Source organism: Thermobia domestica, chromosome 13 (genome assembly GCF_964235325.1).
Source record: "Thermobia domestica chromosome 13, izTheDome1.hap1.1, whole genome shotgun sequence".
NCBI lineage: Eukaryota > Metazoa > Arthropoda > Insecta > Zygentoma > Lepismatidae > Thermobia > Thermobia domestica.
Window position 1 is genome coordinate 204,037,557 of NC_137466.1, and position 72,089 is coordinate 204,109,645.

The following is a 72,089-nucleotide window of genomic DNA, read 5'->3' on the forward strand; positions in this document are numbered from 1 at the left end:
AAGTGTTAACGTTTCTGTGTCTCATCTGATTACCTACGGCAGTATTTTTTAACTTGTTCGCGCTGTTTTGGATGCAGTTACGACCCTTTTTAAATCTTATTCTATCTCACTGAACAAAGGAAGGGTTTCTCTTCCGAATTCCTCTTTTAATGTAATATTCTACTTAAGACAAGTTTAATACAGGATGAGAGGGGGTATTCCTCTGTATTTGAGTAGTACCTAAATAAAATTTCATGAATGGTCTCCTGGAATTTCCTTTTATGATGATGTAGTTCAGACCTCCCTCATAAGGAAATTATATTATAACAGACATGCCCAAAATTATCTTATGTGAATTATTTGGTCTTTTAATTAAGGCTATGCTGAGCCATAATCTATGGGAATGTCTGTTTGCCAACATAAAAACAGAGCCTAATAACCGGCAAGCTATCTGTGAGTGCTCCCCCTAATGTTTGTATTCTAACCTTTGAACATAATCTCTTTGCAACAGAAAATGTCATGGGGATTAGAACATCATGAATAATGCTAATTTGGGCTCCAGTGTCCAATAACCCAAAGGTTTGCGATTAAAATGTGAATGGGTACTTCAGGGAGCACATTCCCTTTTTTATATGGTACTTTCTTTATTAGGGTGGTTGTTTATCATAAAATATAACTTGGCAATCATTACAACGCGGGTGATGTGTTCGTGACTCTAGTCTGTAGTTCGATTCCCTTATTCTTAATCCAGTTTCCTCCTTATTGCAAGGATGAGTTGTTTTGTAATTCTCTGCTTGGCGTAATAAGCGTAATTTATGAATTGCCTCCTCTACGGTTTGAACCTCGTTCATTATCAGTGTCTCTACATATTTGGATGGCAGGGATTGATATAGTTTCATAATTAACTCCCTCTCTGATATTTCAGAATGCACTAATTTCCAATTCCTAACTAGCGAATAGGTAAAAGAGTCAACTGGAATGATCGCTTTTAATTTCATATTGTTTAGTTAGCTTTTCAATTTAGTCTTATACAACTTGTCTGCAAAGATTCTGTACAATATTTGTTTAAATTAAGAAAAAAGTCTTATTCCTAACAAAGTATTCCATTTACACCAATACCAATCAGCTGCAACCTCGCTGAAACAGGCTACGATGCGATCCAATTTCTCTTGTTCTGTCCAACAATAGCTAAGAGCCAAAACTTCATATTCGTTAATGAACTTAGTTACTGATTCTCACTCAGAGCCTGAAAAGGGTGGAAATTTTAATTTTGGCACGAAACTTGTTGGAATCTGAGTGTCACTAGAGGTTTGATGTACAGCTGAATTACTATGTTGACTCTGATTTCGAATTTGATCTTCCACTACGCTATCCACCGTTTGAGCACCTGTATTCAAAATTTCATTCTCTGCCCCATCCTGAACTACACTTCCGCATTCAGTAACCAACTTTTGGCTGATAAGGTGAGGAGGTTCTTGAATTATAGCTTCCTTATCTCCTTGCTCATTATATCTTCTTAAATTACACCTCGTAATTCTCTATGAACTTGAATTGAAGGTTCGCAACGTTCTAAGGAAAAAGGTGTGGGACGAATCCACGTATAAGCATCTGAAGGTGACCAACTTTTCTATTTTACTCTTGAAACATTAACTGGCTCTGCTTGCGATAAAGTGGTGAGCAATTCTGATTTTAATAGAGTAGATGTTGCAGTCGATTTATCCCACTCAGAAGTACTAGATGACTCTAGTTAATCTTTTCCCAAATACTGCGTTCTTGGGACTAAGTATAGCCTCTCGCGAGAAGGAGTGGATAACGCCTTGTATTCTGTAGTATTTAGGCTACCAGAGTTAGGAGACTTAAATCTTGTCGTTACTGAGGACAAAACTTTCTTAACGAAAGACATTTTTATTTTCTTTTAACACATCGCTACATAATCTAATTACCATAAAAACAAGAAAAACAATCTTACATAACACAGAAAACAAAAACATAAAACTATAACATAAAAGCAAAATGTGAAACAATCTTAATCTAAACATGCATATTAACTAAGAAATAAATGAATGAATACAATTCAAATCGCTGCTTGCAATTGTGCCACACATAATATGCAGGGTAATGAAATTCTAACAGTCTAATTAGAAATCCTTGACTAAGAGCCCCTACTTGAAACGAATTCTTCCGCTGAGCGGTGAAATTACGGAGTCACCCAAACACAAGTGTCACAAACGCAGGACCTCTCTCATAAGGATCTGAATCGGACTAGTTTCTTCTGAGCTTCAGTTACCTCGGTGTAAAATAAGCTTTGACTGTTAGAATCATACTATAATACAGTTTTAGATATGATAAGTTTTATTACATTACTTTAGTGAGCAAAAACAATAATAACAATATGAGTAATAGCAATAATATGATAAATAAATGAAACAAAAAATATCCAAATACATGGAAGTAGAATACTTGTTCTTAAAATGGTATGTCATTGTGTCTCAAATTCAATTTAGTAACAAAAATATTTGAAAATAATTTTGGAATAAAGGCAATCGTATTTACCACATGGAATTTAAATGTACAACGCATTGTCTCAGCGAGTCTGTTCTAGTTTGTATCGAAAAAAATATAAAACATTTTTCGAACACAATAGAAAGGATTTCTTTTCTCAAGATTTAAAATTTGGTTTCTAGGGGAATTGAATTTTAGGTTTCATAGCAACGATGATGATTTAAATGAAAATCATTGCTACCTTCTGCAGTAGAGAACTTCGGAGTCCGAAAGTATGCCTGGCCACTCTTCTGAAATACTTTTATGTCCAGAAAACAAGTCATTGGACCGGAACATATAGTCACACAACGTTAATTGACGTAAATGGAAGCAAAATGGGAGTCAAGTAGTATAATTATGCGGAGTTTATAGTAATTCTGTTGACTCGTGATTGTTTATGAACTTGAATATCCGAGCATGGGATGGCATAGAGACGTAGAGGTTGGAACAATATCCGTTTTACGGATTTCATGATTTTCTTACCATCTGTGATGACAAATCTCTTGTGGTTGATACAAACCACATTTTCCTTACACTACGAGTATTTCCCGTAGGAAACCACAATCATCACAGTGTAGGATGACAAAACTCTTGTGGTTTGTCTTAGTGAAAATACGTTTCCCGTAGGAGACCACAACCATCCTCTTTTTCTTGGAGGAGGAACAAAATCAAGTCCAAAACCAGTCAAGAGTAATAATACAGGTCTCGATGACTAAAAATACTTATAAGTTCTTATATTTATAATTTAATAGTTATAATTTTGTTTTTTATTGAGCTTATTAAATCGCATTAATTAGGTCCAATTTGGAAATTGAGCGGCATAGAGAAGCAACCCTTTCACAACGGAGCTGACCAGTTCACCTAATCATTAGGACAGACTGAAACTGTCCCTTTCAGATTAGTACGATGTTATAACGATAAACGATGTCCACAGTCCGAATTGCAATATAAATCAACACGGCTAAACACCTTAATTTTATTTACCTGTACTTGTAAAAACTACTGATTGCATGCATTGAGAATTAGACATATCAGATGCAGAACACCATTAACTTTTTATGCTCAAAACCTCCATGAAAATTATTATCATGTTGTCATAGCAACCAAGGAAAGTAGCTATCTTCTTTTTGACAACTCACACTACTTGATTATCAGTATAAAATCAACATATATTCTATATTTTTCTTCTTCTTCTTCTTCTTGTCAAAACAATTGTGCACTTTTAAGCACCGTTGTCCAAAATAACTACAAGAAAATGGAAGTAATTTATCGCACAGATATACAATATCGTTGTAATATAATGGAATTAGAAGTGGAGGTTGAAACCAAACATATATCTCTGGATGACTTACTTTGAAGAAAAAGTATATTCGTTCATGTCAGAACTGTTGTGTTTGTTGCTACAAACTTTTGTGTATGTATAATTTTTTTGACAGGAACTTATTGTAACATAAGATTTGCCTTCAAATACATGCTCACACTTTCTTTTATACAGGTAGCACGTGAGAGCAACTTTTCTGTTTTAAAGTTCATAAAAAAACAGACTGAGAACAACTCTATCACAGGATAAGTTGGAATCCTTTATGCTTATGTCAGTGGAGAACGAAATGTTTCAATATATTGAGGTAGACATCATAGATAGTGTAGCAGAGATAAGTGATGTCCTAAAAAAATTACTCATAACTTGAAAATGTAATCTGAAAGATATGTACGTATGTATCAATGTATGGGTGTAGCTATGTGCTCATATTTCTAATTCACTTCACAACTTCATAAAACTTGCTAAAATATATAACAGCCAGCCAACTCCCAAAACTTCGTTTTGTATGAAGTTGAAAATAAAAAGCTGAATACACAAAAATCTTTCTCTTAAAACAGTAGAATACCTATACTATTGTAACGACTGTGTGCTAAAGGAACACTGAGAATACTAAGCACAAAGAAAACCTATCTCGAATTGAATATAGTTTCATTTACAAGAGCACGTATTCCTTAATTTATAAAGGACTAATTTAAAAATATAAAATTATTAAAATTTTTATTGGATAACAATATATAGCGGTTACTTTTGTTTTGAAAGGTGCCCGTTGCTGGAATTGTTCTACAGTGAAATTTTCATCCCAGTCCTACCCTGATGGCGTGCTTATATCCATGAGGCATATATTTTAATCATATACTAGCTATAGGATACTAGCTCGATACTATGCTCGATACTAGCCATAGGAGCTAAATGCACGATTCTGGTTGGTTGGAGTTATCGGTTTCTCGTCACGTAGCATTGATCTTCATACCCGAGCATGTTAGCGAGCGGTATAGCACTGAAAATCGGTTTTGGCGTGGGTTCAAACCCGGCCCAAGGAAAGTTTCTTTTTTATTTTTTGAAAAAAAATTTCATAACACTTTTATCATTGAAATGCAATGAAAATAATACTTTTTGCCCTTGTGCGTGATATATATAATGCTTAAATTTCACTTTTTCCATTATCCACTTAGAGATATCTGATACCCCTTATAAACAATGACTTACAAATCAATAGGGGAGTAAGGAGTGATCCTCGTGGAGCAAGGGAATGTAGGGGGTAGTGGGGAGTTAGAGAGGGGCACACACAACTTTATTGAGAGGGACACACACAATTTCATTGATAAAAAAGTGATTTACTTACGTCACGAAACATAGGTGAGCAAGCGTCAGCGAGCGAAGGGTGTTGGAAGTCCTGCAGGGCTCGTTTCATTCCACCTTTGCCCCCATGATAATACCACGTGATATTACGTCACACTCGACTGGTGCAACTTCGATGTAAATATAACCTCACCCGCTTCCTCGTGACAAACTTAGAAACAGCTGGCTAGGGTAGCGCGTGAAAATATATACGCATCCATGAGTTCGTATTCTTAATGACTCGATTTTTATAGGAGATGCCAAAGATGAGATTTAGCAACGTACACAGGAATATATTGCGGTAGGAATGCAAAGCTTTTGAGGAGGCTCAAGTTCAATATGAGAATAAGTTATATTAAAATTGTGAAAAATCACTTCTAAACAGAATAAATTTACAAATTACGAAGTGGCCTGGACCCCCAGTACTCATCCTTGCGTATGTCCCAGTATCTAGCCATAAGTTTAGGATTAGGAATTACATGTCTAGGCTTTCATAACCTATGCTCATATAACAAAATTAAATGTTAGAAGTATAGCATAATAATATTCCATTAAAATAATATGATCATAAGATGGTAATATATGTTAAATCTATGTGTGATCCGTACACGAGGTCATGTGTTCAATTCCCAGTGGTAGGGTTTTAAACATATTACAGATAGTTCCAATTCTACCCTTAACTGTAGGTCTACGTCTTACATAGACTCTGTAGTGAAAAGGGACGCTAAGTTCAACTAACAACTATGTGAGATGCAGATGGTTATTAAGGTAATGGAAAAGGCTGTAAATTGCCTCTAATACACTGAGTATGTGTGTGTGCAGCTCTTGGCAATTGTTGATCGTGTGTTAGGGAATACCTTGTTGTACACCAAGTGGAGTAGGACGGAGGCGTTTCTCAAAGTGGGCAGACAATGGCAATGCTAAATGGATGACCTCTTTACGTTTCAAAGCGGCAAATTGTAGGTGCGCGTCTAGTTTGTGCAAATGTAACTACGGCTACCAGTGTGGAATTTACGTCCAGTGAAAAGACATGTTACGTAACTCGTGGCGGAACAACATCGACGATGAATTATAGTGTTTTCAGAAAAAAAGTTTGAGGGAGATCACCGACCATTGAGCAGGATTGCCACCAAGAACCGGTATCGTCAAAAGTAAGTGCTGAACTCAATAAGAGTACAAAGGAACAACTTATTGCGACAATCACAATGCAACGGGAGATATACATTCTGAAACTCCGCGGCAAGGTTCCAAATTCCAAGCTGTTGATCACTGCCAACAAGGCTATAGTGTCCTGAGAATCGTGCCAAACGATTATGTAATGCTAGAATTTTTGAAAGATATACGCTCGGTGGTACATTCAACTCCATTTCAATCTGCGTAAACTTTTCATAAATTTAAAGTGAGTAAATCTTGGACTATAAAAAATTATTTGATGCGTATACACCGTATCCCTTCCTATACACATTATTACATCTCTGATGCCGAGAACATGTTTATAATTTAAAGAATTAATACTCTTTTTACCAGAGTATGTACTTATTTATTATAATACAAATATGTCGTAACAGTTTCAATAATGTAACGTTGTCTTCATCAGATGTTAATTGGCATATATATGTTTATATTACTATTCACTTTTGACTAAATCAAACTATCCAAACAGAAACCGTTCCATCTTTTCACCATTTTCGTTCTTCTTCGGTATTTAACCAAGTAGTTGGTGTGAAGCAGTTCATAATGAGGGTCATTAGCTAAGCCTCTTTAGTACTTTGTAGCTCTTGCAACGGGTATCATTATTATACCGTGTATGAGGGACGTACACAGGAATTTATGTCGGGAGGGGTCTAAAGAGTTTTGGGGGGTCCAAATAAAATTTGAGGCTAAATTATTTTGGTCTAGGAATTAATTCGTGCGGTTGGTACGCACACATTGAAGCTGTAGTACAAACACAAAATACATAAATACCTTAAGAAAAATATTGTCCATCGCTAGCCACCACTTTCGCCCATCTGTCAGGCAATGTACGGATTCCGTGGCGAAAGAAGTCCTCATCCTTGGAAGCGATCCAGTCAGAGACCCATGTTTCGATATCTTCTGAAGAAGTGAACCGCTGTCCAATCAAATCGTTGTTCATGCAATCGAACAAGTAGTAGTCCGAAGGAGCAACGTCTGGTGAATACGGCGGGTGGGGTAAAACTTCCCATCCGACATTTTCTAAATAGGTTTTGACCGGTTTTGCGACATGTGGGCGAGCGTTATCAGGTTGAACAATAAGTTTATCATGTCTGTTCTCCCATTCTGGTCGTGTTCTGGCCAGAGCTTGCTTCAAACGCATTAATTGTCGTCGATAACGTTCTCCATTCATAGTTTCACCCGGTTGCAGCAGCTCATAGTACACCACACCTTTCATATCCCACCATATGCACAGCATAACCTTTGCACAGTGAATATCTCGTTTTGGTTGTGATGGACCTGGTTCACCTGGTTTCACCCAGGCCTTTTTTCGTTTAGGGTTCTCGTAATGGATCCACTTCTCATCACCCGTAATAATTCGATGCAGAAACCCCTTTCTGCTCTGTCGTTGAAGCAGCAATTAGCAAATGGTTTTTCGTCTTTCAACGTCTCTGTCTTTCAATTCATGTGGAACCCAATGTGACATCTTTTGAATCATTCCCATGGCTTTCAAGCGTTTGGAGACTGTTGTTTGATCAACGCCTAATGCTGCTGCAAGTTGTTCCTGCGTTTGACACGAATCCTGCTCGAGCAATGCTGTCAATTCTTCGTCTTGAATTTTTTTTGGCTGTCCAGCTTGCTCTTGGTCTGCCAAGCCGAAATCACCACTTCTAAACCGTGCAAACCACTTCTGACACGTTCGCTCAGCTAGAGCATGGTCACCATACACTTCCACCAAAATACGATGACTTTCAGTCGCACTTTTCTGCATGTTAAAGTAATGCAGCAGGACACCCCGCAAAAACACTTTATCAGGCACAAATTGCGCCATGTTCACTTAACTACAAACTGGTGTTGTTGACGCTTTAATCCACTGCCCTATACTACGAACGATACGCGATGACAGGGGTTTGCAACACATGTGTGGATACACGGAACTGTGGGACGCTCCGTTCGTTGCACCATCTCTTGTCCACCCGCACGAATTAATTCCTAGACCAAAATATATGAAAATTTCTAAAATTGTCCCTAAAAGTAGACTACATTAACAAAAAAGTCGGGATTTCGGTGGGGAGGGGTCCGAGTCTCTTAGAGTGTTTGTGAGGTGGTGTAAATGGCTCTAAGGGGTTGCCGAAATTCATTTGATTCGTTTTGTTACATTTGTGGAGAATATGTAGTGAAGAAATATCATTGGAGCATACCAAACTTTGTCAAAAAAGTGTATTTCGCTTATTTTGGTGTGAAACTAGGTGACCAAGATAAATCCTGGGCTCCCACAAAATGTTATCCATGTGTAGAAGATCTTCGAAAGTGGTGGAAGGACACAAAACTATAGTGCTGTGTCTTTTTGTTTTGGTGTGCCTATAATCTGGAAAGAATCCCGAAATCATACCGATGACTTTCTTTTCGTGCAACATAATAGGGATTATTTATCCAAATGTGCTTTCAACAAGACGCCCCATTTTGCATTGCTCAGAAATACTTATTCCAACCCGTCCAGATACATTAGAGGATACCAACTTAAGTTCTAATTAAGATGATCATGATACAGACGAGTTTGAAGCTATTGCAGGAAACAATGAACCTATGCTATTTTCGCAGCAGAATAATGATTTAATTAGTGATTTGGGTCTTACAAAGGAACGTGTAGAGCTACTGGATTCTCGACTAAACGGAAAAAAATCTTTTGACACCAGTAGGGATGCGCACGAGTCGAGACACACTTTGTAAAATTCGAGACGAATCGAGACAAAAACGTATTTCTCGACTCGAAAATTCGAGTCGGGACACGAGTCCAGTCGAGACTGCTCGTAAAAATCTCGACTCGATTCGAAAGTCTCGAAACTCTTTCTATAATTTTTAATATTATTTTGAAGAAAATATTCACTCAGAAACAGCCTTGAAACCAATTCCAGCATTTATTACTTTAGAAAGGTACAGAACTGATAAACTTAATAGTTAATCTTTCGAAATCAAGATTTAATTTTCAGCTCAATTCAGTTAATTAAAACTAATAATTAATGTCGTGATATTTGATTTTAATAATAATAATAATAATAATAATAATAATAATAATAATAATTCATTATCTACTTTGTATAAAACTATTGCGATAAAGTGAACTTCATAGATTCTCTGAATGAGCAGTCTATAATAATTTAGAATAGTTATAATTATTGTGTTTTCGTTCCATGAACGCAATAGGGCTACATAACGTCTGGATCATTCGTTTCCCCAACTATTTTGAGGCTTTAATGTGTTGCAGCATATCGCGAGTTACGGATAATACTGTATATATCATGTAACATTTGTTATACAAAACATATGATACGAGACTATTTTAAATGATATATTACAATAAATGGGTTGCTTGGATGCCAAGAACTAGTACATATAGGTACCTTTCACTTCTATAGATAGGTATTTTTTAATAGGATTGTTGTAAACATTAAATTATAAAATAATAAACGACATACAGTGGTTACGGCTTTGGTTCCCAACATAAAACAAATATGGATTGTTCATGAGATATTGAACTTCAACTTTCACTCCTGTCAAATTTCACACTGATATAACATTTAATATGAATTTATTTAGCTTTCTTTTCTTATTGACTTAACACCGATTTCTCTCTGTTATCATGGAGGTGTTCATTCACTAGGCATCGATTCTGCGCACTGCTGAAAGAAGGATGTGTTTAGTAATTTTTTCCCCCGAAATTCACGTCTGAAATATATTTCACTTACTTACTAATCTGGTTCCAACGCTATTTTCTTTTTTTTCTCTTTCTTTCTTTTCATGACAATTCCAGATAGTTTTGTTTTGTGCTGGGAGTATATTTTATATTCACCTAATAAAATTACAGGTTCATTTTGTAATCAGTTTTAACGTTACACAAACTATTAAGTTCAAAATCAAATTGCGCTAATTGTTTAATGCATTTCGAAGGCTTTTCTTTTTATACAGCTCATCAAGGAAATCTCTATTTCATAATCGTAACGTTTATGTATTAAGAAACTGTGAATGTAAAGTGGACTCGACCTAGCCCCGGGGCCGCTGTGACTCAGTGTCACAACTTTCACCCTTACTGTGCGAAGACTCTGATTCGATACCAGCTGGTGCCAAGTGGGCTTTGTGGCACAGAAACACTGTGTATGCGAACTTTCTCGTGGTTCTCTAGTTTCCTCTCACTTACTTCATTCCACCATTACATTCATTCTCAACGTCAATCACTGTGTGGCCATGGGCACGGCCAAACACGATTGACCCTTTTTGCTACTCCGTCACATCCGCGCTCTTCCCCATCTTGCCGCGCAGACACCGCTTCCATCGGTTCTGTCTCACTCCACAGTAATGCCCTCTGATCGCCTCGAGGCAGAGTATGTACGTTTGGCCGGTTTGGGTACAAAACCTCGCGGCCAGAACCTCGCGGACCAACACCTCGCCTGGCCAAAACATCGCCTCCCAAAACCTCGCGGCCCAAAATCTCGCCAGACCAAAACCTCGCCTGGCCAAAACCTCGGCGCCCAAAACCTCGCGGGACAAAACCTCGCCAGGCCAAAACCCCGCCTGGCCAAAACCTTGCCGCCCAAAACCTCGCGGGCCAAAATCTCGCGGGGCCACAACCTGGCGCCCTAAAATATCGCCATACCCAAAATCTCGCCTGACCAACATGTAAATGTTCCAACAGATGATAAGGATGACGGTATAAAAGACGCTGTTTCAGAAGAAGTATCACGGGTATTTGACCAAGTCCCGCGATACCATATGAAAATTCTATTTCTGTATTAGAGGATTTCAATGTGAAGGTAGGGCGACAGGATGTTTTTAAACTGGTTATAGGGAAAGATAGTCTGCATAAGGAAAGTAATGACAACTAACGAGGTTAGTTTCGTGAACTTTGGAACATCCAAAAACTTAAAATTTTAACAAAAATCTAATAATATTTATGAAAGTATGAAATAATATATGAGTTTTTACGACGTCCCTTGATTATGTCCTATAGGTTAAAGGAGACGTAGATGACCAGGATGAAGGAAATGATCGAATAAAGAAAGTGGGAGGAAACGGGAATAACCCGAGAAAGCCCACGCATACGATGTTTTGTATCTTATTATTATTATTATTATTATTATTATTATTATTATTATTATTATTATTATTATTATTATTATTATTTGTAATGTGGAATTGCATATTAGGAAACACATTGAGTAAATTTTAAAGAAAAGTTTCAATCGCGGCGAGGTTTTGTCCCAGCGAGATTTTGGGCGGCGAGGTTTTGGCCCGGCGAGATTTTGTCCCGGAAGGTTTTGGGCGGCGAGGTTTTGGCCACGCGAGGTTTTGGCCCGGCGAGATTTTGTCCCGCGAGGTTTTGGGCGGCGAGGTTTTCGCCACGCGAGGTTTTGGCCTGGCGAGATTTTGGGCGGCGATGTTTCGGCCGCGAGATTTTGTCCGTATACCCGTTTGGCCATGTGATTCGACACATACGCCATTTGTACCTGTTTGCGGACGCAGGTGACTTGCGCGGAGGTGACTATTTTTTGTCAGGGAGCTTATAACTGTTATATATATATATGCCGAACATAACATCCCCTTCCATACCATAAAAGACAATATAATGTTTGTTAACAGAAAGTGCACATAATATTTTTAAATTTTGTTTGTGATCTTATTATGCATAATTATAAATAATGCCTTTCATACTGCGAGAATGAATTCAACTGTACGTCATAGTCCTTCTAAGACGATATTAATTATTGCTATAAATTTACGGTATCTATTTTAGTGGGCGGGAAATTTTCCGTGCAATCGAAAAATTTCATGGCTTCGGACAGAAATTCGCAGTTACGAAATTTGCATCACTGTCTTCTGAAAGGATGTCTAGAAAAAATGCTACTGGATAATAACTGAAAACACAAAATAGATTTGATAGTCAAATTCACGTCATCCTGGTGCGTCATCATTATTCTTTAAATACTTGTATTTAGTATTAGATTAGAGTTTAGTGTTCTTTTCAGCATCGAGGCTATATGAGACGTGAACTTACGTGGGATCAGAACCACAGGAGTTCCCACCGGAAATCAAACCTGGGTCTCCCGCACAAAAGGCGCGTACGCTAATCATATGGACACAAGGGAGTTGGATATTTGGTAATGTGTACATAAAGTTGTGGAATTGCGCTTGTATAATGGAATGCAATTCCTTCTACTAACATAAATCTTCACAATACTCAGCTGGATAAAGTATCTTTAAAAAGAAAATGTCACTCTTTATATTTCAGTTCCTGGTTCGACTGAAGGATGGTACAAATTCCAATGAGCTTTTCTGGGATCCTACTTTATGCAGTAGATCCATCATAAACTGGGTGTTTGATACGCATATAAACTAAAAACGTACAAATATAAATTTAAGTCACATTCAAATATCTTTAAACTAAAATTGAATATATATACATACCGGTAAAATGTGCCATTTACTAATTCATTTTTATCGTTCGTGTAACAGTCATGTTAGTTCTTTAATTAATACAAGTACATGAATACAGTTAGCTCCTCTGTGGAAAGATAAGTAAAGAATCTGGCATAATTTAGAAAAATTTATCGTAATTCAGGCTCGTGTTTGGCATCATTGATTGTCTCAAGTGTGGCAATTCTTACTTAAAGGTTTCGCTTCGAGAATGATGGATTCTCTGTCATATATCAGATATACAGTCTCGAGTTGGAGCAGCATTCTCTATATGACAAGCTTTGAAGCAGGCAGCATATCTGTTGAAATACGGTAAGTTATGACTGGTAATAAGAACTATTTTGAAAATGAAATGAAATGAAATCTTTAAGTTTAACGTCCCACGGTTATGCCGGTTAGGCTAAAGGAGACGGTGATGATGAGAGATGAGTGAAATGGTGGAATGAAGAAAGTGGGAGGAAACGGGAGAACCCCGGGAAAACCCACGAGCACGGTGTTTGTCCACCACAAAGTTCACTTGGCGGGGGCTGGGATCGAACCCGGGACCCCAAGCACCAGAGGTGAACGCTCTACCACTGAGCCACCGCGCCCCCAAGAACTATTTTGAGTCAGTTCGACTTGCTTCTACTTAAAGCTAGGTAAATCAATCCCCGAATAGAGAAATAGATTACTCTTATGTTATTTCTTAGTAGGGAATATTTAACATTTTCACGGGAGACAGTGTCTGTTTATGAATATTGACATTTCAACGTTTATTTAAGATTGCTAGCAATACCTGGTTTCCATAGTAATGGAGCAAGTCGTAGGAATTTTAGAGTGAGAGACTTATTTGAAATGTGAGCAACGAGGATCCTTGTTTACGAGGTTCAAAGATTTTTTTAACCTCAGTCTGACTATATTCAACTGAGTGCGAACTTAAAGAATACTGGACTCAGTTCTCGGTGCGAGAACTTGACGGTTGTTTTTGTTGGAACCTAACCTCAAAAGAAGATTCTGCTGAAGGCACTTCACTTCTCTGGTGAGAGGATTATATTCAACCAACTCAATCCTATAAGTAACAGAATTAGCCTTTTTGATGGAGAGTCTGTTTATAGACCATTCCATGTCTAGGATTTTAGGCCAGACAGCTTTCTGATTAATGAACTTTTCTTTAAGATGTTGAGGGAGTATGATATAAGAAAACACATGTTCTGCTCTCTCATGATTAAAGCACAACTTAGCTGCGTTAAAGAAAATCGGTTTGAAGTTATAGTTTTATGAAGGCTTAAGTAGGCGACTTTTTCTCCGGACTGAGAAGTTGGTCTGTTATTTCATGACAGTTAACTTAAAGGAAATTCTTCCCAAATCAGAGTACCATTCTTAAGCACCAAAATATCCTGTATGGACTGTTGAAATGCTTTATTTATCAAAGTTTCCCTAAACGTGTGGTGTGTACTACCCTGTGCTAATTACCCTAGAGAAACTTACAGGGCAGTTCAAATTTTTACAGGTAAAGAAGTACTATCAAATATCATTGTTCGGCCCTCACCTCGTTACAGATATCGGACGTCGTGGGCTGGGCAGACTGGTAAAACAGGACAGGCAGCGAACTATGGCGGAACTAACACCAGACTTTAATGCTGGGCAAAGTACAAGTGTGTCTGAACACAGTGCACCGAACACTCCTGACGATGGACCTCCGCAGCCGACGACTCATCCATGTGCGAATGTTAACACCACAACATCAGCAACTACGACTGAAATGAACACGTGACCAACTCCACTGGACCTTGGCGCAGTGGCAGTGCATTACATTGTCTGATGAATCCCGATACCTTCATCATGACGATGGGAGAGTGCGAATCCGTCGTATTCCAAGGGAACAACTCCTTGACACCTACACTGTGGGACGGAGACAAGCTGGCAGTGGATTAATTAAGCTTTGGGGAACATTCACATGAGCATCCATGTGTCTAGTGAAGCTTGAGCAAGGCACCATGACGCTGAGACGTATCGCATACTGCTTGCAGACCACGTACACCCTTCATGACGACCATGTTTCCCAACGGCAGTGACATTTTTCGACAAGATAATGCACCATGTCACAAGGCCAGGAGTGTGATAGAGTGGTTCGAGGTACACAGGGGCTAGTTCCAAGTGATGTGCTGGTAACCCAACTCGCCGGATCTGAACCCAATCGAACACATCAGGGATGTGATTGAACGTGACGTCAAAGCGCATCGCCCCCTTCCCCGGAATTTACTGGAATTAGGTGACCTGTGTATGCACATGTAGTCCAACTCTCTCCAGCGACCTAAAAACGATCATTGCACATTAGCAAGACGCGTCACCGTTGTTATCCGTGCCAAAAGTGGACATACTGACAATTAGGTAGGTAGTCATAATGATCTGGCTGATGTGTGCGTATATTTTAATTCGTATATTTTGTCTCGACTCGAATTTCGAGACGTCTCGAATTCGAGTCGAGTCGAGACAGAACATGTAGAGTCCAGACATGAGTCGAGACAGAAACATATTTTCGAGTCGAGACAACGTTTTTTCGAGACGAGTCGTGATGACTCGACTCGACTCGTGCGCATCCTTAGACACCAGGTACTTTCTATTGGTTTAGAGAAAGAAAGTCTAGTATATTGTAGCATTGTCGCTGTATTGGTGGAGAAGTTGAATATTTCATATGAGCTTGTAACGGTGTTCGAGTCCTAGTTCGGGGGCGGAATTTGTAATGCTGGGGGAATCAAATTTATGACAAGATATGTTTGATTTCTAGTCTTGGTTCTGAATATTATTTGAATAATTAGATTAAAATTGTGTTCGGGTTCGCCAAATACTATTTATGAATATGTAAATTGTTTTTGCATATTTACTCGCCGCCCTGGCAAGTTATAACATGCCTAATAAGCAGTAAGCTGAATTTACATGCGTTGATCCATGAAAGACTGATTTACACCGCATGAGGCTCGAACCTCGTATCTGTAAGCCTAGTAAGCATCGATTCATCCCAAATATATAAGGGCGTATGGAAATAATAATTATAGCATAGATTTTTATAATCCTATTTTCCCCATACGTACTCCAGAGTGCTAGGAAAATAGGTGCGTAGTTAATTAGAACATATTTACAAAGGATATTCACTCGCTGCATGGCTGAAATAAAATCACTGTTGTAGTTTTATTGGGAAACAGCTGTACTGGCCGTCACTTCGCTAAGCAAATAAAATTGTTGCATAAGTTAACTTAGTTATCAGACTAAAAGAATGTAGAACGGAAAATTTACTATAAATACTATTAACTGTATCTGTGACGATCAGCTCAGCTAGGTTCCCAATTGTTTCGAAATAATATAAGAAAAATTCTCTAATTGGCCTAGAATAGGTTGGGAAACTGAATCGTTTTAGTAATGACAATTTAACAAAATTTAGGTAACAGTAATAAATTTTTAATTATCCAAACTTGTAATAAAATTTAAATTGAACAACAATAAAAAAAATGAAATGACATAATCATTTTAAGTTGAAATGAATTGTGAGACAAATGTCACTAAAATAATAAAAAAGGAAATATGGAACACGTTGTCTGGAGAATTTGAAGGATTCTTTTTTTTATGTTGTTTAAAAATAAATCTTAAGCAATACTTTCAAATAACAAAGATTTGAATTTAGTGAGAAGTTTACCTTTTTTAGTAATTGCTTATTATATAAATTACAAACAATATTTTCTATTTTCCACTTTTTAAAGATGAATATTCTAGATATTCAAAAATAAATAAATATACATGGTATCATTGTTTCATCTTTTTGATATAACCCTTTGTATGTAATTTATTTAGTCAAGAAGACCATATTTTATTCATTAACCACAGAAGGAGAAAGTAGAAAAAACTATGCTTGAGAAATAGATAATTGGCGAAGGTGGAAAATTCGATGATTTTGAATGCTAGCAAGACATAACTATTATTTAGATTAATTAAAGATGAAAAGATAGTGAACATTTTGATTTGAGCAGTGCACTGATTTGACTTTAACTGTCTACTTTAAATTGAAAATTCTCAACACATTTGTATAGATCTAAGATTATAATAATATCCAATAATAAGAAAAATACCTTGTAATATAAAAACAAACAATCGTATATACTTGGACACATATACTAGACAGTCATATGATATATACACAATGATTACTAGAACACATATATTTAGATATCAAAGTTTATACTTAACTTGGCCAATATTTCTTTCTAAACGTCTGTACCTTATATTTGTTTATTTTACTTTGCGCAATATTTTACTTCATAATTATGAAGATCTGTCTGTGCGGCGTTTGCGCAGACAGATGTATTTTTTTTATGTTTAGTTGCTTATTTACGAGTTAATTTTATCCTAATGATACTTTTCTCTATTTACATGCTTAGGGCAAGAATTATACTCTCTTTTAATTTAGGTACACTCTGTCAATAGAAATAAAAGTACCTATATCTAGCAAACAGATTACATTCGTCTTCTAATTGACAATTACGAGCTTTCTGGGTATATACTTGGTGAATAAAAAAAAACTTTTGTTAGGAAAACATAACAACAACAACAACGTAAAGATCATTCACCCAGTTAATACTTGCATAGTAATGCTTTTCTGACACATTAATCTCGTCGTGCGATAACCTAACTTTTTATACTGTCACAAAATTTTCTACATATAACATCTTTAAATGAGCAAACAGCACTAACATCTAGAATATAAGGAGATAATTCTCGGAATCTAACACTAATTAGCTGTGTGAATATAAATGGTTAAAATGACAAAAGTTAATCACAAATAAATTTTAAAATATCGTTTTCAGTTACAGTTTCTTAAAAAAAAATAATAAAAGATAACTGTTCAGTCCGTCAAGGCCGGATTACTACCATTCAATTCTCGTCTCGATATATTGATGAATTTGGCCAAGTCCAGAGCATGGGATCGTCCACGGTAATGTGGCAAGGGTTACAAATTGAAAAATTAATATAAAGGTTTTGTCCTACCTTCCAGTAGATTCCCATGTTGAAGCCTACTTTTCGATAGTATTTACCACTTTTATTCACCACTGGTCGACCACTTGCAACACTCAAGTTCCTGTGTTCAGGTGACTGCAGCATCCTGTTCGAATCCCGAGATGTGTATGGTCACCCGCCGATATATCTCTCTCTCCTCCTTAGGCCTTTGGCTCTCACTGGATGTTTAGGACGTCATCATCGGACTGTAGCATCCAAATTCCTCCTCATATCTAGGCGTCTCGGTGTCTCCTCATAGGTTGTCTCGGTCAAAGTGATTATAGAAGTCCAATATTGGTGAATCCAACTGATAAACTGATTAACAAATGATGTATCCGTATATATATTGGTCACAATTATCACAATTGGTCACAGTCACAAATCAAACTTTCGTTGCACTCTGTTATAAGTCGATATAAATGCAAAACAGCGTATGGTTGGGAGAACGTTCGGAATTTGATTTAACTTTATCAGTGTTTTTATGAGTGAACTCGTTGCGGCACTGCTAGATGTTTAGCACTTCATTGTCTAGGGTTGCTCAACACGATAAAAATAATGAATAAAATGTGTGTGTGTGTGTGTGTGTGTGTGTGTGTGAGTTCTGTTGTACTTGTTCTCGGTGGCACTTCTCAAACTAAACTGCCCTTTCTTTGAGTATCTTGCAACCGTCTTTCTTAAAAAAAAAAAAAAGTATGTTCTCCCAATTCCAGTTTTAAAATTTTAAAATTTGCCAAAATAGGTTGCTGTTTGTGCGTTGTCCTTTCTTTCTTCCTAAAAATGTTAAAAAGTGCTAATGACTTCTAGCTTGCAATATCGTGCCGGTGTGGTTCCTTCGGTTTTATCATGTGCTTGCGAATATACCTTTTTTCTACGAGAGCTATTGTGAAGATTCTCTTTGTAGACAAACTGTCTAGCTTTACAATAGAATTTGAGTGTGTCCACTGGCTGTGGGTGGTCGTGGTGAATAAAGACTTTTAAAGACTTCCGTTACTCAAGTGTCTCATTTACCGCTGAAAGGCTGAATACCGTTGGAAAGCGAATAAAAAATAGATGTTTTGAAGAAAATCAGAAATACAGATTCTTCATTTTAAAAGAAAAATTATATTTCAAAATATACACTAAAGAATATACTAATAAATGATTTACTAATTAATTGGGTCGTAATAGTAACTGTCACAAGCTTAAGGACTAGAGACTGTTCATCGACTCCTCAAAAAGAAGCATTAGAGAAGTGTTGCTACATGATGGCATTAGATACGCCCTGCCCTAGTTCCAGCTGTTAACTTTGTGTTCTTTGTGTTTCTAAAAGAAAGTTACTAAAATCTATCTGTAATCCTCACAAAACTTAAGTACAATGAATGTGGATGGACAATATGCGGTGATTTGAAAGTTGTTCCCGTGAATCTATTACAATAAACAGGTTACACCAAATATTCCTATTTGGTTTCAGTAACGAAGAAAAATCGTACTTAACGAAACAAAATCATGTTGGGAAACAAAATGGAAACTGGGTAAAATCTTATTGCGATTGTGCCATTTCTCTGACGAGAAATCTTCATATATTTCAGCACTACAATTTATTTAAGACAAATTTAACAACGATAATAGAAATAGAAGTAACACAGTAATAGTTGATATTAGAAGTTAATACATTTTGCTCCTCAACACTTCTCGTGTGTACTTGAATATTAGACGCGGACTCTTTCTTTCAGAAAGTTATTTGAGAATTTGATTCTCCGTAGCTAGTGAGATTCGTAGATTATGCATGGTGTCCTTACATCCATGAGTTTGTATTTGTAAAGACTCGATTTTTATAGCAGACGCAAAAGATGAGATTTAGGCGTGCAAGGGCGCCCATCAGGGGGGAGCAAGGAGGGGCGCTTGCCTTCCCCCCTAGAGGAAATTGTGCTTCGGAAGATCGAAAACCCAATAGATATTTTAGAATAGTTACCGCAAATTTTGAGACTACATTTGAAATGTCGCTTATACTTGCACCCCCTTGGAAACCACAACATGGGCGCCCTTTTAGGCGCGTACGCTGGAATTTATTTCAAAAAGAATCACACTTTTGGGGGAGGCACAGATTCAATATGAGGATAAATTACATTAAAATTTATAAAATCACCCCTACAATTAGATTAAATTTACAGAAAAGTCAGGATTTAGGGAAGGAACTGTACCACCAGGACTCATCCTTTCGTACGTCCCTGGATTTAGCCATAAGATTCGGATTAGGAATTGGATGTCTAGGCTTTCATGGCGACCACTACCCGAAGAATTAGGAAGGAAGAACGGAATAGGGAAGGAAGGAGGTGGCTTGGAACCATATATCAGGTACCATCCCGTCATTTGCCTGATGTGAATGAGGAAAAGTCAGGAATACCTTACTCAAGATTTCTGACCTGAAAAAGTTTTGGCACTTTTTCGACCGAGTGTCCCTATTGGGAATCGAAACCGGGAACCCTCGCATCAAAGGCGAGAGCGTTAGCTACTATGCTACACAGAGACACATTTAGCTGTAGGCGAAACTAGAAGTGGTCCAGAGGGTTAGGCCCTTAAGAACACCGTTGAACCACATGTATTATTCTTTCAGTTTTCAGAAGAAAAGAACAGAATACACGCCCATGAGTAGCAAAATATCCTATTTACACCAATGCTTTAGTCTCAAAAACACAATAGCTTGCTCTGATAAATTAAATGTTAGAAATATAACATAAAAGTATTGCATTACAACAATATGACCACAATATTCTAGTAAAATCTATGCGTGATACTTGTACGCAGGCCCGTATCCAGGGGGTCTAGGGGAGCCAGACCCCCCTAAATTTTTGTTGGCGCCCCTAAAATTTTCACGGTATGCTTGCAAATGAACTATAATATGATGATGAATTATAATATGGTTGGATCGATTCCCCTCTAACTTCAGCCCCCTCTACATTTTTGGGCTGGCTACCGGCCTGCTTGTACGAGGACTCAGATTCCGTTCCCGTCGGTAGAGCGTTAAACACATTAAGGTGATTCCAAGTCTACCATAAATGGTACGTTTCATATAGTTTTCATGTTATAGTTTTCATGAATAGAGAAATTGAAGTACTTAAACTAACCCAATATAGTAACAACTGGATAACAACAGCTGAAGTTAAGTGTGGAAACATGAAATTCTGGCTAATAAATGCGTATTTCCAATACAGCTTAGAAACACGTGACTTCATAGACAAAATTCAAAAGATAATATGGCAGAGGAATAATACGGAAATATTATTCCTTGCCGATACAAATGCAAAATCAATCTTATGGGGTGCCCCGGAAACAGATGATAGAGGAGAAATAGTTGAAGATTTTGTAATGCAAAACGGACTTGTAATCTCAAACATAGGAAACAGACCAACTTTTGTAGGGAATAGAGGCAGCTCTCATATTGATGTGACATGCGGAACATTTGAAATAACAAGTAGGATTGAAAATTGGCAGATTGGAGATAAACTCACTCTCAGCGACCACGAAATAATACTATTTGATATGAAAATTGAAAAAAATGGAAAAGAACAAAACAAATTTAATATAGCTAAGACAAATTGGATTACTTTCAAGAACAAACTAAATCTACCCCAAATAAATGAAGATGAAAACTTAACCGAAATAATCAACGAAATTGAACAAGCAACAAAAAAAGCTTTAAAAGAGGCTACTCCGGAAAGTCAAGAAAGAAGAGTATATGAAGACTTTTGGACACCTAAACTACAAAGATTAAAAAGACTTGCAACGTCAGCCCGGAAAAGTTATCAAGCAACTTATAACCCAATACTAAAGGAAAGAAGATTAGAAAAATATAGAAACGCAAAGAATAAATATAAGGAAGCGATATTAGAGGCTAAGAAAAGAAGTTGGGATCTTTACCTAAAGAAAAATATTGAAATAGATCCATGGGGTGTTCCATACAAACTCATAACACAAAAAATAAACCCATTAGTATTAAATACAGTCAAGAAATTAGATGGATCATACACCTCAAACAGAGAAGAAACTCTAAAAGTTTTAGCGAACAAATTTTTTCCCAGAGATGAAAACAATAACGACACAGAAAGAAACACAGTGCTAAGAAACAAAATGGGTGAACAACATACAGGAAATGTACCAGAATCGGACAAAGTCACTAACGAAGAAATAGAAAAGATCTTTCGAAAACTTAAAAACAAGAAATCTCCGGGTGTAGATGGCATCTAAAACGAAATATACAAGAAGACTAAAGATTTATGGGTCCCCTACCTAACGAAGCTTTTCAACCTACTAATAAAGAAACAAGAAATTCCAGAGCCGTGGAAAGCATCAAAATTAATTATTCTCTCAAAGGGACCAGAAAGGGATCCATCCGAAGTAAACTCATATAGACCTATATGCTTATTAAAAAATATATCAAAAATTTTTGAGAGAGTAATATTAAACAGAATTCAAAAATACAGAAACGTAACTGAAGACAAACTACAATTTGGATTCAGAGCAGGAAAATCAACAGAAGACGCCATAAATACTCTTCTAGATGATATCAAAGAAAAGATATACGAAAAGAAATATGTATTAGCGCTCTTCATTGACATCGAAGGAGCATTTGATAATTTATGGTTTCCATCTTTGATTGAAAATGTAAAAAAACTGGAAATGCCAGAATACTTACTGAATTTGATAAAAAACTATCTAGAAAACAGAAAAATAATAATACCCAATGAAGAGGGCGATATAGTAATTAAAACAGAGAAAGGATGCCCGCAAGGATCAATATTAGGACCCCTACTATGGGACATAGAATTACAACCATGCTTGGAAAAAATAAACAAAAAGCAAGAAGTCGATAAAATAGTGGCATTCGCAGATGACGTCGTAATAACAACATCAGGAAACAGCCGAAGGGAATTAGAAGAATAAGTTAAAAAGATAACAGAAACACTTGAAGAATGGAGTATGGAGAGTAAATTAAGGATATCATCAAAGAAAATCAAATATCTAATTTTCGGCACAAAACTGCAAAGAAATCCGACTCTAAAATTAAATGGAGTAGAAGTAGAACGAGTGCAAAGCATAAAATACCTTGGCATAATGCTAGACGATAGGCTAAAATTTGATGAACATTTGAAATATATAGTAAAAAGGGGAAACAGTACAGCGAATAAATTGACCACTATTGCAAGAAACAGATACAGGTTACCATTAAAAATACTAAGACTATACCAAGAAACTATTTTGACAGCTACCATGGCGTACGCATCCAGCGTTTGGATTGATAGACTATTAAGAAATAAGACCTACAAAAACCAAATCAATAGACCACAAAGAAACCTATTAATCAGAATGTCTGGAGCTTTTAACACTACTTCGCATAGCGCACTCTGTATAATCCTTGGTATCCAACCAATGAACTATGTGTTATTGCAAAGGGCAACTAATTACTGGTTAAGAAAAGAAGAGAAAAGGAAAATTAGAGAAATTTTTAACAGGGATCTAAAAGACGAGAAAGAAATTAATGACAACATAATACAACTATGGGATAAAGAGTGGCAGGAATACAGTGGAGCGCAACGATTACATAGAATCTTTCCCAACATCGTCGACAGACTAAAAATAAATCACTTAAATCCAACATATGGATTGGTTCATTATCTATCAGTCCATGGACCATACGAACAACACCTCCACAGAATCAAGTTAAGACCCAGCCCAATGTGTCAATGCGGAGAAGAAGGAACTCCTGAGCACCATGTCATGTGGTGTCCATTATTAGAAGAAATTTTAGAATTAAGAACTCAAATAAGAGAAAAACCGCTGAAAGAAATAATACAAGTAGAAGAAGACTGCAAAAATTGGAAAAGTTGACAAATGAATACTCCGAACTAAGACGAAAAAATTACAGAAGAAGAATAGAAGGATGAGTGCAAGTGGAAGAATGTGTGAAGAAGTCCTCGGACAGGAGAAAAGACTCCTGGAACCCAAGCACTGGATTACCGTGCTTTCGCAGAGGACCAGAATGCGTGCTGCACCTCCAGCCTCTCGGTTTGGAAAGGAACTCCGGTGCAAGAGTGAATGTTGCGTGAGTGCATGAGTAGAGGTGAAGCGAGGAGAAACCATAGAGAGAAAACATAGAGAAACTCTCGCCAATAGGACGGCCCATCCCGGGCGTGCCGGCCGAAGGATAAAACGGACCAGGGACTGCACTAAGTGCTCTGAGTGGGCCCTGGACCTCAAGCCAGCACAAATGGGTAGAAACTGGCATTGATACGCAACTGAGAACACTAAAGCATCAAAGCAAAAGTAGCAGGAAACGCTTATATAGAAGCATAAGAAAATTAAAAGTTTTTGAAAATGTGAAAATTTAGATAAAAGTAAGTGTAGTGTGTGTGTTTCATAGTGTAAGTACTAGTTGGTGAAGGTTAGTGATTTCATCAAAAGCAGTTAGTGTCAATATCCGTAGTGAGTGTAGTGTAGTGTTTATGCAGGATAGTGAAAAGAGGTAAAATTTACAGGTGAAAAGCCAGTGTAAATAGTGCAAATGTGAAATAGAACACACAGGAGAGAAACGCAGGCAGAAACCAGAGAAACCAAACATACAGAGTGAAAACCTGAAGAAAAGAAGAAAGAAGAAGATGACCAATAGGTAAACACCAAAACACAAAACATACGACATACAAAACAACACACACGTAACAAACTCAAACTCAACAAAACAAAAAACACACAAAATCTCACAAGACTAGAAATGAGAGTAGAGTTAAGCAAATATTAAGTTTAGTTATTTTTTTGTTTGTTTGTTTGTTTGTTTTATCTTTATGTTTTGTCCAATCCCTTGTTTTAGTTTCACGTCCTTTTTTCCTTCCCTTTTCTTCTTCAAAATTATGAAATAAATAAACTCAAAAGAGAAATCATTCGCAATGATGATACTTCGCCGGTTTTGAATGCTCAAGGCACCGGCTGACACTAACGCGGCTGAGCGAGCGAAAGTTTCATATAGCCTCAACAATGGCGTATTTACGATTTTGTTTCGGAGGGAGCTTTGCCTGAAAATGTGAAAATTCTGAAAGATATTTCATATACTTTACTATAGTAAGTAAGATTTCGGCGGGAGGGGGGTTAAGTCCGGAATCACCCCTCTAAATACGCCACTGAGCCTCAATATTGGAAAGGAAACCTAAACTCTAACTAACAACTATGTGTGATACGGATGATTATCAAAGTGATGAAAATACCTGTAGTTTGTTACTCACAATGTGTATGAGTTACTATTCAGTTCAAAATCACTTGCCATAGCGAATTCTATCGAGGAATTTGATGCTTAAAATATATAAAACGAAAATCGTCCATGCTATTCTGTATGGTTGCAAAATATGGTCTCTCATTCTGAGGGAAGAACGTACACTGAAAGTATTTGAGAACACGATTCTGAGACTCAAGAGGAGCAGGAATGGGAAATGGCGGAAACTTCATAACGAGGAACTACATAATTTATACCGTTTACTAAATACTGGTAAGGTCATCAAGTGTAGGAGGTTCAGCTGGCCAAATCATGTAACCCAGAATGGAAGAAAGTAGGAACCCTTTCAAAGTTTTAACTTGAAATCCAATCGGAAAACGACCATTAGGAAGACCTAGGCGCAGATGGAACGACAATATTAAGATGGATCTCGCAGAAATATGAATACAAAGTAGGAACTGGATCTAGTTGGCTGAGGATAGAAGTCAATGGAGAGCTTTTGTGAACGCTTCATTGAACCTCCGGGTTCCATAGGCCATAGAGTTAGTTAGTGATAGAAATTAATTTCTGGTTTCAACTTTGATCGTCATGGAGACAAAACTGACGGAGATAGTGAAAAGTAGTTTTAAAGACTTAATTTAGTATTCGGAAAATATGTTCTATTTCCTCCGTTAATCTTCTATTCAAACCGAAAGTGGAAGAAAATAGGTTCTATTTCCTCCGTTAATCTTCTATTCAAACCGAAAGTGGTAGAAAATAGGTTCTATTTCCTCCGTTAATCTTCTATTCAAACCAAAAGTGGAAGAAAATAGGTTCTATTTCCTCCGTTAATCTTCTATTCAAACCAAACGTGGAAGAAAATCGGTTCTATTTCCTCCGTTAATCTTCTATTCAAACCGAAAGTGGAAGAAAATAACAATTATTATCAATTTCAACGTTGACTGCCATAACACTAATACAATAAAAGATGGTGAGGAGCGATTTTTAGGAAGCAATTCAGCATGTAATAAAAATGAGCCAACATCTTCGTCCACATTTGTCTTCTATACCTAGAACTGGGAGATATTTACCGGTACTCTAACTTACTGTCTTAATATTGATATCTAGAAAGCAAATCGGCAAAGAGATAGCGACAAAAGCAGATGTTTGGAATAAATTCAGTATGTAATAATAGGTTGCATTACTTCCATTAACTTTAATACTCTAATTGGAAATGGCAATATTTAACAATTTCCGGTTTTAACATTCACCACCGAAGAGAAGCATTTGTGTACCCAGATTGTCTATTCCTTTTGTCTTATCTTGGTGTCAGGAATCACCTTCCGAAAGTTTTCGGTGTTGTTTTGAATCACCCTGTATATATAAACTTGTCGAATTGAGAACTTGTATCTTTCTGAAGTCGATTAGGAAATGACTTATTTTGGTACAGCTTTGAGAAAACGTTCTTTTATGAGAAAGTGGGTAGCCAGTTTTCATAAACAACGCTGTTTTAATATTTGGATGGATGAATGTTTTGTCCCCTAAGCACTAAAAACTTGTACCATATTAATTCGTCCTGGTTTACGTGCTAAATAAAATCAGATATTTCACACTTTTGCTAGGTGGTATGTTTATAGTTGTTGAGAAAGAAATATCTTGGGAAAACAATTTTGATTTTAGTGGAGCTTTTGGAGCAAAGTTTTAAAAAGTTTTTTTTTTATGATTATTATTAGCCTTCCAAAGTGTGCTAGGCATTAGTACAAGTCATATAGAACGACAATGTTCGCCCGTTCATCTGTTGACAACTATAAGAGCAAGAAGGATAAGAGATACGAGAAAATGTCTTGTGATTGATATTTTGAGTTTAGTGTCCCTTTCGGGCAAGGGCGCCCATCAGGGGGGGGGGCAAGGTGGAGCGCTTGCCCCTCCCTAGAGGAAATTGAAGTTTGGAATATCGAAAATCCAATAGAATTTTTAGAATAATTACATCAAAATTTGAAACTATATTTGAAATGTCGCTTATACTTGCCCCCCTTGGAAACCACAACATGGGCGCCCTTGCTTTCGGGTATATGAAACGTGGACCTAGAGCTTAACGTGGGATACGGACCACATGAGCTTCCATCTGGAATTGAACCCGTGTCTCCCACTCCAAAGGCGCGTACGCTAATCAGTTAGCCACAAGGAAGCTCTATAAATGTCTTCTGAAGTCGATTCAGCGTCCCAAGAATAGGTTACATTTTATTAGTTAATCCTTTATTCAAATTGAAAGTAACACAAATTAACCAGGACTGAATTAATCAATCTGGAGGCCCGGGACTAGAAAAAATATGTGGTCCCTGCTGACTTTACCTAATACATTTCTGTGAAAGTATAGAAGGAAAGTTAAGAGAATATGTTGAATATTTTTGGTCATATTTTATTTTATGATCATGATTGTATCTTCATTATTCTTTTTAGATAGCCAGTTGAGATTTTGATCACAGCGGAGAGGTCCCTGTTCACCTGGAGGGACTATAGCGATTAATTCTTAACCTTAATCCGGGCCTAAAATTGACCATTTCCAGTTTCTAAGTTGATTGCTATAGAAGAACTCGCTAAAACATACCATAAGTGACCATTAAAAAAAAAAGAAATAAGACACTTAACAATCTCATAGAATTTGACATCTATCTGTGTACAATTATTGCTATAGTTATTTGTGCTAGTGAGGAAGACGTCTCCAATCAAACATTTTTTTATTGATTTAACCTTATTTCAACCTTAAGTTTTAACAATCAACATAAACTAGAGAAAATGCATTTTCAACTTGTCTTTGTGTTGCGTAATAAATACACACATATAATTATGTCCCAGGAAATTCTCAGTACTAGTCGTTTTGCCACCTTAAACCTTTTAAGAATTAAAGAATTAAATCCAAAACTACGAAACACTAAACAACCAATAGGGAAAATTAACGGTGACACGTCGGGTGAGCACGTTTGTTGGAAACGTTATAGCAGGTTACCAGTTATAATGACAATTCAACAAAATCTATTTCCCGAAACAGATAACAAACTTTATTATAACATATGTCTATCAAATAACAAGAAAATATAGGGAAATAGAAATAGTATTCAAGTAACAATCTGCTTTTAGCTTCCCCTCTCCCCCCCTAAGATTTGTTTGACAGAGAACAGAAAAAAAGTATAAAATCCCCAGAATAAAGAATAATAAGGCAATAGGCTCTTAAACCTTCAAAATACCATTTAATTAAAGCGAGAAGAGAATTAAGGAGAGAATTTCTTTTCTTTTATTTCTTCGGTTTGCTGCGGATGTTTTTAATAGGTAAAAAAAAATGTCAAACAGGTTATTAAACAGCAAAACCAGCGCATATATTAACGCTAAATCAAAAAGCATAAGCCAAATCAGAATACAAGGATCTTATAAAATAGAGGATCTGCCTTTACTACAAAATCTTGAATCCATACGTCACAGTTTCACCACCCCTACTCTGCCCACTCCGCCCAATAGGATCGCAATGTTTTGAGCCACCAATCATGGCGGAAACGAAAGTAGCCAATCAGACGATAGCGGAAACGAGAGTAGCCAATCAGACGTGTGTATGCTCGGTTGTTTTTTGGCTTCATCGATTTAATAGGATGAAGATACATATGGGCAGATTCTCTATTTATAACATCCTTTCTCAGAATACTTGCTCATTCTTTTTTTCTTTTTTTTTTTTTCAAGACTAGATAACACGAAACATGAAACATATGTATAACTATACCCAAAAAGGAACTTAAAACTACCGTACAAACAATAATAAATCACTCATTTTCTTTTCTTTCTTTTCTCACTTTCGTCTCAAAACTGGTTTTAAAAAGAATATTCATATTCATATCGTCTTTATTGCAGAAACTTCAGAGGATATCCAAAGAATTACAATCGTCAGATCTTAAAGTTACAGATTAAAATGCATACAGAATATTTACAAATATAGATGTAGAAAAGAAAGAAAGAATATATATATATATATATATATATATATATATATATATATATATATATATATATATATATATATATATATATATATATATATATATATATATATAAAGATATAACTGTAATGGATAATTTAATATATATAAAATTTCGATTGTAATTCCAATACAATACAAAGAATAACGATTACAACACAATACAATAGATAACTATTCATTTTTCTCATAGTTCTTCAATGCTATGTTATGTTTTCACTTTAACTGCTTTGTAATTTCGTAAAACTCTTCTATATCATATATTGGATTATCTAATAAGAGTGATTTAAGTTTACTTTTAAAAGTACCCACATCGGCATCTCTCAGTGCTTTCGGGAGAGAGTTGAATAATTTTGCGGAGGTGTCAATAAAACTCTTTTGTGTTTTGTTTAATTGTAATACACTGTCATTATAATATTTTTGTATCTTGTGTTATATGAATGATACCTGGAATGTTCAGGGAAGTTATCTCTATTCTCTTTTACATACATTAAACACTGAAAAACAAAAATAGCAGGAAGAGTAATTATTTTGAGTAGCTTAAAGCTAAATTTGCATGACTGCGAGAAGGAAGACTACATAACAATCTGACAACTTTCTTTTGCAGCTTTAAAAGCTTATAAGTGTTACTAAATCCACCCCAAAGAATAGTACCATATGATAGGAAGCTGTGGATTTGGGCAAAGTAAACAATTCTTAAGATTTTCAAACTAACGCAATTTCTTAATTTTCTCAACATGTATATACCCTTTGTTACACTAGCTATCGTGATTTCAATGTGATTATGCCAGTTTAATTTTGAATCAAGTTCAAATCCAAAAAAAAAAAAAAATTAACTTTAGAATCTTTTTCTGTGTAATCTAGATTGTTATATGTAACATTAAGATCTTGTATTTTACTCAGGTTTAAACACAAAAGGTTTGCAGTACACCAATCCTCAACTACAGTTGTTATATCTTGGGATATATCAACTAGTTGTTATATCTTATATCGACAACTGATTTAGAACTTACACAGATTCCAAAGTAATCAGGGACTAGTAGCTACTTGGGAAGGTCATTGACATAAATAAGGAATAAATAATTTAGTGGAATATTAATTTAGTGGTTAGTTTTACCAAATCTCCATTACCCTTAATGTAAGTTGTACTTCTCACAACCTCATTTCACTGTATTACCACAATTTCGTTCCACTATTCAGGCACGTAGCCAAGGGGGGAGGGGTCAGGGGGATCCGGACCCCCCCCTTCGAGACCAGAAATGAAAAAAATTAAGGAAGGATTAAACAAAATAAAACGATAAAAAGAAGGACCAACGTTAAAAATAAATTTTAAAAAAAGTACAGGAAGCTTTGGTTCTCTTTCTTATGAGGAGATTTGTATTATTTGCAATACATGGTGGCGAGCTAAGCGAGATATCCTGGAAGAGTCAGGGAATTTGAAATTTCAAGAAAAGTTAATGAATTCTCAAAATTTCTACTACTAGTCAGGAAGATTTTAAGCTTCCGAAAGCATAGTGCCGTTGTGTAACAACGTGGACATTTTTTATCGTAATTTTTCGTCATCGCATCCTTGCAGTATCAAACATGTTATTTCAAGAAAAAAATTCTACTGCTCCTTTAATCTGTCATCTGGAACCGACAGTAGTTGGCGGAATAATAAAAACAAAATAAAAGTGTGGAATGTTCTGTTAGCATTTGATTCAATAGAGAAAGGAACGCAGATATTGTAAAATAGTTTACAAGACATTATTGAGAATATAGTTTTTATAATAGTGAATATGTACTTTTTATAATAGTTGGGGTCATAATGAAAGGAAAATTGTTATATTTGAATAAACTGAGGAAGAACGTAAATATTGTAAAATCTTCAATACGTTTTTTATTATTATTATTTTACTCGAGATTTCTTCATAGTTTTTTTATTAAAATACTTGCCAACATATCCTCATTTTATTGTCCTAACAAACCAATATATGTTGATAGTAAAGTAGTTTAGATTGATCAAGCTGCTGGGCCTTCAGAATTTCATGTCCTCTCCCCCCACCCTCCCCGCCGTAACGAAATCCTGGCTAAACGAACCAATATATGTCTCAGCAAAATAGTTTAGAACGATCGAGCCCTTGGTGTGATGACCACAGTATTTCATGTCATGGACCCCCCCCCCCTTCACAAAATCCTGGCTACGTGCCTGCACTATTCCATATTATAAGGTCACATCAAACCATTAACGAACTACACCCATTTCATTTACCTTCAGCAATGCACCGCTCGACAGCTGAACGCCTCGCAAGTCCATACAGACACAACTAGCGCCATGCAGCGGGAAGTATGAGACCTTCCAGCGATAGCAAAACCAAGGGTAACCAACAAACATTTTTAAAGCTATTTCCTGTATGGGCCGGGCCGGGCCTAGGTACATTCGGGCTGGGTTGGGCTCGGGTCGAAAAATTCGGCCCGTGCAGGTCTCTACCAAGATCTTCCCTAACCAACATGGCTTTTTACCTGGCAGATCCACCGTTACAAACCTAACTCTTCTTACTGACTTTATAGCCACGTATTTTGAGGACGAAAAGCAGGTTGATGTTATATATACAGACATCATTAAAGCTTTCGATCAGGTTAACCATGATGTTCTCTTAAGCAAACTGAAATGTTTAAACTTCTCAGATTTGGCACTTGATTTCTTTTCTTTCTATCTTAAAGATTGTCGCCAATGGGTATCGTACCGAGGTATACAAACTGACGACTACTCAGTGCTCTCTGTGATCCCTCAGTGCTCTCTGTGATCCCTCAGGGCTCAAACTTTGGTCCACTTTTATTTTTAATTTTAATTAATGATATTCCCAATTGCCTGCAAAATTCATTCAACCTACTATATGCAGATGATCTAAAATTCGGAAGGTGTATTAGTAATGTAAATGACTCGGTTTCTCTACAAAATGATATCAATGCTGTTCCCAAATGGTATCAACTCAATGATCTGAACCTTAATGTAAATAAATGTTTTATAATGTCATACTCGCGTAAGAACACATCTCTAAAAGCTGAATGTTGCATTGGTAACGTCAATGTTAAAAAGATCAAAGGCTTTAATGACCTCAGGGCAAGGGCGCCCATGTTGTGGTTTCCAGATGGGGCAAGTATAAGCGACATTTCAAATATAGTTTCAAATTTTGCTGTAACTACTCTAAAAAGTCTGTTAGGTTTTCGATCTTTCGAAGTACAATTTCCTCTAGGGGGCAATGGCCCCACCTTGCCCAACCTGATGGGTGCCCTTGCCTTGGGGTCACCTTTGAAACAAAACTAACATTTACAACTGCGTTTAAAAAAATGTGAGCGAAGCTTATAGAAACCTGGGGTATACGATAAGAACTGGGAGGGATTTCAAGAAATAAGATACATTAAAAAACGATATATAACGCAATCGTTTAATCGAAACTAGAATACGCTGTCAAAATTTTGAACCCTGCAAGTAAAAAATATAGCCGCAAAATAGAAATGATACATCAAAGTTCGCAAAGTACTTAGTTTTCAAGGAAACAGGCATATATCCTAAATGTGATACATATTAATGTTTAATTAAACAACTGAACATTGTACTCTGAACAGCAGAAGAAAAGTTCGGTAACTCTGCCTTCTATATAAAATTTTAAACAACAAAATCCAAGTGTAACAATTACTTGAACTTCTGAAATTTAAAGATCCTAACGTCAGGGGCGTCATTTAGGGGTGGCAGGAGGGGGCAATTGCCCCCCCCAAGAGTTTGAGGAATACATATAGTTTAATTGATTGTCTACTAATATACTATTACAAAACTTGAAAGTCTTATGTCGTTGGTGCTCTTGCCCCCCTCAAGCGAAGTCTGAAATGACGCCCCTGCCTAACGTCAGAAGACATCCAAAAACTGGCTTATTTCACCGTAGATCATTAAAAACAAGTATAATGAAAAGCTCACCTATATGGAGCATGTGTAACCTCTACAACAAACTTTGTGTGGTTGATAAAAGTATTGATATATTTAGAATGTCCGTCACTACATTTTAAAAAAAAGTAGTAAATTCTTTAAGTCCCAGAATTGATGATTAACCAGTCATTAAAATTATCACTTGCCTATTTATTCTACTGTTGTTACGTTTATCTGCTTTTGTGGATACTCTAAATGGGTATCTTTACCTGAAGTAGTATTCATTTCTCTAAATAAATAAATTCTGATCTTGTATATCACATTGAGTATGGCTTGGAATTGAAGCACGTTAAAAATGTCAGACCTAGGAGGATTCGAAACCGGGTGGCATGGGTAGAATGCCAACTCGGTAACCACTTGCCTACGTCAACTAATTATAATTATATTTTTATACTTGATGTTGCCCAAAAACTGTTAGCTAGTTGAAAACGTTTCATGTAAGAGTAGTTCAGACACTAAGGTCTGTACTAAGAGACGATCCTTAGTTATGTTACTCATTTCTTTCGTATATGTGGAGCTTCCTCGTGGATAGCGTACACGCCTTTGGTGTGGGAGTTCCGGATTTGATTCCCGGAGGCAGTTGATGTGGTTCGGATTTCACGTTAATCAGTAGGTCCACGTTTCATATAGCCTCGCTGGTGAAAGGGACGCTAAACTAAATGTCAACTCAACTCAACTCTTTCGTATATGTGCACATCAACACCGGGCAAAGTGAGGTCCGAACCACATGCACAAACACCGGACATCGAACTCGGTTTCTTCTGTTGTCGAAGACAGCTACGGTAACCATACAACCAGCAAGAAGTTTGAATGGATAAGAAAACCAGTTGAGAATGCTTCAAGAGCATTGCCAGAACGAACTTTAAAAAAATGGAAAGATGGAGCGGGAAGGATAACTGTGATTGTTCTTACATGTAAAAGTAAATATTTTTATCTTCTTCTGTTTCTTGCAAAAATTCGTAAAATATCATTTCTCTGTGACTTACAATTTTCGAGATATGGCTCCTTAAATCTCCCGATATTCGAAATTTTTTGCCCAATATCACGAGAACGGTAAGTCATAGAGAGATGATATTGGTGTTAATCAATACCGAAGAGGATGGTAAACATTTTGGCACCGATATTATTTGGTGGCCACTGGCCAAACCAGAGGCCAGTTGGACAGCGGCCACCGGTTAATATTTGCTACCAAAATATTTATCATCCTATTAGGTATTGATCAACACCAATATCATCTCTCTATGATTTACGGTTTCCAAGATATGTATCCTTAAATCTATGAAAATCGGCCATATTTGGTCCTATATCTCAGGAACGGCAAGAATGAAGCGAAACATTTAATCACTTTCTCTGATAGTTTTTGATGTTCTATCGAATGCAGGGTTCAAAATTGAAAACAAATCGCAAATAACAGACAGACAGACACACAGACATAGAGAATTCAGTAACGAATTTTTAAAGCTCGTTGAACACGTCAGATAGTATTCTGACGGAAATTCCGTTGGGGATTTTACAGCCCGAGGCAAGTCTTGGGTTTCTCACTGAAATAAAACTACATGGAAATGGTTTTAGTTTTTCTTGCGAAGATCCTTATTCGCCAAGAAGATATTGTTTATGCTTTGCTGAATAGAAATTACATCATATGTTGCTGACATGTTGTGCATACACCAGAAATTCATCTTATAGACAGTAGAGTAGAATTGATCTGGTTTTGACATTCACTAAAATGAAAGGAGCAGCTCGGCTTGATTCAAGCTTTCAGGAAAACAGAGGAGAGATTGCTATAGTTCTCGTGGATTAGTTTTAAGTCTTTCTTCTCAGTCAGTGAGACAATTTCGTGTGTTCCATCTCATGTTAGAAAACTGACTGTAGGTGGGGGAAAGAATAAATTTCAAATACGGTTCCTGGACTATCATTTTCCTAGTTTACCTTCTTTCCTAGTGAGAAAAGAATTTTATTTCTGTTCATGACCTGAACGCAGAAATAGCAGTTTTCTTAGAGGAGTAATAACAACGAACTGTACGTCACGTTCCAACATGATGTGTACCCTTTCGTGTGGCTGAAAATAAAATAGGTCTCGATAAAGATTTACTCTTTGTGATCAAGTTAGATGGAAAAGCGCAGCAGAAAAACGTAGTATCCTCAGTTGTCGCGTTATTTAAGAGAAGAACAATATAAATTTTGGATTTTTAATATATCCTACATATAGCATACTGTAAAAGATTAAAGGAATATTCAACGAAGTTGTCAAATTTGTTGTTATTAAATCTTTGTAAAAGTACAAACCGTTGTCGACAAAAGGCATACAGGGCTGTTATAAAGTCCTCTCCACAAAACAAATGCTTATAACTTTTTAAAAATAATGATATTACAGTGAAATAAATGTTAACATCTTTACTGAAACTTACATTTTGTATCATCATCATCCCTAGATACACCGCCGCCATCATCGTCACACCTCCAGCTGGGATCCATTGACATCCATATATTCCTGCCACCTCCGGCGAAATCCGAGAATGCTACTCCATCTGGCGTCGTCAGAAATGTCATGGATCACTTCATTAATCTTAGCTTTCAGGTTCTGCAAGCCCTTTGGTTTCTCCGCATACACCTGTATCTTAACGTGACCTCATAACCAAAAATCACAGGGTGACAAATCAGGGGACCAAGGGGTTCCAGGCTGTTGGCAACGCTTCGCACCGTGTTTGTTTGGGCACACTGGTGGCCGACCACTTCTCTGCATATTACAAACACTCCCGGTAGCCAGAAACTTGCGTCAATTCTTTGTACTCCTGACGTCAGGAGGTAATTTTTTTTGTACGCTCGTCTGAAATTTCGCTGCATCAATACACCTGATTTCAGCTCTGCTACCAATACACACACCGTGTTTCCTCTTGTACCGTCGCCATTTTCATTACCTTTGTCACCAGTGTTGCCAACCTCATCATTGCATATTATTTTTCGATAGTGTTGCCAACCAAAAATGTACAGATCACCGCACAATTTGAAATGTATGTCACTGTAATATCATTATTTTTTTAAAAAAGTTATAAGCATTTGTTTTATAGCAAGGACTTTAGCCCTGTATATTGGCTACTGGTAAGCTATTTGATATTCGTTATCTCTCCCGAATGGAAGCTAAGGGTAAATATATGAAGAAGTAGTTTTGGGAAACCAAACTCCCTAAAGACTAACCCATCATTTTGTGAATGAATCAAGTCACTACATGGGTGTCAAAATGTTCAGCATTCCAGTGTACGTGCACTATCATTATTAATCTTTTCGATATAGTTATTACGTATTACAGTTGTAATATTATTAATATTATACAATAATGTGTTACAAGCAAGCAACAATATGCAGGGTGGTCCAAAGGCATAGGTACCCAAATAAAACGGGAACGGTGTATAGAACATGAAATCAAAGTCTGTGGGGGTGATTTTTGAAAGTGAGCATACATGGTATCACACATAGGAATTTCAATGTTCTTTTTGAAAGCTGTTCTATATTGGATTTGGCACAAAAGTCAAATCCACCTTAACTTGGAACTGTTCTGAGGAAGAAGCTGGGCAAGCATTAATAATTGGCCCAAATAGAAAGAAAATGAAGATGAACGCCCTAGAAAAATACGAAGCTTGGACTTTCATACCCTCTATTATTTTAAAATCTTAATGAATATCTCCATTACTTATAGGGGCCCCAACAGGGGCGAACTCACGGTGTTCCACCGGATCCGGAAACCCCCCCTAAACTTCCTAACTAAATATAAGTTTGTATACTTTTTCAATAAAACTATACTTGTTTTAACAGGAAAACGATTGCTATAGCATGAAAACTTGACCTTACACTTCATCTGTACACTTTCGTTTATAGAAGCAATCTAGTTCTATCATTTTTCCTGAAAATATAGGTGGAAGTATTCTATAACTACGTACAGGGCCGGATCCAGAAATCTCTGATGGGTGGTGCACCAATAACTACCAATGCATTTGAATTAAATTTGAGTTTTTAAAATGCCTTCAGGCATCTATGATGTGAATGAGAAATTCCTTTAGAAATACTGTGTGTCTGCTCATGAATCCTTTTCATTCAACCTTCAGAAAATTGACTTAAACTATTGATTTTGCAAAACTCACTGCTAGCTTCTCACTTTAGGTAGTATATATTACAACGGTATGTTGTATTCTTTATTGTATACTTGTATTTCTTTATTGTATACTTGTATTTTCTTTGAGCAATAGTTGGTTTACAAATAAGTAGAAGCCAGTTTATTTTATAGAGTAAGAAAAAGAAGAATATAATATAAGATTAATACAAGGATCTTATAAAATAGAGCATCTGCCCTTACAACAAAATCTTGAAGCCATACGTCACAGTTTCGCCATCCCTACTCTGCCCACTCCGCCCAATAGGATCGCAATGTTTTGAGCCAACAATCATGGCGGAAACGAAACTAGCCAATCAGATGATGGCAGAAACGAGAGTTGTCAATCAGACATGCCGATGTTCGGTTGCTTTTTGGCTTCACCGATTTTTTAGGATGAAGATAATAATATAATTGGCAGATCCTCTATTTATAACATCCTTGATAAGATTAATATATGCATTTCAAATAAATAATTGAATGTGAATAATCTTTTATTATCTTTTGAAGCTTCGTAAGAAGTTTCACTCACATACAACATAAAAGCGAGACTATCACATTACATTATATATTATATCGTGTTTGTTTGTTTCTATGACAACCTTCTTTTCGTCGTTCTTAGTTACCTATTCACATTCAATTATTTATTTGAAATACATATATTAATCCAAGGATGTTTTAAATAGAGGATCTGCCCATATGTATCCTCATCCTATTAAATCGATGAAGCTAAAAAACAACTTTCTGCCACCTTCTGATTGGCTACTTTCGTTTCGGCCATGATTGTTGGTTCAAAACATTGCAATCCTATTGGGCGGAGTGGGCAGAGTAGGGGTGGTGAAACTGTGACGTATGGCTTCAAGATTTTGTTGTAAGGGCAGATCCTCTATTTTATAAGATCCTTGTATTAATCTTATATTATTTTCTTCTTTTTCTTCCTCTATAAAATAAACTGGCTTCTACTTATTTGTAAACCAACTATTGTTCGAAGAGAATACAAGTATACAATAAAGAATACAACATACCGTTGTAATATTTACAACGAAGGGTGCACGTGCACCTTTGCACCCCCTTCTGAATCCGGCCCTGACTACGTATCATCTTTTCGGGTAGAGAATAATACCCGTTCAATATCACCTAGACGTAGTGACTTGTAATATTGACTCCCCCAAAGTTTGGAGCCCTCCTAACAACAATTGTAGGTGCGTGCCTGAGCCAAATGTGAGTTTTACTGAAGTAGGGCCAAGGATATATTTATGCTTATATTTTCGGAAAACGTATTTTGTTCAGACGATAGAACAATAATAGAACTTTAAATTACTTCAGTTTTTGTTGGAAGTGGTGTGGTGTGCTTGCTGATTCTATGTTTTCTAAACTTCGGACGCGATACGATTGCTGGTAGGATATGGTCTCAAGAAGACAAAATACATGCTCTGTCTTTATTTGTAACATTGATATTTTCGAATTTCTCACTCAACGTAGAAAAGAGTTTCAACAATAGGAAAATGGTTTCCAAAACTAAAAGAAAAAAGTACTCTAAATAAATAGGAAAGCCTTTAACCTCATTTTTAATAAAATGAAATAGAGGGTTTATTTTGGACTCTGCTTTCCAGCTAGGTTATATTGATTTGTTAATACAAGTTTTGAATTAACACAAACTTCAATGTTAATGTTATTGAACTCCCAGCCACTTGGAATAAAACAGAAATGGACGTTTGTATCTTCTCCTCCTCCTGTTGCGTACCCCCTCTGAGCCTCTACTTGAATCTGTAATTCCTAGTCAAAACAATCTGATGTAACAATGTCCTCGTAGCAAGCTGACTTGGACATTTCATTTGCAATGTTTTCCTTAGGTCAGTCTCAGTTGTTCATGAAAGCTTTTCCTAATTGCATTTAACTTCAAACCCTCCCCCCTCTTTGGCACATCCTTCCACAAGCACTACATTATTCATTCTACTACTGAGTAAATTGTTGCCTTTGTCCTTACACTCCTTACAAAGTTTCTCAACTGCAAAGTGTCTACAATTGGTTTAAGAAAGTATAATAAACATGAGAAATTTTTACACTGAATGGCATGGATCGGGTCACAATTCAGCACGGGTATAAAAATAGCTTTTACACTGGAAGCTTTCGAAATGTGGATGTGGAGCAAAATGGAGTGAATTAGCTGGGTCGAGCGGAAAAGTGTTGAGTTGAGCGAAGATGAGTTGAATTGAATTTTGCGTTTAACGTCCTGTTATCAGCGAGGCTATATGAGAGGGAACCTACTGATTAACGTGGAATCTGAACCACATGAGATCCCACCGATAATAATGAAACCCGGGTCTTCCATGCCAAGAGAGGGAAGAAGACTAGAATTAATGGACGATATCAAAACGAAAAAATCGTACGTGAAGACGAAGAGGTTAGTTGAAGACCGTGTAGCATGGAAACTTCTCACTTGCAGCAAGCGACCTGGTTATGATTATGATTTTGACTTTAATGTCCCTTTCAGCAGCGAGGTTATATGAGGCATTGAACTATTGATTAACGTGCGATCCGAACCACATGAGCTCCCGTCGGGAATCAAAGCCGGGTCTCCCGCACCAAAGGCGCGTAGGCTAGTCGCTTAGCTCCGAAGGGGCTCTAGCAAGTGACTTGCCAATAATAGCAGAATACCTATGGTGATGATGCTAACACTGTCTTTTCGCCTTCAATAAAAATCTACCAGAAACCAGAGAAGTTACATTTCCAGTTTTCATTTTCGACTGTCTTCCTTCGATCTCCAGATCGATACTTTAGAATTCGAAGTTTATGATGGCCAACACCATTGCAGTATGTACAGCATGGATGATGCAGATTATGAATATGGGTGCAAGCAGATATCGGCACGTATACCAATATCGGCTAAGGTGGAATACCACATCGCCAATAATATAGAGTTTTGTACCGTTTTGTATCAACAACAAAAAATTTTATACATGTTACAAAATGTCGCGAATTTCGTTTCTAATGTGGAATGCCAAAGGGATTTCTGAATAACACACACTCCTACTTCTTTCAAAATGACCTCACTTCATTGGGAAACTTTTTGTTTTGTAGCAACAATAAGAAGTTTTGTACGTGCCTCAAATGCTCCAAAATTCACTTCCAGTGTGGAATTCCAGAGGGGCCTCTGAGGGGCTGAGTGTCACATACGACGCCTTTTCATGCTACATCAATTATTTCCATGTTAAACAAGTATATTTTATAGAGAAAGTGTGCAAATGTTTGTTGAGTGAGTGATGGTCCTATGACCTTTTCCACTTCTTCGCCACCTTGTCTACTGTAGCTAACTCCATTTCTTCCTGGTGCCTTCTCTCGTTTCATGCTACTTACAGCGTGTGTGACTTCCGCTTGCAGTATGGGATTATCTGTGTTTCCTCTTCATTTTTCGCTTTCTCTTTCACTTCCTGTTCACCACTTGAATATAACTTGCTGTAGAACAGCTGTATCTTCTTCAATGTTTCTACGGAGTTTTTAGTGGTTGTTCTATTTTCTGTTTTCAGTGCTATGATCTGCTTCCGTCGATTTGCTGAGTCTCTGTTTGGCCTTCTTACGGGCCATGTTGTCTTTAATTGTTTTTCTCATGAGGTTGCTTTTGAACTGTCCTATACTACATTCTATAAATATTTCAGTATTGCCTTCCAAAATTCAACATATTTTACTTTGAATGTCTCGTTGCCACTATTAATCATCATTACTTCTTTTACTTTTTTCAAATGACATGATTCTTCTGTTGTTATACTACTTCCATCAGTTTTATTGTCAACTCCTTGTTAGCTTCTGGATTGTCCATCGGGCACATTCCGCAACCGTTCGAGTCAACGCAACTGAAAATTCCCGATAAGTGGCATAGGAGTTATAATGACGTTGCGTTGCGTTCGGGTGCATTTCGCCAGCCCCCCCTTGGAGTTTCGAAAAAAAACCTATGCCAATCGTTTGTGCTACGTTTGTGCCGGAATGCACCGCAAAAAGTTTCGTTTGTACCACTTCCGGTACGAAGTTATAAGGGTTTTAAAGTGGGGGGGCTGGAGAAACGGCAGTCTCCAAACTTGGAATTTCGAAACAAAACATATGGCAATCGTTTGTGCTACGTTTGTGCCGGAATGTACCGCAAAAATTTTCGTTTGTACCACTACCGGTACGAAGTTATAAGAGTTTTAAAGTGGGGGGCTGGAGAAACGGCAGCCCCCCCACCTAGGAATTTCGAAACAAAACCTATGCCAATCGTTTGTGCTACGTTTGTGCCGGAATGTACCGCAAAAATTTTCGTTTGTACCACTTCCGGTACGAAGTTATAAGGGTTTTAAAGTGGGGGGCTGGAGAAACGGCAGTCTCCCAACTTGGAATTTCGAAACAAAACCTATGGCAATCGTTTGTGCTACGTTTGTGCCAGAATGTTCCGCAAAAATTTTCGTTTGTACCACTTCCGATACGAAGTTGTAAGGGTTTTAAAGTGGGGGGCTGGAGAAACGGCAGCCTCCTACCCTGGAATTTCGAAACAAAACCTATGCCAATCATTTGTGCTACGTTCGTGCCGGAATGTACCGCAAAAAATTTTGTTTGTAGCACTTCCGGTACGAAGTTATATGGGTTTTGAAGTGGGGAGCTGGGGAAACGGCAGCATCCTAACTTGGAATTTCAAAACAAAACCTATGCCAATCGTTTGTGCTACGTTTGTGCCGGAATGTACCGCAAAAATTTTTGTTTGTACCACTTCCGGTACGAAGTTATAAGGGTTTCAAAGTGGGGCGCTGGAGAAACGGCAGCTCCCCACCTAAAAATTTCAAAACTAAACCTATGCCAATCATTTGTGCTACGTTTGTGCCGGAATGTACCGCAAAATTTTTCGTTTGTACCACTTCCGGTACGAAGTTATAAGGGTTTTAAAGTGCGGGGCTGGAGAAACGGAAGCCTCCATCCTTGGAATTTCGAAAGAAAAACTATACCAATCGTTTGTGCCGGAACGTACCGCAAAAATTTTCGTTTGTACTACTTCCGGTACGAAGTTATAAGGGTTTTAAAGTGAGGGGCTGGAGAAACGGCAGCCTTTTACCCTGGAATTTCGAAACAAAAGCTATGCCAACCGTTTGTGCTACGTTTGTGCCGGAATGTACCGCAAAAATTTTCGTTAGTACCACTTCCGGTACGAAGTTATAAGAGTTTTGAAGTGGGGGGCTGGGGAAACGGCAGCCAGCCACCTAGGAATTTCAAACAAAACCTATGGCAATCGTTTGTGCTACGTTAGTGCCCGAATGTACCGCAAAAATTTTCGTTTGTACCACTTCCGGTACGCAGTTATAAGGGTTTTAAAGTGGGGGGGCTGGGGAAACGGAAGCCCTCCCACCTAATAATTTCAAACAAAACCTATGGCAATCGTTTGTTCTACGTTTGTGCCGGAATGTACCGCAAAAATTTTCGTTTGTACCACTTCCGGTATGAAGTTATAAGGGTTTTAAAGTGGGGGGGGCTGGTGAAACGGCAGCCTCCAAACTTGGACTTTCGAAACAAGACTTATGCCAATCGTTTGTGCTACGTTTGTGCCGGAATGTACCGCAACAATTTTCGTTTGTACCACTTCCGGTACGAAGTTGTAAGGGTTTAAAATTAGGGGGCTGGAGAAACGGCAGCCTTTTACCCTGGAATTTCGAAACAAAAGCTATGCCAACCGTTTGTGCTACGTTTGTGCCGGAATGTACCGCAAAAATTTTCGTTTGTACCACTTCCGGTACGAAGTTTTAAGGGTTTTGAAGTGGGGGGCTGGGGAAACGGCAGCCAGCCACCTAGGAATTTCAAAACAAAACCTATGCCAATCGTTTGTGCTACGTTAGTGCCGGAATGTACCGCAAAAATTTTCGTTAGTACCACTTCCGGTACGAGGTTATATGGGTTTTGAAACGGGGGGTTGGGGAAACGGCAGCCAGCCACCTAGGAATTTCAAAACAAAACCTATGCCAAAAGTTTGTGCTACGTTAGTGCCGGAATGTACCGAAAAAATTTCGTTAGTACCACTTCCGGTACGAGGTTATATGGGTTTTGAAATGGGGGGTTGGGGAAACGGCAGCCAGCCACCTAGGAATTTCAAAACAAAACCTATGCCAATAGTTTGTGCTACGTTAGTGCCGGAATGTACCGAAAAATTTTCGTTTGTACCACTTCCGGTACGAAGTTATAAGGGTTTTAAAGTGGAGCGCTGGAGAAACAGCAGCTCTCCACCTAGGAATTTCAAACAAAACCTATGCCAATCGTTTGTGCTACGTTTGTGCCGGAATGTACGGCAAAAATTTTCGTTTGTACCACTTCCGGTACGAAATTATAAGGGTTTTGAAGTGGGGGGCTGGGGAAACAGCAGCCAGCCACCTAGGAATTTCAAAACAAAACCTATGCCAATCGTTTGTGCTACGTTAGTGCCCCAATGTACCGCAAAAAATTTCGTTTGTACCACTTCCGGTACGAAGTTATAAGGGTTTTGAAGTGGGAGGCTGGTGAAACGGCAGCCAGCCACCTAGGAATTTCAAAACAAAACCTATGCCAATCGTGTGTGCTACGTTAGTGCCGGAATGTACCGCAAAAATTTTCGTTAGTACCACTTCCGGTACGAAGTTATAAGAGTTTTGAAGTGGGGGGCTGGGGAAACGGCAGCCAGTCACCTAGGAATTTCAAAACAAAACCTATGCAATCGTTTGTGCTACGTTAGTGCCGGGATGTACCCCAAAATTTTCGTTTGTACCACTTCCGGTACGAAGTTATAAGGGTTTTAAAGTGGGGCGCTGGAGAAACGGCAGCTCTCCACCTAAAAATTTCAAAACAAAACCTATGCTAATCGTTTGTTTTACGTTTGTGCCGGAATGTACCGCAAAAATGTTTGTTTGTAGCACTTCCGGTACGAAGTTATATGGGTTTTGAAGTGGGGGGCTGGGGAAACGGCAGCCCCCTCCTTTAAAAATTTCAAAACAAAACCTATGCCAATCGTTTGTGCTACGCTTGTGCCGGAATGTACCGCAAAAATTTTCGTTTGTACTAATTCCGGTATGAAGTTATAAGGGTTTTAAAAAGGGGCTGGGGAAACGGCAGCCTCCAAACTTGAAATTTGGAAACAAAATATATGGCAATCGTTTGTGCTACGTTTGTGCCGGAATGTACCGCAAAAATTTTCGTTTGTACCACCACCGGTACGAAGTTATAAGAGTTTTTAAGTGAGGGAGGCTGGAGAAACGGCAGCCTCCTAACCTGGAATTTCGAAACAAAACCTATGGCAATCGTTTGTGCTACGTTTGTGCCGGAATGTACCGCAAAAATTTTCGTTTGTACCACTTCCGGTACGAAGTTATAAGGGTTTTAAAGTGGGGATTGTGGAAACGGCAGCCCCCCACCTAGGAATTTCAAACAAAACCTTTGGCAATCGTTTATGCTACGTTTCTGCCGGAATGTACCGCAAAAATTTTCGTTTGTACCACTTCCGGTACGAAGTTATAAGAGTTTTAAAGTGGGGGGACAGGTGAAACGGCAGCCTCCTAACTTGGAATTTCGAAACAAGACATTTGCCAATCGTTTGTGCTACGTTTGTGCCGGAATGTACCGCAAAAATTTTCGTTTGTACCACTTCCGGTACGAAGTTATAAGGGTTTTAAAGTGGGGCGCTGGAGAAACGGCAGCACCCCACCTAAAAATTTCAAAACTAAACCTATGCCAATCATTTGTGCTACGTTTGTGCCGGAATGTACAGCAAAATTTTTCGTTTGTACCACTTCCGGTACGAAGTTATAAGGGTTTTAAAGTGGGGGGCTGGAGAAACGGCAGCTTCCCACCTAAAAATTTCAAAACAAAACCTATGCCAATCATTTTTGCTACCTTTGTGCCGCAATGTACCGCAAAAAATTTTGTTTGTAGCAGTTCCGGTACGAGGTTATATGGGATTTGATGTGGGGGGCTGGGGAAACGGCAGTCTCCTAACTTGGAATTTCAAAACAAAACCTATTGCAATCGTTTGTGCTACGTTTGTACCGGAAAGTATCGCAAAAATTTTCGTTTGTACCACTTCCGGTACGAAGTTATAAGGGTTTTGAAGTGGGGCGCTGGAGAAACGGCAGCTCCCCACATAAAAATTTCAAAACAAAACCTATGCCAATCATTTGTGCTACGTTTGTGCCGGAATGTACCGCATAATTTTTCGTTTGTATCACTTCCGGTACGAAGTTATAAGGGTTTTAAATTTCGGGGCTGGAGAAACGGAAGCCTCCATCCTTGGAATTTCGAAAGAAAAACTATACCAATCGTATGTGCCGGAATGTACCGCAAAAATTTTCGTTTGTACTACTTCCGGTACGAAGTTATAAGGGTTTTAAAGTGAGGAACTGGAGAAACGGCAGTCTCCAAACTTGGAATTTGGAAACAAAGCCTATGGCATTAGTTTGTGCTACTTTTGTGTCGGAATGTTCCGCAAAAGTTTTCGTTAGTACCACTTCCGGTACGAAGTTGTAAGGGTTTTAAAGTGGGGGCTGGAGAAACGGCAGTCTTTTACCCTGGAATTTCGAAACAAAACCTATGCCAATCGTTTGCGCTACGTCTGTGCCGGAATGTACCGCAAAAATTTTCGTTAGTACCACTTCCGGTACAAAGATATAAGGGTTTTAAAGGGGGGCTGGGGAAACGGAAGCCTCCATCCTTGGAATTTCGAAAGAAAAACTATGCCAATCGTTTGTTCCGGAATGTACCGCAAAAATTTTCGTTTGTACCAGTTCCGGTACGAATTATAAGGTTTTTTGAAGTGGGGGCTGGGGAAACGGCAGCCCATTCCTAAAAATTTCAAAACAAAACCTATGCCAATCGTTTGTCCTACGTTTGTGCCGGAATGAACCGCAAAAATTTTCGCTTGTACCACTTCCGGTACGAAGTTATAAGGTTTTTAAAGTGGGGGGCTTGAGAAACGGAAGCCTCCATCCTTGGAATTTCGAAAGAAAAACTATGCCAATCGTTTGTTCCGGAATGTACCGCAAAAATTTTCGTTTGTACTACTTCCGGTACGAAGTTATAAGGGTTTTAAAGTGAGGGGCTGGTGAAACGGCAGCCTCCAAACTTGAAATTTGGAAACAAAACCTATGGCAATCGTTTGTGCTACGTTTGTGCCGGAATGTACCGCAAAAATTTTCGTTTGTACCACTTCCGGTACGAAGTTATAAGGGTTTTAAAGGGGGGCTGGGGAAACGGCAGCCCCCCACCTAGGAATTTCAAACAAAACCTATGGCAATCGTTTGTGCTACATTTCTGCCGGAATGTACCGCAAAAATTTTCGTTTGTACCACTTCCGGTACGAAGTTATAAGGGTTTTAAAGTGGGGGGACTGGTGAAACGGCAGCCTCCTAACCTCGAATTTCGAAACAAGACTTATGCCAATCGTTTGTGCTACGTTTGTGCCGGAATGTACCGGAAAAAGTTTCGTTTGTACCACTTCCGGTACGAAGTTATAAGGGTTTTAAAGTGGGGCGCTGGAGAAACGGCAGCTCCCGACCTAAAAATTTTAAAACTAAACCTATGCCAATCATTTGTGCTACGTTTGTGGCGGAATGTACCGCAAAATTTTTCGTTTGTACCACTTCCGGTACGAAGTTATAAGGGTTTTAAGTGGGGGTTCTGGAGAAACGGCAGCTTCCCACCTAAAAATTTCAAAACTAAACCAATACCAATCATTTGTGCTACGTTCGTGCCGGAATGTACCGCAAAAAATTTTGTTTGTAGCACTTCCGGTACGAAGTTATATGGGTTTTGAAGTGGGGAGCTGGGGAAACGGCAGCATCCTAACTTGGAATTTCAAAACAAAACCTAAGCCAATCGTTTGTGCTACGTTTGTGCCGGAATGTACCGCAAAAATTTTTGTTTGTACCACTTCCGGTACGAAGTTATAAGGGTTTTAAAGTGGGGCGCTGGAGAAACGGCAGCTCCCCACCTAAAAATTTCAAAACTAAACAAATGCCAGTGATTTGTGCTACGTTTGTGCCGGAATGTACCGCAAAATTTTTCGTTTGTACCACTTCCGGTACGAAGTTATAAGGGTTTTAAAGTGCGGGACTGGGGAAACGGAAGCCTCCATCCTTGGAATTTCGAAAGAAAAACTATACCAATCGTTTGTGCCGGAATGTACCGCAAAAATTTTCGTTTGTACTACTTCCGGTACGAAGTTATAAGGTTTGTAAAGTGAGGGGCTGGAGAAACGGCAGCCTCCAAACTTGGAATTTGGAAACAAAGGCTATGGCAATCGTTTGTGCTACGTTTGTGCCGGAATGTTCCGCAAAGGTTTTCGTTAGTACCACTTCCGGTACGATGTTGTAAGGGTTTAAAAGTGCGGGGCTGGAGAAACGGAAGCCTTTTACCCTGGAATTTCGAAACAAAACCTATGCCAATCGTTTGCGCTACGTCTGTGCCGGAATGTACCGCAAAAATTTTCGTTAGTACCACTTCCGGTACGAAGTTATAAGAGTTTTGAAGTGGGGGGCTGGGGAAACGGCAGCCAACCACCTAGGAATTTCAAACAAAACCTATGCCAATAGTTTGTGCTACGTTAGTGCCGGAATGTACCGCAAAAATTTTCGTTTGTACTACTTCCGGTACGCAGTTATAAGGGTTTTAAAGTGGGGGGCCTGGGGAAACGGAAGCCCCCCCACCTAATAATTTCAAACAAAACCTATGCCAATTCGTTTTTTTTACGTTTGTGCCGGAATGTACCGCAAAAATTTTCGTTTGTACCACTTCCGGTATGAAGTTATAAGGGTTTTAAAGTGGGGGGCTGGTGAAACGGCAGCCTCGAAACTTGGACTTTCGAAAGAAGACCTATGCCAATCGTTTGTGCTACGTTTGTGCCGGAATGTACCGCAAAAATTTTCGTTTGTACCACTTCCGGTACGAAGTTATAAGGGTTTTGAAGTTGGGGCCTGGGGAAACGGCAGTCAACCACCTAGGAATTTCAAAACAAAACCTATGCCACTCGTTTGTGCTACGTTAGTGCCCGAATGTACCGCAAAAAATTTCGTTTGTACCACTCCCGGTACGAAGTTTTAAGGGTTTTGAAGTGGGGGGATGGGGAAACGGCAGCCAGCCACCTAGGAATTACAAAACAAAACCTATGCCAATCGTTTGTGCTACGTTAGTGGCGGAATGTACCGCAAAAATTTTCGTTAGTACCACTTCCAGTACGAAGTTATAAGAGTTTTGAAGTGGGGGGCTAGGGAAACGGCAGCCAGCCACCTAGGAATTTCAAAACAAAACCTATGCCAATAGTTTGTGCTACGTTAGTGCCGGAATGTACCGAAAAATTTTCGTTTGTACCACTTCCGGTACGAAGTTATAAGGGTTTTAAAGTTTGGCGCTTCAGAAACGGCAGCTCTCCACCTAAAAATTTCAAAACAAAACCTATGCCAATCGTTTGTCCTACGTTTGTGCCGGAATGTACCGCAAAAATGTTTGTTTGTAGCACTTCCGGTACGAAGTTATATGGGTTTTGAAGTGGGGGGCTGGGGAAATGGCAGCCCCCTCCTTTAAAAATTTCAAAACAAAACCTATGCCAATCGTTTGTGCTACATTTGTGCCGGAATGTACTGTAAAATTTTCGTTGGTACTACTTCCGGTACGAAGTTATAAGGGTTTTAAAGGGGGGGCTGGGGAAACGGCAGCCTCCAAACTTGCAATTTGGAAACAAAACCTATGGCAATCGTTTGTGCTACGTTTGTGCCGGAATGTACCGCAAAAATTTTCGTTTGTACCACTACCGGTACGAAGTTATAAGAGTTTTTAAGTGAGGGAGGCTGGAGAAACGGCAGCCTCCTACCCTGGAATTTCGAAACAAAACCTATGGCAATCGTTTGTGCTACGTTTGTGCCGGAATGTACCGCAAAAATTTTCGTTTGTACCACTTCCGGTACGAAGTTGTAAGGGTTTTAAAGGGGGGGCTGGGGAAACGGCAGCCCCCACCTAGGAATTTCAAACAAAACCTATGGCAGTCGTTTGTGCTACGTTTGTGCCGGAATGTACCGCAAAAATTTTCGTTTGTACCACTTCCGGTACGAAGTTATAAGGGTTTTAAAGTGGGGGCACTGGTGAAACGGCAGCCTCCTAACTTGGAATTTCGAAACAAGACTTATGCCAATCGTTTGTGCTACGTTTGTGCCGGAATGTAGCGCAAAAATTTTCGTTTGTACCACTTCCGGTACGAAGTTATAAGGGTTTTAAAGTGGGGCGCTGGAGAAACGGCAGCTTCCCACCTAAAAATTTCAAAACTAAACCTATGCCAATCATTTTTGCTACGTTTGTGCCGGAATGTACCGCAAAATTTTTCGTTTGTACCACTTCCGGTACGAAGCTATAAGGGTTTTAAAGTGCGGGGCTTGAGAAACGGAAGCCTCCATCCTTGGAATTTCGAAAGAGAAACTATACCAATCGTTTGTGCCGGAATGTAGCGCAAAAATTTTCGTTTGTACTACTTCCGGTACGAAGTTATAAGGGTTTTAAAGTGAGGGGCTGGAGAAACGGCAGCCTCCAAACTTGGAATTTGGAAACAAAGCCTATGGCATTAGTTTGTGCTACGTTTGTGCCGGAATGTTCCGCAAAAGTTTTCGTTAGTACCACTTCCGGTACGAAGTTATAAGAGTTTTGAAGTGGGGGGCTGGGGAAACGGCAGCCAGCCACCTAGGAATTTCAAAACAAAACCTATGCCAATCGTTGTTCTACGTTAGTGCCGGAATGTACCCCAAAAGTTTCGTTTGTACCACTTCCGGTACGAAGTTATAAGGGTTTTAAAGTGGGGCGCTGGAGAAACGGCAGCTCTCCACCTAAAAATTTCAAAACAAAACCTATGCCAATCGTTTGTCCTACGTTTGTGCCGGAATGTACCGCAAAAATGTTTGTTTGTAGCACTTCCGGTACGAACTTATATGGGTTTTGAAGTGGGGGGCTGGTGAAACGGCAGCCCCTTCCTTTAAAAATTTCAAAACAAAACCTATGCCAATCGTTTGTGCCGGAATGTACGGCAAAAATTTTCGTTTTTACTACTTCCGGTACGAAGTTATAAGGGTTTTAAAGGGGGGGCTGGGGAAACGGCAGCCTCCAAACTTGAAATTTGGAAACAAAACCTATGGCAATCGTTTGTGCTACGTTTGTGGCGGAATGTACCGCAAAAATTTTCGTTTGTACCACTACCGGTACGAAGTTATAAGAGTTTTTAAGTGAGGGAAGCTGGAGAAACGGCAGCCTCCTACCCTGGAATTTCGAAACAAAACCTATGGCAATCGTTTGTGCTACGTTTGTGCCGGAATGTACCGCAAAAATTTTCGTTTGTAACACTTCCGGTACGAAGTTTAAGGGTTTTAAAGGGGGGCTGGGGAAACGGCAGCCCCCCACCTAGGAATTTCAAACAAAACCTATGGCAATCGTTTGTGCTACGTTTCTGCCGGAATGTACCGCAAAAATTTTCGTTTGTACAACTTCCGGTACGAAGTATAAGGGTTTTAAAGTGGGGGGACTGGTGAAACGGCAGCCTCCTAACTTGGAATTTCGAAACAAGACTTATGCCAATCGTTTGTGCTACGTTTGTGCCGGAATGTACCGCAAAAATTTTCGTTTGTTCCACTTCCGGTACGAAGTTATAAGGGTTTTAAAGTGGGGCTCTGGAGAAACGGCAGCTCCCCACCTAAAAATTTCAAAACTAAACCTATGCCAATCATTTGTGCTACGTTTGTGCCGGAATGTACCGCAAAATTTTTCGTTTGTACCACTTCCGGTACGAAGTTATAAGGGTTTTAGAGTGGGGGGCTGGAGAAACGGCAGCTTCCCACCTAAAAATTTCAAAACTAAACCTATGCCAATCATTTTTGCTACGTTTGTGCCGGAATGTACCGCAAAAGTTTTTCGTTTGTACCACTTCCGGTACGAAGTTATAAGGGTTCTAAAGTGCGGGGCTGGAGAAACGGAAGCCTCCATCCTTGGAATTTCGAAAGAAAAACTATACCAATCGTTTGTGCCGGAATGTACCGCAAAAATTTTCGTTTGTACTACTTCCGGTACGAAGTTATAAGGGTTTTAAAGTGAGGGGCTGGAGAAACGGCAGCTCCAAACTTGGAATTTGGAAACAAAGCCTATGGCATTAGTTTGTGCTACGTTTGTGCCGGAATGTTCCGCAAAAGTTTTCGTTAATACCACTTCCGGTACGAAGTTGTAAGGATTTTAAAGTGGGGGCTGGAGAAACGGGAGCCTTTTACCCTGGAATTTCGAAACAAAACCTATGCCAATCGTTTGTGCTACGTTTGTGCCAGAATGTACCGCAAAAATTTTCGTTTGTACCACTTTCGGTACGAAGTAATAAGGGTTTTGAGGTGGGGGGCTAAGGAAACGGCAGCCCCCTACCTAGGAATTTTAAAAAAAACTATGCCAATAGTTTGTGCTACGCTTGTGCTGGAATGTACCGCAAAAATTTTCGTTTGTACCACTTCCGATACGAAGTTATAAGGGTTTCAAAGTGGGGGGCTGGAGAAACGGAAGCCTCCATCCTTGGAATTTCGAAAGAAAAACTATGCCAATCGTTTGTGCCGGAATGTACCGCAATAATTTTCGTTTGTACTACTTCCGGTACGAAGTTATAAGGGTTTTAAAGTGAGGGGCTGGTGAAACGGCAGCCTCCAAACTTGAAATTTGGAAACAAAACCTATGGCAATCGTTTGTGCTACGTTTGTGCCGGAATGTACCGCAAAAATTTTCGTTTGTACCACTTCCGGTACGAAGTTATAAGGGTTTTAAAGGGGGGCTGGGGAAACGGCAGCCCCCCACCTAGGAATTTCAAACAAAACGTATGGCAATCGTTTGTGCTACATTTCTGCCAGAATGTACCGCAAAAATTTTCGTTTGTACCACTTCCGGTACGAAGTTATAAGGGTTTTAAAGTGGGGGGACTGGTGAAACGGCAGCCTCCTAACTTGGAATTTCGAAACAAGACTTATGCCAATCGTTTGTGCTACGTTTGTGCCGGAATGTACCGCAAAAATTTTCGTTTGTTCCACTTCCGGTACGAAGTTATAAGGGTTTTAAAGTGGGGCGCTGGAGAAACGGCAGCTCCCCACCTAAAAATTTCAAAACTGAACCTATGCCAATCATTTGTGCTACGTTTGTGCCAAAATGTACCGCAAAATGTTTCGTTTGTACCACTTCCGGTACGAAATTATAAGGGTTTTAAAGTGGGGGGCTGGTGAAACGGCAGCTTCCCACCTAAAAATTTCAAAACTAAACCTATGCCAATCATTTGTGCTACGTTCGTGGCGGAATGTACCGCAAAAAATTTTGTTTGTAGCACTTCCGGTACGAAGTTATATGTGTTTTGAAGTGGGGAGCTGTAGAAACGGCAGCATCCTAACTTGGAATTTCAAAACAAAACCTATGCCAATCGTTTGTGCTACGTTTGTGCCGGAATGTACCGGAAAAATTTTTGTTTGTACCACTTCCGGTACGAAGTTATAAGGGTTTTAAAGTGGGGCGCTCGAGAAACGGCAGCTCCCCACCTAAAAATTTCAAAACTAAACCTATGCCAATCATTTGTGCTACGTTTGTGCCGGAATGTACCGCAAAATTTTTCATTTGTACCACTTCTGGTACGAAGTTATAAGGGTTTTAAATTTCGGGGCTGGAGAAACGGAAGCCTCCATCCTTGGAATTTCGAAAGAAAAACTATACCAATCGTTTGTGCCGGAATGTACCGCAAAAATTTTCGTTTGTACTACTTTCGGTACGAAGTTATAAGTATTTTAAAGTGAGGGGCTGGGGAAACGGCAGCCTCCAAACTTGGAATTTGGAAACAAAGCCTATGGCAATCGTTTGTGCCGGAATGTTCCGCAAAAGTTTTCTTTAGTACCACTTCCGGTACGATGTTGTAAGGGTTTAAAAGTGGGGGGCTGGAGAAACGGCAGCCTTTTACCCTGGAATTTCGAAGCAAAACCTATGCCAATCGTTTGTGCTACGTTTGTGCCGGAATGTACCGCAAAATTCGTTAGTACCACTTCCGGTACGAAGTTATAAGAATTTTGAAGTGGGGGGCTGGGGAAACGGCAGTCAGCCACCTAGGAATTTCAAACAAAACCTATGCCAATCGTTTGTGCTACGTTAGTGCCGGAATGTACCGCAAAAATTTTCGTTTGTACCACTTCCGGTACGCAGTTATAAGGGTTTTAAAGTCGGGGGGCTGGGGAAACGGAAGCCCCCCCCACGTAGGAATTTCAAACAAAACCTATGGCAATCGTTTGTTCTACGTTTGTGCCGGAATGTACCGCAAAAATTTTCGTTTGTACCACTTCCGGTACGAAGTTATAAGGGTTTTAAAGTGGGGGGCTGGTGAAACGGCAGCCTCCAAACTTGGACTTTCGAAACAAGACTTATGCCAATCATTTGTGCTACGATTGTGCCGGAATGTACCGCAAAAATTTTCGTTTGTACCACTTCCGGTACGAAGTTATAAGGGTTTTGAAGTGGGGGCCTGGGGAAACGGCAGCCAACCACCTAGGAATTTCAAAACAAAACCTATGCCAATCGTTTGTGCTACGTTAGTGCCCGAATATACCGCAAAAATTTTCGTTTGTACCACTTCCGGTACGAAGTTTTAAGGGTTTTGAAGTGGGGGGCTGGGGAAACGGCAGCTCCCCACCTAAAAATTTCAAAACTAAACCTATGCCAATCATTTGTGCTACGTTTGTGCCGGAATGTACCGCAAAATTTTTCGTTTGTACCACTTCCGGTACGAAGTTATAAGGGATTTAAAGTGCGGGGCTGGAGAAACGGAAGCCTCCATCCTTGGAATTTCGAAAGAAAAACTATACCAATCGTTTGTGCCGGAATGTACCGCAAAAATTTTCGTTTGTACTACTTCCGGTACGAAGTTATAAGTTTTTTAAAGTGGAAGGCTGGAGAAACGGCAGCCTCCAAACTTGGAATTTAGAAACAAAGCCTATGGCAATCGTTTGTGCTACGTTTGTGCCGGAGTGTTCCGCAAAAGGTTTCTTTAGTACCACTTCCGGTACGATGTTGTAAGGGTTTAAAAGTGGGGGGCCGGAGAAACGGCAGCCTTTTACCCTGGAATTTCGAAGCAAAACCTATGCCAATCGTTTGTGCTACGTTTGTGCCGGAATGTACCGCAAAAATTTTCGTTTCTTCCACTTCCGGTACGAAGTTATAAGGGTTTTAAAGTGGGGGGCTGGTGAAACGGCAGCCTCCAAACTTGGACTTTCGAAACAAGACTTATGCCAATCATTTGTGCTACGATTGTGCCGGAATGTACCGCAAAAATTTTCGTTTGTACCACTTCCGGTACGAAATTATAAGGGTTTTAAAGTGGTTGGCTGGTGAAACGGCAGCTTCCCACCTAAAAAGTTCAAAACTAAACCTATGCCAATCATTTGTGCTACTTTCGTGGCGGAATGTTCCGCAAAAAATTTTGTTTGTAGCACTTCCGGTACGAAGTTATATGTGTTTTGAAGTGGGGAGCTGTGGAAACGGCAGCATCCTAACTTGGAATTTCAAAACAAAACCTATGCCAATCGTTTGTGCTACGTTTGTGCCGGAATGTACCGTAAAAATTTTTGTTTGTACCACTTCCGGTACGAAGTTATAAGGGTTTTAAAGTGGGGCGCTGGAGAAACGGCAGCTCCCCACCTAAAAATTTCAAAACTAAACCTATGCCAATCATTTGTGCTACGTTTGTGCCGGAATGTACCGCAAAATTTTTCGTTTGTACCACTTCCGGTACGAAGTTATAAGGGTTTTAAAGTGCGGGGCTCGAGAAACGGAAGCCTCCATCCTTGGAATTTCGAACGAAAAACTATACCAATCGTTTGTGCCGGAATGTACCGCAAAAATTTTCGTTTGTACTACTTTCGGTACGAAGTTATAAGTGTTTTAAAGTGAGGGGCTGGAGAAACGGCAGCCTCCAAACTTGGAATTTGGAAACAAAGGCTATGGCAATCGTTTGTGCTACGTTTGTGCCGGAATGTTCCGCAAAAGTTTTCTTTAGTACCACTTCCGGTACGATGTTGTAAGGGTTTAAAAGTGGGGGGCTGGAGAAACGGCAGCCTTTTACCCTGGAATTTCGAAGCAAAACCTATGCCAATCGTTGTGCTACGTTTGTGCCGGAATGTACCGCAAAAATTTTCGTTAGTACCACTTCCGGTACGAAGTTATAAGAGTTTTAAGGTGGGGGGCTGGGGAAACGGAAGCCCCCCCACCTAGGAATTTCAAACAAAACCTATGCCAATCGTTTGTGCTACGTTAGTGCCGGAATGTACCGCAAAAATTTTCGTTTGTATCACTTCCGGTACGCAGTTATAAGGGTTTTAAGGTGGGGGGCTGGGGAAACGGAAGCCCCCCCACCTAGGAATTTCAAACAAAACCTATGGCAATCGTTTGTTCTACGTTTGTGCGGGAATGTACCGCAAAAATTTTCGTTTGTACCACTTCCGGTACGAAGTTATAAGGGTTTTAAAGTGGGGGGCTGGTGAAACGGCAGCCTCCAAACTTGGACTTTCGAAACAAGACTTATGCCAATCATTTGTGCTACGATTGTGCCGGAATGTACCGCAAAAATTTTCGTTTGTACCACTTCCGGTACGAAGTTATAAGGGTTTTGAAGTGGGGGCCTGGGGAAGCGGCAGCCAACCACCTAGGAATTTCAAAACAAAACCTATGCCAATCGTTTGTGCTACGTTAGTGCCGGAATGTACCGCAAAAATTTTCGTTTGTTCCACTTCCGGTACGAAGTTATAAGGGTTTTAAAGTGGGGGGCTGGTGAAACGGCAGCCTCCAAACTTGGACTTTCGAAACAAGACTCATGCGAATCATTTGTGCTACGATTGTGCCGGAATGTACCGCAAAAATTTTCGTTTGTACCACTTCCGGTACGAAGTTATAAGGGTTTTGAAGTGGGGGCCTGGGGAAACGGCAGCTCCCCACCTAAAAATTTCAAAACTAAACCTATGCCAATCATTTGTGCTACGTTTGTGCCGGAATGTACCGCAAAATTTTTCGTTTGTACCACTTCCGGTACGAAGTTATAAGGGTTTTAAAGTGCGGGGCTGGAGAAACGGAAGCCTCCAACCTTGGAATTTCGAAAGAAAAACTGTACCAATCGTTTGTGCCGGAATGTACCGCAAAAATTTTCGTTTGTACTACTTCCGGTACGAAGTTATAAGTTTTTTAAAGTGAGGGGCTGGAGAAACGGCAGCCTCCAAACTTGGAATTTGGAAACAAAGCCTATGGCAATCGTTTGTGCTACGTTTGTGCCGGAATGTTCCGCAAAAGGTTTCTTTAGTACAACTTCCGGTACGATGTTGTAAGGGTTTAGAGGTGGGGGGCTGGAGAAACGGCAGCCTTTTACCCTGGAATTTCGAAGCAAAACCTATGCCAATCGTTTGTGCTACGTTTGTGCCGGAATGTACCGCAAAAATTTTCGTTTGTTCCACTTCCGGTACGAAGTTATAAGGGTTTTAAAGTGGGGGGCTGGTGAAACGGCAGCCTCCAAACTTGGACTTTCGAAACAAGACTTATGCCAATCATTTGTGCTACGATTGTGCCGGAAGGTACCGCAAAAATTTTCGTTTGTACCACTTCCGGTACGAAGTTATAAGGGTTTTGAAGTGGGGGCCTGGGGAAACGGCAGCCAACCACCTAGGAATTTCAAAACAAAACCTATGCCAATCGTTTGTGCTACGTTAGTGCCCGAATGTACCTTAAAAATTTTCGTTTGTACCACTTCCGGTACGAAATTATAAGGGTTTTAAAGTGGGGGGCTGGTGAAACGGCAGCTTCCCACTTAAAAATTTCAAAACTAAACCTATGCCAGTCATTTGTGCTACTTTCGTGGCGGAATGTTCCGCAAAAAATTTTGTTTGTAGCACTTCCGGTACGAAGTTATATGTTTTGAAGTGGGGAGCTGTGGAAACGGCAGCATCCTAACTTGGAATTTCAAAACAAAACATATGTCAATCGTTTGTGCTACGTTTGTGCCGGAATGTACCGCAAAAATTTTTGTTTGTACCATTTCCGGTTCGACGTTATAAGGGTTTTAAAGTAGGGCGCTGGAGAAACGGCAGCTCCCCACCTAAAAATTTCAAAACTAAACCTATGCCAATCATTTGTGCTACGTTTGTGCCGGAATGTAGCGCAAAATTTTTCGTTTGTACCACTTTCGGTACGAAGTTATAAGGGTTTTAAAGTGCGGGGCTGGAGAAACGGAAGCCTCCATCCTTGGAATTTCGAAAGAAAAACTATACCAATCGTTTGTGCCGGAATGTACCGCAAAAATTTTCGTTTGTACTACTTCCGGTACGAAGTTATAAGTTTTTTAAAGTGACGGGCTGGAGAAACGGCAGCCTCCAAACTTGGAATTTGGAAACAAAGCCTATGGCAATCGTTTGTGCTACGTTATGGCGGAATGTTCCGCAAAAGGTTTCTTTAGTACCACTTCCGGTACGATGTTGTAAGGGTTTAAAAGTGGGGGGCTGGAGAAACCGCAGCCTTTTACCCTGGAATTTCGAAGCAAAACCTATGCCAATCGTTTGTGCTACGTTTGTGCCGGAATGTACCGCAAAAATTTTCGTTAGTACCACTTCCGGTACGAAGTTATAAGAGTTTTGAAGTGGGGGGCTGGGGAAACGGCAGTCAGCCACCTAGGAATTTCAAACAAAACCTATGCCAATCGTTTGTGCTACGTTAGTGCCGGAATATACCGCAAAAAGTTTCGTTTGTACCACTTCCGGTACGCAGTTATAAGGGTTTTAAAGTGGGGGGGCTGGGGAAACGGAAGCCCCCCCACCTAGGAATTTCAAACAAAACCTATGGCAATCGTTTGTTCTACGTTTGTGCCGGAAGGTACCGCAAAAATTTTCGTTTGTACCACTTCCGGTACGAAGTTATAAGGGTTTTAAAGTGGGGGGCTGGTGAAACGGCAGCCTCCAAACTTGGACTTTCGAAACAAGACTTATGCCAATCGTTTGTGCTACGTTTGTGCCGGAATGTACCGCAAAAATTTTCGTTTGTACCACTTCCGGTACGAAGTTATAAGGGTTTTAAAGTGGGGGCCTGGGGAAACGGCAGCCAACCACCTAGGAATTTCAAAACAAAACCTATGCCAATCGTTTGTGCTACGTTAGTGCCCGAATGTACCGTAAAAATTTTCGTTTGTACCACTTCCGGTACGAAGTTTTAAGGGTTTTGAAGTGGGGGGCTGGGGAAACGGCAGCCAGCCACCTAGGAATTTCAAAACAAAACCTATGCCAATCGTTTGTGCTACGTTAGTGCCGGAATGTACCGCAAAAATTTTCGTTAGTACCACTTCCGGTACGAAGTTATAAGAGTTTTGAAGTGGGGGGCTGGGGAAACGGCAGCCAGCCACCTAGGAATTTCAAAACAAAACCTATGCCAATCGTTTGTGCTACGTTAGTGCCGGAATGTACAGCAAAAATTTTCGTTAGTACCACTTCCGGTACGAAGTTATAAGAGTTTTGAAGTGGGGGTCTGGGGAAACGGCAGCCAGCCACCTAGGAATTTCAAAACAAAACCTATGCCAATCGTTTGTGCTACGTTAGTGCCGGAATGTACCGCAAAATTTTCGTTTGTACCACTTCCGGTACGAAGTTATAAGGGTCTTAAAGTGGGGCCCTGGAGAAACGGCAGCTCTCCACCTAAAAATTTCAAAACAAAACCTATGCCAATCGTTTGTCCTACGTTTGTGCCGGAATGTACCGCAAAAATGTCTGTTTGTAGCACTTCCGGTACGAAGTTATATGGGTTTTGAAGTGGGGGGCTGGAGAAACGGCAGCCCCCTCCTTTAAAAATTTCAAAACAAAACCTATGCCAATCGTTTGTGCTACGTTTGTGCCGGAATGTACCGCAAAAATTTTCGTTTGTACTACTTCCGGTACGAAGTTATAAGGGTTTTAAAGGGGGCTGGGGAAACGGCAGCCTCCAAACTTGAAATTTGGAAACAAAACCTATGGCAATCATTTGTGCTACGTTTGTGCCGGAATGTACCGCAAAAATTTTCGTTTGTACCACTACCGGTACGAAGTTATAAGAGTTTTTAAGTGAGGGAGGCTGGAGAAACGGCAGCCTCCTACCCTGGAATTTGGAAACAAAACCTATGGGAATCGTTTGTGCTACGTTTGTGCCGGAATGTACCGCAAAAATTTTCGTTAGTACCACTTCCGGTACGAAGTTATAAGGGTTTTAAAGTTCGGGGCTGGAGAAACGGAAGCCTCCATCCTTGGAATTTCGAAAGAAGAACTATACCAAGCATTTGTGCCGGAATGTACCGCAAAAATTTTCGTTTGTACTACTTCCGGTGCGAAGTTATAAGGGTTTTAAAGTGAGGGGCTGGAGAAACGGCAGCCTCCAAACTTGGAATTTGGAAACAAAGCCTATGGCATTAATTTGTGCTACGCTTGTGCCGGAATTTTCCGCAAAAGTTTTCGTTAGTACCACTTCCGGTACGAAGTTGTAAGGGTTTTAAAGTGGGGCTGGAGAAACGGGAGCCTTTTACCCTGGAATTTCGAAACAAAACCTATGCCAATCGTTTTTGCTACGTTTGTGCCGGAATGTACCGCAAAAATTTTCCTTAGTACCACTTCCGGTACGAAGTTATAAGAGTTTTGAAGTGGGGGGCTGGGGAAACGGCAGCCAGCCACCTAGGAATTTCAAAACAAAACCTATGCCAATCGTTTGTGCTACGTTAGTGCCGGAATGTACCGGAAAAATTTTCGTTTGTACCACTTCCGGTACGCAGTTATAAGGGTTTTAAAGTGGGGGGCTGGGGAAACGGAATTCCCCCCACCTAGGAATTTCAAACAAAACCTATGGCAATCCTTTGTTCTACGTTTGTGCCGGAATGTACCGCAAAAATTTTCGTTTGTACCACTTCCGGTATGAAGTTATAAATGTTTTAAAGTGGGGGGGCTGGTGAAACGGCAGCCTCCAAACTTGGACTTTCGAAAGAAGACTTATGCCAATCGTTTGTGCTACGTTTGTGCCGCAATGTACCGCAAAAATTTTCGTTTGTACCACTTCCGGTACGAAGTTATAAGGGTTTTGAAGTGAGGGGCTGGAGAAACGGCAGCCTCCAAACTTGGAATTTGGAAACAAAGCCTATGGCAATCGTTTGTGCTACGTTTGTGCCGGAATGTTCCGCAAAAGGTTTCTTTAGTACCACTTCCGGTACGATGTTGTAAGGGTTTAAAAGTGGGGGGCTGGAGAAATCGCAGCCTTTTACCCTGGAATTTCGAAGCAAAACCTATGCCAATCGTTTGTGCTACGTTTGTTCCGGAATGTACCGCAAAAATTTTCGTTAGTACCACTTCCGGTACGAAGTTATAAGAGTTTTGAAGTGGGGGGCTGGGGAAACGGCAGTCAGCCACCTAGGAATTTCAAACAAAACCTATGCCAATCGTTTGTGCTACGTTAGTGCCGGAATGTACCGCAAAAAGTTTCGTTTGTACCACTTCCGGTACGCAGTTATAAGGGTTTTAAAGTGGGGGGGGCTGGGGAAACGGAAGCCCCCCCACCTAGGAATTTCAAACTAAACCTATGGCCATCGTTTGTTCTACGTTTATGCCGGAAGGTACCGCAAAAATTTTCGTTTGTACCACTTCCGGTACGAAGTTATAAGGGTTTTAAAGTTGGGGGCTGGTGAAACGGCAGCCTCCAAACTTGGACTTTCGAAACAAGACTTATGCCAATCGTTTGTGCTACGTTAGTGCCGGAATGTACCGCAAAAATTTTCGTTTGTACCACTTCCGGTACGAATTTATAAGGGTTTTGAAGTGGGGGCCTGGGGAAACGGCAGCCAACCACCTAGGAATTTCAAAACAAAACCTATGCCAATCGTTTGTGCTACGTTAGTGCCCGAATGTACCGTAAAAATTTTCGTTTGTACCACTTCCGGTACGAAGTTTTAAGGGTTTTGAAGTGGGGGGCTGGGGAAACGGCAGTCAGCCACCTAGGAATTTCAAAACAAAACCTATGCCAATCGTTTGTGCTACGTTAGTGCCGGAATGTACAGCAAAAATTTTCGTTAGTACCACTTCCGGTACGAAGTTATAAGAGTTTTGAAGTGGGGGGCTGGGGAAACGGCAGCCAGCCACCTAGGAATTTCAAAACAAAACCTATGCCAATCGTTTGTGCTACGTTAGTGCCGGAATGTACCGCAAAATTTTCGTTTGTACCACTTCCGGTACGAAGTTATAAGGGTTTTAAAGTGGGGCCCTGGAGAAACGGCAGCTCTCCACCTAAAAATTTCAAAACAAAACCTATGCCAATCGTTTGTCCTACGTTTGTGCCGGAATGTACCGCAAAAATGTCTGTTTGTAGCACTTCCGGTACGAAGTTATATGGGTTTTGAAGTGGGGGGCTGGAGAAACGGCAGCCCCCTCCTTTAAAAATTTCAAAACAAAACCTATGCCAATCGTTTGTGCTACGTTTGTGCCGGAATGTACCGCAAAAATTTTCGTTTGTACTACTTCCGGTACGAAGTTATAAGGGTTTTAAAGGGGGGCTGGGGAAACGGCAGCCTCCAAACTTGAAATTTGGTAACAAAACCTATGGCAATTGTTTGTGCTACGTTTGTGCCGGAATGTACCGCAAAAATTTTCGTTTATACCACTACCGGTACGAAGTTATAAGAGTTTTTAAGTGAGGGAGGCTGGAGAAACGGCAGCCTCCTACCCTGGAATTTGGAAACAAAACCTATGGGAATCGTTTGTGCTACGTTTGTGCCGGAATGTACCGCAAAAATTTTTGTTTGTACCACTTCCGGTACGAAGTTATAAGGGTTTTAAAGTTCGGGGCTGGAGAAACGGAAGCCTCCATCCTTGGAATTTCGAAAGAAGAACTATACCAAGCATTTGTGCCGGAATGTACCGCAAAAATTTTCGTTTGTACTACTTCCGGTACGAAGTTATAAGGGTTTTAAAGTGAGGGGCTGGAGAAACGTCAGCCTCCAAACTTGGAATTTGGAAACAAAGCCTATGGCATTAATTTGTGCTACGCTTGTGCCGGAATTTTCCGCAAAAGTTTTCGTTAGTACCACTTCCGGTACGAAGTTGTAAGGGTTTTAAAGTGGGGCTGGAGAAACGGCTGCCTTTTACCCTGGAATTTCGAAACAAAACCTATGCCAATCGTTTTTGCTACGTTTGTGCCGGAATATACCGCAAAAATTTTCGTTAGTACCACTTCCGGTACGAAGTTATAAGAGTTTTGAAGTGGGGGGCTGGGGAAACGGCAGCCAGCCACCTAGGAATTTCAAAGCAAAACCTATGCCAATCGTTTGTGCTACGTTAGTGCCGGAATGTACCGGAAAAATTTTCGTTTGTACCATTTCCGGTACGCAGGTATAAGGGTTTTAAAGTGGGGGGCTGGGGAAACGGAATTCCCCCACCTAGGAATTTCAAACAAAACCTATGGCAATCCTTTGTTCTACGTTTGTGCCGGAATGTACCGCAAAAATTTTCGTTTGTACCACTTCCGGTATGAAGTTATAAATGTTTTAAAGTGGGGGGGCTGGTGAAACGGCAGCCTCCAAACTTGGACTTTCGAAAGAAGACTTATGCCAATCGTTTGTGCTACGTTTGTGCCGCAATGTACCGCAAAAATTTTCGTTTGTACCACTTCCGGTACGAAGTTATAAGGGTTTTGAAGTGGGGGGCTGGGGAAACGGCAGCCAGCCACCTAGGAATTTCAAAACAAAACCTATGCCAATCGTTTGTGCTACGTTAGTGCCCGAATGTACCGCAAAAATTTTCGTTTGTACCACTTCCGGTACGAAGTTATAAGGGTTTTAAAGTGGGGGGGCTGGGGAAACGGAAGCCCCCCACCTAGGAATTTCAAACAAAACCTATGGCAATCGTTTGTGCCGGAATGTACCGCAAAATTTCTTCGTTTGTACCACTTCCGGTATGAAGTTATAAGGGTTTTAAAGTGGGGGGGGGGCTGGTGAAACGGCAGCCTCCAAACTTGGACTTTCGAAACAAGACTTATGCCAATCGTTTGTGCTACGTTTGTGCCAGAATGTACCGCAAAAATTTTCGTTTGTACCACTTCCGGTACGAAGTTATAAGGGTTTTAAAGTGGGGCGCTGGAGAAACGGCAGCTCTCCACCTAAAAATTTCAAAACAAAACCTATGCCAATCGTTTGTCCTACGTTAGTGCCCGAATGTACCGCAAAATTTTTCGTTAGTACCACTTCCGGTATGAAGTTATATGGGTTTTGAAGTGGGGGGCTGGGGAAACGGCAGCCCCCTCCTTTAAAAATTTCAAAACAAAACCTGTGCCAATCGTTTGTGCTACGTTTGTGCCGGAATGTACCGCAAAAATTTTCGTTTGTACCAATTCCGGTACGAAGTTATAAGGGTTTTAAAGTGAGGGGCTGGAGAAACGGCAGCGTCCAAACTTGGAATTTCAAAACTAAATCTATGCCAATCGTTTGTGCTACGTTTGTGCCGGAATGTACCCCAAAAATTTTCGTTTGTACCACTTCCGGTACAAAGTTATAAGAGTTTTAAAGTGGTTGGGGGCTGGAGAAATGGCAGCCTCCAAACTTGGAACTTCGAAACAAAACCTATGGCAATCGTTTGTGCTACGCTTGTGCCGGAATGTACCGCAAAAATTTTCGTTGGTACCACTTCCGGTACGAAGTTGTAAGGGTTTTGAAGTGGGGGGGCTGGAGAAACGGCAGCCTCCAAACTTGGAATTTCAAAACAAAACTTGTGCCAATCGTTTGTGCTACGTTTGTGTCGGAATGTATCGCAAACATTTTTGTTTGTATCACTTCCAGTACAAAAGTATGATAGTTTTAACTAGGGGGTGCCGTTTCCAGAACCCCCACCTTGGTGTTTCTTGATAAGACTATGTCAATCCTTTGTGGTACGTTTTTACCGGAATGTACCGCAAAAGAATTTACGTGCCTGAAGTTGGCCCCCCACTTCTCCCAAATTACACCAAACGTTGCACATCGTTTATGCATCGGTAGTGCACGTTAGGGCTATTTAGAACTAACGTTAGTGCTATCAGCGTTTACGAGATATTGAAGATTTTGGTGGGGGACCAACTTCATATGAAGTTAGCCCCCCACCCATCTTTATGCAGACAGATTTTCACTAAACTTAGCGCATCGTTAGTGCATCGTTAGTGCACTTAAAGACACTAAGCACTCCCGTAAGTGCTACCATATTTTGGGATTATTCAAGATTTTCGGTGGGGGGGCCAACTTCAGAAATATCAAATTCTATGCAAATAGAGGTAGAAACATGGGGTTGACGGTAATCGTTAGTGCATCGTTAGTGCACTTAAAAGCACTAAGCACTAACGTTAGTGTTACCACATGTTGAGATTTATTCAAAATTTTTGGTGGGGGCCAACTTCAGAAATATCAAATTCCATACAAAGTGTCAGTATTTTCAGGAATCAGTAACGAATGCACTAATTACTTTGTTAGTGCTTGAAGAGGGCGAAAATTCACGCTGACCACCAAAGATATTTTACTTGTAGCACCTACACTAATTAAGCACTAACGTTAGGGGTTGGTGCACGAAGAAGCACTAACGATGCACTAAGGATTGTACTGGAAATGATCATTAGTGCTTTTTGATTTGGCAGAAATTGGACACAGTGAAAAACTCCCCTTAAATTTCTTATGTGAGTTTCCTGAGATGTAACTGGCCATAACTACACTAACAGTGAAGCACTAACGAAAACGGCTGTAATTTTTTCGTTATTGGTTGAAGTGGGGCGCCAAGTTCATGAAAGCTTCCAAAGGTTTTTTTACTTGTAGGACCTACATTAATGAAGAACTAACGTTAGGTGTTAATGCACTAAGAAGCACTAACGATTTCAGTAGAAGAGGTCATTAGTGCTTTTGATTTTGGCGGAAATTTGACGCAATGAAAAATTCCACATAAATCTCTTATGGGTTTTTTGTGACATATAATTGTCCATATCTACATCAATAGTTAAGCATTAACGGAACTATGAGTGTTTTGCAGAAGCGCTAACGATACATTAACGAATTGACTTATTTTTCGTTACTGCTTGAAGTGGGAACCAAGTTCACGCTGGCCCGCAAAGGTTTCTTACTTGTAGCACCTACATTAATGAAGCACGAAACTTAGGTGTTGGTGCACTAGGAAGCACTAATGTTACAAGGAAAGAAAACTTTCGAAATTATCGTGAACTTAGCCCCCACTACAAGCACTAACGAAAAAATTAGTTTTATACGTTTGTGCATTGTTAGTACTTCTAGAAGATACAAGTAGTTTCGTTAGTGTTTCACCATTAGTGTATAAATGGCCAATTATAAGTCTCAAAACTCCCATAAGAAACACATGGGGAATTATTCATTGTATCAAATTCCCATCGCATTCAAAAGCACTAATTACCTCTGTTAGTGCAATTGTTAGTGCATCGTAATTGCTTCTTAGAGCACAAACATCTAACGTTAGTGCTTCATTAGTGTAGGTGTTACAAGTAAAAAAAAAACAATGGGGAAGTCAGCATGAATTTCGCACCTACACTTTAAGCACTAACGGAAAAAAAGTCCAATTCGTTAGTGCTTCTATAAAGCACTAACAATTTCGTTAGTGCTTCACTATTAGTGTAGTTATGGCCAATTACATATCACGAGACTCACAAGAAATTTAGGCAAATTTTTCATTGAATCAAATTTCCGCCAAATTCAAAATCACTAATGATCTCTTCTAGAGCGATCGTTAGTGCATTGTTAGTGCTTCTTAGCGCATCTACACCTAAGGTTAGTGCTTCATTAGTAAATGTGCTACAATTAAAATACCTTTTGAGGCCAGAGTGAACTTAGCGCCCCCACTTCAAGCACTAACTAAAAACTTAGTGCCATTCGTTAGTGCATTGGTAGTGCTTCTGGAAAACACTAACAATTTAGTTAGAACTTCAATATTAGTTTAGTTATGGCCAATTACATGTAAGGAAACACATAATAAATTTATGGGAAAATTTTCATTGCATCAAATTTCCGTCAAATTCAAGAGTACTAATGATCTATTCTAGTGCAATCGTTAGTGCATCGTTAGTGCTTCTAGAAAACACTAACAGTTTCGTTTGCCCTTCAATATTAGTGTAGTTATGGACAATTACATGTCACTAAACTCCTATAAGACATTTATTGGGAATTTTTAATTGCATCAAATTTCCGCCATATTCAAAAGCACTAATGATATCTTCTAGTGCAATTGTTAGTGGTTCTTAGTGCACCAACCCCTAACGTTAGTACTTCATTAGTGTAGGTGCTACAGGTACAATATCTTTGGAGGGCACGGTGAACTTGCGTCAACTTCAAGCACTAACAAAAAATTAATGCCATTCATTAGTGTATCGTTAGTGCTTCTAGAAAGCACTAAATGTTTGTATGGAATTTGATATTTCTCAAGTTGGCCCCACCAAAAATCTTGAATAAATCCCAAAATATGGTAATGCTAACCTTAATGCTTAGCGCATTTAAGTGCACTAACGATGCAATAACGATTGTCTTTAACTGCATGTTTCTACCTCTGTATAGAATTTAATATTTCTGAAGTTGGCCCCCATCTAAAATCTTGAATAAATCCCAAAATATTGTAGCACTAACGTCAGTGTTTAGTATTTTAAGTGCACTAACGATGCACTAACGATTGCCGTTAACTCTATGTTCCTATCTCTATTTGTATAGACTTTGAAATTACTGAAGTTGCCCATCCCACCGAAAATCTTGAATGAATTCCAAAATATGGTAGCACCAACGATAGTCCTTAGTACGTTTAAGTGCACTAACGATGCACTAACGTTTGCCATTAACCCCATGTTTCATCCCTATTTGTATAGAATTTGATATTTCTGAAGTTGACCACCCCACCAAATTTTTTCAATAAATCTCAAAATATAGTAGCACTAACGTTAGTGCTTAGTGCGTTTAAGTGCACTAATGATGCACTAATGATTGCCGTTACCACTATGTTTCTATTTTTATTTGTATAGAATTTGATATTTCTGAAGTTGGCTCCCCCCACCAAAAATCTTGAATAAATCCCAAAATATGATAGCACTAACGTTAGTGCTTAGTGCTTTTAAGTGCACTAACGATTGCCGTTATCTCAATGTTTCTATCTCTATTTATATAAAATTTGATGTTTCTGAAGTGTGCCCCCCACTTTAAAACTATTTAACTTCGTACCGGAAGTGGTACAAACGAAAATTTTTGCGGTACATTCCGGCACAGACATAGCACAAACGATTGGCATAGGCTTTGTTTCGAAATTCCAAGTAGGGAGGCTGCCGTTTCCCCAACCCCCCACTTTAAAATCTTTATAACTTCGTACCGGAAGTGGTACAAACGAAAATTTTTGTGGTACATTCCGGCACAAACGTAGCACAAACGATTGGCATAGGTTTTGTTTGTTTCGAAATTCCAAGGTGGGAGTCTGCCATTTCTCCAGCCCCCACTTTAAAACCCTTATAACTTCGTACTGGAAGTGGTACAAACGAAAATTTTTGCGGTACATTCCGGCACAAACGTAGCACAAACGATTGGCATAGTTTTTGTTTCGAAATTCCAAGGTTGGAGGCTTCGGTTTCTCCAGCCCCAACACTTTAACTCTTATAACTTCGTACCGGAAGTGGTACAAACGAAAATTTTTGCGGTACACTCCGGCACAAACGTAGCACAAACGATTGCCATAGGTTTTGTTTCGAAATTCCAAGTTTGGAGGCTGCCGTTTCTCCAGCCACCCCATTTTAAAATCCTTATAACTTCGTACCGGAAGTGGTACAAACGAAAATTTTTGCGATACATTCCGGCACAAACGTAGCACAAACGATTGGCATAGGTTTCGTTTTGAAATTCCGAGGTGGGGGGGGCTGCCGTTTCTCCAGCCCCCCACTTTAAAACCCTTATAACTTCGTACCGGAAGTGGTAGAAACGAAAATTTTTGCGGTACATTCCGGCACAAACGTAGCACAAACGATTGGCATAGGTTTTTTTTTCGAAACTCCAAGTTGGGGGGGGGGGGGGCTGGCGAAATGCACCTGTTGCGTTGCTCTATACAAAATTTTGCGAAGAATGGTACGGAATACCTTTTCCCCCATATTTCCTTCGAGTACGGCAAAAATGTTGTTCAGTTCTAATTCTCCGAGCAGTCTCTTTTCCTACTCGTTCCTATCGTCCAACAAGCAACTTTTTCCCAGTTTCATCTTCAGATGCAGTTTACGGTACACTTCATCATTCGATCGTCACGTATCAGTGTGGAATCCGTTCAGAACATAGCATTCTTCATGTTCATCATGATGTACTATAGTCATTTTCCCATTTTTATTTTTTTAAAAAGACCCATAACTTAATAATGACGTTAGAGGAAAAATGAAAAGTGTTTCTTAATTCCCACAAGGATGTGTACAACTTTTCTTTTGAATTCTTTCTTTGATACATCATCTTGCTTCAAATCGGAGGTCATTTGACAATTTAAAACACATAATTTCCTTACTATAAGTCTTAAGAGATGAAATATGAAGAGAATCAAGATCGTCCTATAAAATTTCAATATGTTATTTTTAATTACCTAGATGTATTAAAAGTTTCTCAGTACATTTTCTTCCACGTTAATTCATCTTTAATTACAAGGACCACGCTAAAAGTAATGTCATTCCTTTCGTAAAACCTTAATTTACAAAAAAAATAATTTATAGTCAATTCTGGAATACATGCTGATCTTGTAGGACAAATATTGGAAATTCACTTTATTGGAATTTGTTTGCTAAGAAAGACTCCCACCTTTTATCATAGTGTTAAAATTAATTTTACTAAAACATTGATGGCTGTTTCGTTACCCAACTTTAGCATCCTCAAAAAGTTCTTAAGAAAGATTGATTTTCTCATAGGCAAATATGTAAAAGTAAAAAAAGGAATGAAAGTCATAATTCTAGGGGATTTCAGACGACGCAGTCCATTTGTAGTGGATGCCATTTCAGTGAGGAGAACAGGGTTGGTAATTGCATATCCCCCTGAGTTTGGGAGTTGTTTCGTTACCCGTCTTTTTCATCCTCAAAAAGTTCTTCAGAAAGATTGATTTTCATATAGGCAAATATGTGAAAGTACTGCGTCTCACTAGCTTTCGAACCCGAGAAAAACGTTATAATTTCCGAACAAATGTACATAAGAAAATGAAATTCACAATACACGTACCTACTTTCATGCTAAACACGAGAAAGGGTTGAACGGAAGCGCACACGTCAAAGCAAAGACGATAGGTGGCGCCAGGGGAAGTGCTGGTTGGCCTGGTGCGTGTGCGTTAGTGTGACTCGAGTCGCTGCATCACGAGGATGGTTCTGTACACCGTACAGGAACGCGTGTTCATTGTTAAAAAATATTGGATATCGGGATCGTATCAGACCGTTCAACGTGAATTTTGCCGTGAATTTGGATGCCGTAAAGGACCATCGAAATCATCAATATATCATTTGGTGAACAAGTTCGAATCAACAGGAACGTTGCTTACGGGACATAGAGGCGCGCATCCACGGATGTCCGAGGAGACAGTACAGAATGTGCGGCAACGTCTTTTGCAGTCACCTAAGAAGAGCCTGCGTCGATTATCACAAGAGGTAGAGATGTCAAAGTCAACTGTGCAAAGAGCCACCAAAAGTGCCAAGATGTTTCCATATCGTGTTACAGTCGTCCAGGAGTTGAAGACTACAGATTGGGAAAAGAGCGTGATGTATTGTCGTTGGTTGCTTTGTTGCATGACAATCCAGGAATCCTAGACTATACTTGGTTCACAGATGAAGCTTGGTTCCATCTCTCCGGTTATGTGAACTCGCAGAATGCTCGGGTGTTGGAAGCCGAACATCCGCATGTGTACCATGAGATTCCACTTCATCCCTTGAAGGTGGGAGTTTGGTGTGCAATTTCCCGACAGCGTATCATTGGACCCATTTTCTTTGAAGATACAGTAAACACAAGTTTACTTACATATCTTCAGTAATCAGCTGGACGATCAAGAACTGCGTCGCGGTTATTTCCAACAAGACGGAGCAACATGCCATACTTCCAACGTGGCCGTGGCAGAAATTGAGTCCTTTTTAGGTGACAGGATAATCTCCAAAGGATTGTGGTCGCCAAGATCCCCGGATTTGACACCACCTGATTTTTTCTTATGGGGTTTTCTTAAAGGTTGTGTCTACAGAAACAACCCACGATCACTGCAAGACTTGCGAAACAACATTGAGAATGCGATTCATGAGATCACATCGGAGACTCTACATCGGACTTTTCACAATATGGAACGCCGTGTACGAACATGTCTTGACGTCCAGGGAGGACACTTTCAGCACCTGCTGTGACGGTCATGTATTCAGCATAAAACAAGGTACGTGTATTGTGAATTTCATTTTCCTATGTATATTTGTTCGGAAATTATAACGTTTTATTCGGGTTCGAAAGCTAGTGGGACGCACTGTATAAAGGAACCAAAATCACGCAGACGTCACAGGAATGAAAACCACAATTCTAGGGGATTTCAGACGTCGCAGTCTATTTGCAATGGGAATCGTTTGGGGAGGAGAAAGTTGGTAATTGCCTTTCTCCATAAGTTTGGGATAAACATTCTTTTTAATGAATTTTATACTAATATAGCTACTAGCGAAAAATGTCAATGGACAAATTTATTGCCCTACCATTCCCCAGAAAATGTTGACATAACGTTTCTGAGTCCATCTTATAGAAATGATCCGTTACATTTCTCGTGATATATGAGAGCAAACGTTATCGTTTTAAAACAATTCAGAATGAAACATATCTTTTCTTCCTTCGAGTAGCTTCCTTTAACTTTTGTAAAGGCTGCAAGTAACAAGCCGTATTTATTGTTTCCTTATGTTAAAGGATATAAATGAAAACAGCATATTGTCTCCCCCCCCAAAAAAAAAACCAGAAATCATCACCATCTGTGCGGATAGAGTGTTTACGGTTTTTTCATGTGCACATTAAGAAGTTTGATGTCATTTAATTAAAATATGTTTTATTTCTGGGTTATAAAGGAAGAATCAGATTTTATCCAATGTCTCCATATTTCCTGAAAATATCATTACTATCCTTCTTAAAGCATTGCAAAAGGTATTTGCACATGTCCACCCTTTAGTCGGATTGTTTACGAGTTAAGTGTCTCGGGGCCCACGATCTATAGCGGAGATCACGAAGTAATGTTCCCATAGAATCAGACGCATGCTGAAGTCAAATTAGGATTAATTAAATTTGCTTTCTTCAGGTTAGTCATAGTAATTACGTGCCACTCAGGTTTTTACTTCGATTTTTGTGAGCTACTTAGTTTAACTCTGAAGAGTCTTCTTCAATTACACGCCAAGTAGCAAGAAAGCTTTCGGGTAGTTGGGGCGTGGTTGGCTTTTGGCTTAATACGCTTGCCTTATCAATGCGTGCTTTCATACAATCTACCCTTTGTTGTACTTGCAACGATAGTTTAGATCCTTCGCTGACCGTCATAACATCACTGGCCGTTGATTGGCCATAGACTTGGCGCCAACGTAAAACGCTTGCGTCAAGTTTGAATGGAACACTGAATGAAAGGTTGCCCCCATGTAACTCTGTTACTGGAATCCATCTTGCGGCATGCTTGCACGCTTTGCGGTGGTTCAGTGGTAGAGCGTTCACCTCCGGTGCTTGGGGTCCCTGGTTCGATCCCAGCTCACGCCGTGTGGACTTTGTGGTAGACCAACACCGTGCTCGTGGGTTTTCTCTGGGTTCTCCCACTTTCTTCATTCTACCATTTTTCTCTCATTTCTCATCATCACCGTCTCCTTTAACCTAA